General features: G+C 43.5%; 1 protein-coding gene across 1 annotated transcript; it reads right to left on the bottom strand.

Moving 5' to 3' along the window:
- Nucleotides 1–22,504: 22,504 nt before the first annotated feature.
- Tmem182 (transmembrane protein 182) lies at nucleotides 22,505–71,015 on the bottom strand. The gene is made up of 5 exons (XM_052193709.1): nucleotides 70,884–71,015; nucleotides 70,573–70,672; nucleotides 68,250–68,348; nucleotides 39,916–40,053; nucleotides 22,505–22,725 (listed from the first exon to the last, which is right to left on the bottom strand). Exons 1-5 carry the CDS (start codon nucleotides 71,013–71,015, stop codon nucleotides 22,505–22,507), a joined length of 690 nt encoding a protein of 229 aa, XP_052049669.1.
- Nucleotides 71,016–72,089: the final 1,074 nt, after the last annotated feature.

Genomic DNA, 72,089 nt, shown 5'->3' with positions numbered 1-72,089 from the left:
GCCGCAGCTGGGGGACAACACGCAACGTGGTGTGGCCTCCCCGCGCCCCACCACACCCCTGCCGTAGACACATTGAAAACACACAGGGCTTGATCTGATTCCCAATTCTCACAGGCAGCTGTCCCAGGGAGAGCAGGGAGAGCACGGTCGGCCTTAAAGCTCAGGTAGTTGTTTCCATCAAGGCGAGGTTCAAAAATAACACAGTTGTTCTTCCAAAGGAAGTGCGTGATTCAGGTCGTCTGTCCGTGAGAGGGTTGCTGAGAACCTGAGGAGCCCTGCTAGGCTTTCTTCTCCCCAGTCCACCTCCCACCTCCCCAACCGGCCATTCCCCGAACGGGGGAGGACCCCTCGGAAGTCCTCGCATGCTCCCCATTCTGAGCGGAAAACCCTGCCCCAGCATCCACCGTGCTTTTCACATTGTTCCTATGAAGTGCGCTGTTAGGAGCTCAGAATAGTAAAGAACGCTGTCATAATTAAGCTCTGGGACGTATTTCAAAGCCTCTCAGACATTAGAGATGAGAAGCCCAGCAGGTCACCGAGCTTGTCTCCCTGCCAGTGCAGGAGGCTGTGCGCAATTTGGCGGATCTGTTATCAGACTATAAAAATTCTAAACTATTCAAAAAAATTACCACATTGTATAAATTATAATAAAAAGTTTACCTTATTCCTGGGCCACTCTCGGGAGGGGGGGGGGTCACTGAATAGCTTTCTAAAAACAATTACTGCTCTATTTAGAATAGATTTTCCAAGGTGAAAATGTGGTTATTTTCCTTTCACTGTGACAGCCAGTGCTTATTGTTATGCAAGAGCTGCTACTCTGCATCTGACGGTTTAAAGTTTAGCACTGACCCCAGCTGTCCCTCCAATGATATCATAAACACAGCTCGCAGGGCTTCCAGCTTCTTCTGCCTTTTTCTAAAAGGCTGGGCTTGAACACAGTTGATATTTTACCGCCTTTGTGTTGGGCATCCTAGAAGCAGAACCATCCCCCTCCTCCCCTCCTCCTCTGCTCCCTCCTCCTCATCTTATCCACCTCGGTCTCCTTCTTCCTCTTCCTTCCCTTCCTCCTCCCCTTCCTCCTCCTCCTTTCCCTCTTCCTTTCCCTCCGTCCTCCCATTCCTCTTCTTTTTCTTTCTTCCTCCTCTTTCTCCTCCCCCTTTCCTTCCCTCCTCCTCTTTCTCTTCCTCCTTTCCCTCTTTTCTTCTCCCCACCTCCTTCTCTTCCCCTCCTCCTCTTCCATTTCCTCCCTCCTCCCCTTCCTCCTCCTTTTTTCCTTCTGCCTCCTCTTTCCTTTTCCTCCTTCTCCTTTCTCTCTCCACCTCCTTCTCCCCCTTCTCCTTTCCTGCTCTTCTTCCTCCTCCTTATATTCTTCCACCTGCTCTTTCTTTTCTTTTTCCTTCTTCTCCTCTTCTTCCTTTCCCAAGGTGTGATTTCAGCTGAATAGGCCAAAGACACTAAAGTTGGATGTCTTTGGGGGCATGGAGCTTGGGAGAACACCAAGGGAGTCTTTCAGATGAAAGTTATTTCTGATCCAGCCCCTGACAGGTCTGGCGTAAGTTTGGTTCGCACACGAAGTGGAAACAGAGCTAAGCGCACAGACTACGTGCACTGAAACATGCAGTCACCTCATCAGACCGGAAGCTCATCCCTCACTGTCACACTGGGCATGGGGGACAGGAGACAAGTCAAACCACTCAGTTATGTTCATTATTGTGGTTTATGTCTCTGTGTTTGCTTATAGGGTGATGAGTTCTGAATCCCAGACGGTACACTGTATCCATGAGCTTTGTCTTGCCCTGATACATCTCAGTTTTGTCTAGAGGATTCTCTATTTAGCATACACAATTAACCTTTATTTAGTAATTCAGAAAATGTATTTCCTATCCTATGTGAGAACAGCATTGTGGAAAGAGCTACCTCTAGCTTTTCTTAGCAGAACATGTTATGTTTACTAAAGGTCGTGCTGGGAACCCCCACAGAGCAGCAGGTCCCAAGAAGTCAGTTTGACACTGGGTGTGACTTGACTTCAGTGCTTGTTACACAACTACATGCAAAAAGTATATGGCCTGAACCGTGTTTCTAAATGGAAATTCCCTCTGTCGGCTGGGTAGAGCTCGGCATGCGCTTCCCAAAGCCTCTGTGTTGTCGGCAAAGCTCACTTGCCCTGTTAGCTCACAAATCCAGGATTGGCTCTGGTGCCACGGCTTGACCATAGCCATACATGAATGCTTAATACCCATGTACTAAAAAAAAGCCCCTGTGATTTTGCACACGTCTGAATACTGAGGTATGACTCCATTGAGCAAAAATGGCCCATTGAATGAAATGTTTGTTCAAAATTGATTGGTCATTAAGTCTGAGGATTATGGTATTGAGAGTAATAGGTAAAGGTTTACGTGAAACTAGCAACCGGGGTTAAGGCATCTCGAGGGCTATGATGAGGAACAAGAAAAGATTAGAAGGCAAATCTGCCTCAGGATGCATAAGCCTTTAGATAGAACAGAGCGAAATGGAGACTTTCTGGGTTCCCTCAGAGGAATGTTGCACGGTGAGCATCACGGCTTGCTAGCCAGCAGCCTGCACTGCAGCCTCCTGATCCTAACCCTGCTGCTCTCCATCCCTCTCCCTTCTGACTCGTGGAGTTGCCAAGTACAGGGTCAGGCTCCATGCAGTTGGATGGAGCCACAGAATTCACCGCACAGGGAAAGATACCCCAAGGACTCGGGACCACCCTGGTGTTCACAGGTCTCCCCTGTGTTCTCTCTCTCTCTCTCTCTCTCTCTCTCTCTCTCTCTCTCTCTCTCTCTCACACACACACACACACACACACACACACAGAGCAAGGCTTCTGCTATTTTCTAAGCTCTGCCTGTCCAAGCCCTGCGTTCCTTCCTTGGCTCACTGTGCGCATATCTTTCTGGCTTTTGCCATTACTTCTAACACCACTGCATTTGTCCCCAGGTTATAGTGGTACCAGGGAAGGAGATGAAGAAGGGAAGAGGCCAAGAGAGGGAACCGAACCTGTGCAACTCCTCTTTGTCCTCATTGTCCTTGAATGGGAACCATGATGTAATTAGTGCATTGGCTCTGTAGCATCAGGATGGGAGGGGTGGAGGACAAGGTGAGAGTGACTAACAGAGGCAGAGTTCCCGAGAAAATGTTTCTGTCCAGCTCTGAGGCATCAGCCCGTGCTCCTGGGGAGTACATTTCAAAAAAGGTGCTCCGAGTAAAGAAGAAGTAAATTTCTTGATCCAGTAATAGGCCATGCACACAGAGCAGTAAACTCAGCTTTCTGCCGGAGGCTCCTCGTGCAGGGAATGGGGGCCTGGAAGTCATTTGTTTACCAGGGTCTCTTAAAAGGACCGGACAGCCAAGAGCGACCTCTGTGGCCTCTGTGACCAAGGACTCTTAGGGGAAGTACTGCATGCCTGTCTCTAAGATTATCATTTGCTGACCCACGTCTTCTGGGACCCACGTGTTCACCCGTGTGGGAGGACTTCTGGCCCAACTACTTTTTAAAAGATTGTATTTTAAATCAGTTTACAATGTGCCTTCCAGATATCCCTGCTTCCAGTTAAGAACGCTGATCCTCTCTCCAGGCTGGACCCCGACAATAAGGCTTCTATATGTTCTTTGCTTTGGTGGCCCCCCTTTCACCCCTTCCTCCCCCAACCCCATCTTCTCTCCCATTCTAGCCATTAGCTCCCAGGATTCTCTCCCTATCCTTTAAATCACACCTGTTCTGTCCCCTTTCGTATTTTCTGCCTGCAATGCCAGTTCATAGGTTCCCAAGTAGCATCTTCCTGCGAATGGAATGATCGATCAAGCCAGAGAATAAGAGCAGTGCGAGGGGGAGGGGCTTCCCAGCTAAGGCTGCAGGGGGAGGGAAAGTGGGAAAGTCCAGTTTTCTTTAGGAATGTGGCCAAAGGGTGACTGTCCCTGTCCCCGTGGATGCCCCACCCCAGGTGCCTGTGTTCATAAGGACAACAGTAATTAGATTCAGTGAGTTAAATAAATAAATAACAAACGACCTAAAGTTGGCAGAGAAATGTGATTGGGGATTGGAGAGTTTAGCAGTGATGGCTATATGACCAAGGTTCATTTCTTATGTGCATAACATTTTTAAAGAATAAAAATCTCAAAAATTATGTTTAAAAAACAACCAAAATTTGATTAAAAAATGATGTGTTTATAAAAAGATAAAGAGGTATAAGATATGTTCTATAGGGTGAGGTATGGGAGAAGGGGGTGTCTCAGTGGGCCCATGCTGAGGCACCCAAAGTTTATTTATTTGGGGCATGGGGAGGGGAGTTAAGAGGGTAGTAGAGGCAGAGAAAGGCAGAGAGAGAGAGAGAGAGAGAGAGAGAGAGAGAGAGAGAGAGAAGAGAGAGAGGAGAGAAGAGAGAGGGGGGGAGAGAGAGAGGAGAGAGAGAGAGAGAAGAGAAGTAGAGGCCGGCCATTGCCATGAGTAGTGGAGCGATGGGGAAGGGGGGAGGGGAGCGCCCGAGAGGACAAGAGAGAAGCAAGAGCGAGGAGGGCTAAGCAGTCCATACCTGATGGCAGGTAGCTGTGGGGGTAGAGTTTAGACAGAATGCTAACAAAAATGATTAAAGCAAAAAAGCTGGGGGCTGGGGGGGGGGGCAATCAAGTGTGTCAGAGTCAATGGAAGAGTGGAAACTGAGAAAGCTACGTGAAGATTACTATGGGAAAGAAACCAGTTTGCAGAAGGAAACTGGAAGCCCTTCCTTCCCACGGCACCATCTAAAGAACAGAGCATGCTCAGTGTAATGAACAGTCTAGGTGTCAACCTGACTGTATCTGGAATTAACTAAAACTCCAAACGGCTGGCTACACCCGTGAGGTAATTAAATCATTTGAAGTAGAAAGATCCACCTTTATTCTGGGCCACAGCCCCTGGTGATGGTCTTCGCTCACGCGCCCTCACTCCGGCTGTAAGTCCACTCCCTCCCTGGTCTAACTCTGGACTCACTCCAGTGTATGCTGAAGACATCCACCCTCGTGGACTGAGCAACTACTGCATTCTTGGAATTTCCATTCATAGGCAGCCACTGTTGGACTAGCTGGACCATAGCCTGTAAGCCACTCTAATAAACCCCCTCATGTATGTGTGTATGTGAGAGTGTGAATACATGTGTGTTTGCATTGTGAGTTTCAATATATGTGTGTTTGTATGTGTGTGTGTGTGAGAGTGTGGGTGTGTGCATGTGAGTGTGCACATGTGAGTGTATACATGTGTGCACATGTGTGTGGATATGTGTTTGTCTAAGTGTGTGGGCACGAGTGTGTGAATGTGTGTGCATGCGTGAGTATGTGTGTGTGCATGTGTGTGTTCATGTGTGAGTGTGCACGTGTATGTGGATGTGTCTGCATTGTGTGTATATGTTAGTAGTGTATGTACATGCTTATGAGTGTGTACATGTGTATGTGTGTATGTGTATATATATACATTCTATAAATTCTGTTACTCTAGAGAATCCTGACTAATATAGTCAAAAACAAAGCTCTGGGACCACAAAAGGAGTGTGGATTAAAGGCCCACAGCCCACACAGCCGCATGCCTTTGGCTCTTTGCTCTGCTGAGCAGGCCACTTCCATTCTGGAAAGCAAGCTCCCCTTCTCAGCAAGCTTCCTGTTTCTAGTCCAAGCCTAACTTGAAAGCTCTCCCTTTTTTCTCCATTCCTGGCTATAGACAGTAGCTTCGCTTAACCAGACTGTTTTTCTCTTAAACTCTAATACACTGTCACTGAGATTCCTCTGGAGTTCATCGTAAATGCTTCTATTGATGAGGCTTAGAGGGCCAATGGGAAGCTCAAGTGCTTGCTGGCAGCAGAGTCACAGTGCCACAAGCCTTTATCACAGCACCCGAGAGGCCGCAGGTTGGAGTTTAGGAACAGCCCGGTCTACATGAGACCCTGTCTCACAGAGTGCAGATAAATTCACATTTCAGACCTTCTGATCTGGGTTCTTTCCAGCTTCTGGCTATTATGGATAAGGCTGCTATGAACATAGTGGAGCCTGTATCCTTATTACATGTTGGAGAATCTTCTGGGTATATGCCCAGGAGTGGTATAGTTGGGTCCTCCGGTAGTATTATGTCCAATTTTCTGAGGATCCACCAAGCTGATTTCCAGAGTGGTTGTACCAGTTTGCAATCCCACCAGCAGTAGAGGAGTGTTCCTCTTTCTCTACATCCTCGCCAGCACCTACAGTCACCTGAGTTTTTGACCCTAGCCATTCTGACTGGTGTGAGGTGGAATCTCAGTGCTGTTTTGATTTGCATTTCCCTGATGACTAAGGATGCTGAACATTTCTTTAGGTGCTTCAGAGTCATTCGAGTTTCCTCAGTTGAGAACCCAGGTGTCCCTCAGCAGAGGAATAGATACAGAAAATGTGGTATATTTGCACAATGGAATATTACTCAGCTATTAAAAACAATGTATTTATGAAATTCTTAGGCAAATATAGTACTAAAAATGATCATCCTGAGTGAGGTAACCCAGTCACAAAAGAACACACACGGCATGCACTCACTGTTAAGTAGATATTATACCAGAAGCTCGGAATACCCAAGATACAATTCACAGACCAAACAAAGCTCAAGATGAAGGAAGACCAAAGTATGGATACTCTGGTCCTTCTGAGAAGGGGGAACAAAACATCCATGGGAGGAGATACAAAGTGTGGAGCAGAGCCTGAAGGAAAGGCCATCCACCTGGGGATCCATCCCATGTACTGTCACCAAACCCAGATGCTATTGTGGATGCCAACAAGCGATTGCTGACAGGAGCCTGATATAACTGTTCCCAGAGAGGACCTGCCAGTGCCTGCCTGACAAATACAGAGGAGGATGCTCCCAGCCAACTATTGAACTGAGCACAGGGTCCCCAATGGAGGAGCTAGAAAAAGGACCCAAGGAGCCGAAGGAACTGTCAGCCTCACAGGAGGAACAACAATATGAACCAACCAGTACCCCCAGAGCTCCCAGGGACTAAACTACTAACCAAAGAGTACACATGGAGGGACCCATGGCTCCAGCTGCATATATAGCAGAAGATGGCCTTGTTGAACATCAAAGGAAGGAGAGGCCCTTGGCCCTGAGAAAGCTCGATGCCCCAGTGTAGGGGAATGCCAGGACAGGGAAGCGGGAGTGGGTGAGTTGGTGAGCAGGTGGGGGGGATGGAATAGGGTGTCTTCGGAGGGGAAACCAGAAAGGGGATAACATTTGAAATGTAAATAAAGGAAATATCTAATAATAATAACAAAAGACCTTCTGATCTGTTTCAATTTTTTTTCAAACATAGGTGTCCCTTCTCCACCCTGAACTCGGTTGTGGGCAGAGGGCTTTGCTCTGCATCAGACATTCACAGCAGCACAGCCTAATGTCCTCACAATGACATTCATTTCATCAGTGTTTACTGAGCACCTGTTGTGATACAGCCTGAGGAGGTTTCTAGGGAAACCAGGTGGATGATTGATGCTTTAGAATGCCGGTGGCATTTCCATGGCTCTGATGATCACCAAGAAGCATAGCTTACCTATCACGTTGTGACTGTCACCTGAATATCTACAACCCAACCATAGCATAAAAGTTAATAACTAAGGCTGGACCAGGTCAGGAGAAGATGGCAAAAATCACAAAACATTTTCCTGGTGTCTCTTGTAAAACTAGGACCTAACCACCTGGGTCATGAGATGTTTGCCACCTCAAATTTGAAGCTTTGCAAACAACCCTTTCATCATCACACAGAAAAGAATCAGACTGTCTTCTCAGAGGCTAAGACCCACTTTACCTTTGAGTGAAAACCATGCCCACAGTCACATTTTCACAGGTACTGAAAATTCTTGCGATTTTTTTTCCAACAAGGGGATCTCTGTTACATGTGCCCTGAGGGAGATCTCCCTTAGTTAACAACCAAGCCACATGCTAAGTGTGATGTCTGTGTGTATGTGTACTGTATGTATCTATAGTGTGTGTGTATGTGTGTGTGTGTGAGAGAGAGAGAGAGAGAGAGAGAGAGAGAGAGAGAGAAGAGAGAGAGAGAGAGTGGTATGTCTGTTTTTATGTGGTGTGTCTATGTGTGTATGATATGTGTTTGTGTAGTGTGTCTGTATTTGTGTGTGGTGTCTATGTGTTTTGGTGTGAGAGTGTGTATGTGTGTGTGTGTGTGTGTGTGTGTGTGGTGTATGTCTCTGTGGTTTGTGTGTGTGGTGTATATGTGTCTGTATGGTGTGTGTGCGTGTATCTGTGTGTGCATATGTATGTGATATGTGTTGCATGTGATTTCTGTGTGTCTGTATGTGTTGTGTGTGTTGCATGTTGTTTGTGTGTTGTGTATTGTATGTGTTTTGTTCATGTGTCTGTGTGTGGTATGAGTGCTGTAAGTGGTGTGTGTGTGTGTGTGTGTGTGTGTGTGTGTGTATGTATGTATGAAATGAGCACAAGAGCACAGTACCCTTGGCACCCAGAAGAGGGAATCAGAGCCTCTAGAGCGGGCAGTTATGATCTGCCCAGCACTGGTGCTGTGAACAGAACTTGGGTTCTCTGGGAAAGCTGAATTATCTTAACTCCTAACTGCTGGGCAGTGTCTCTGCCGTGCTAATGCATCTTCCTCCCTAACCTTCACAACACACCACTGCATAGGTGTTACCCAAATTTAGTGGAAGACTGCTTCTTTCTTTTTAGTTGTTACTAATTTTTGGTTGGGGTTTTCTTTCATTGTTTTTGAAACAAAGTCTTTAGTAAAAGTCCAGCCTGGCCTGGAATTCAACTCTATACCTAAAGATGACCTTGAACGCCTGAATCCCCTGCATGCTGGGGTCACAGGTATATGTCTCACCATCTTTATTGGGCATTGTGGGGCGTGAATTCCGCCATAGTGTGTGGTGATGAAGGTGAGGGTCAACCTCACCCTTTCTCTGCTCAGCACGCGCTCCTACTTTCAAAGCTCATCTTCTGCTTTTATTTATTTATTTATTGATATATTTATTTACATTTCAAATGATTTCCCCTTTTCTGGACCCCTACTCCCCGAAAGTCTCATCAGTCCCCTTCCCTCCCCCTGTTTTCCCACCCAACCCTTCCCACTTCCCCGTTCTGGTTTTGCTGAATACTGCTTCACTGAGTCTTTCCAGAACAAGGGGCCACTCCTCCGTTCTTCTTGTACCTCATTTGATGTGTGGATTATGTTTTGGGTATTCCAGTTTTCTAGGTTAATATCCACTTATTAGTGAATGCATACCATGATTCATCTTTTGAGTCTGGGTTACCTCACTTAAGGAGCGATTGTGGTTTCTTTTAAAGACATAATCTTCCAACATCAATGACATCCAAAGGCTTCTGGGAAGAAAGGGGGGACAGGGGTCCCCTCCACTCAGCCTGAAGGGCCGTGAGGCTGGAGAAGCGATTGAAGTCGTTTGAGGACGCCCTGTCGCCCCTTGGCAGACCACTCCATTCTTTCCGTTCTATTTAGTGCTCCATGTTCGCTACAACGTATAAGTTCTTAAACAAACGAAGAGGGAGGAAAAGCTAATGTTCCTGATAATACAGTCCATCAGAATGGCAGCCCAGCTAGACTTCCCCTGTGGTGAGAGCAAGAGCTGTTCCCCAAAGAAGCTCTGTATGAAGAAAGGAAATCACAGAGACTGTGCCTTTAATTTCAGAGACCAGGACCCGGCAAGGTACTTTTCCATAGTGATCAACCATGTACCAGTTTGCAACATGAGTGCCTGGCACACCCACAGTAACGTGCTCTGTGACTGAAATAGCTGCCTAAGCCCTCGTGGGAGCTGTCAGCCTGCTCTGAGTGCCGGAGAGGACCAGCTTCCAAGCCGAGCCTCCGCGCGCGCAGGGTCGTAAGCACTGCCGGTGGATAGCGGAGCTGGTTCCCATTATCTCCCCGTGTCCCCATTCAGTGGAGCCCCCATCTTTAATGCTCATAATTCCATTTGGAATTGTGTTTGGCAAACCTATCCAAATCATGTCTTGGGTGATTTCTCTTCTTTGGTGGTCTGTTTCTCCATTATATGTTTATAGTCACCTAGTCTTGAAGTCTAGTGGGTTCTCCTCCCTGTCGTAGACATCGTGAGCCAGCAGAGGCCATGGAATATAAAGATGTTTCCATAATGACTCGAATGAGACAGAGGATGGTCTGGGGAAATGATGTAGCCGCTGACCTCTGGAGGAAAAGAACAAAGTTTGCTATTACAGAAACATGGTAATTTACAGCAACAGCGGTAAGAGTTGGTACCCTTTATCTTGCTTGGTAGTGGGCACTGTTCCAGGTACCTGGAGAGAGTCATTCACTGTCCAATTGCATGCATGAAGAGACCGGAACCCAGAGGGGTTGCTCATCTGTTCAGTACCACAGTGCTAAGCATGGAATTGTGGTTCCCACACGAGACCTTCTTTTTCTCAGAGGTGGCTGACTCTAGCACCCACACACAACTGTCCTAATCATCAGCAAGTAGGACTTGGTTAAAAGCCACGATGGGTGCCTCCCTGGGGGAATCACCAGTAGGTAGCATTACTCCTCAGAACTGAGAGGCTCAGGGCTTGAAAGAACTTGGGCCAATGCAACTGAAAAGCCACGCCCCCGAAAGGCCCTGAAAGGCCACGCCCCTCTACACCCCAATGCTTCCAGCTGACTTTGCTACAGGCAAGGCTTGCTTTCTACATAGGGCTTTAGCTTTCTAGATTTTGCTAAAGAGTAGCAGATGTTGTTCAAGTGGCTTAAGACTCTCTCCTGCCTCCCACTAATGGCTCAGTTAATCATTCGGGATGCCACAGACAGAGCAACATGTCTCACCACCCAGTGTCATCCAGTGTTTCCTACCCCGTGGATGCCAACTCACCACAAGTCAAGGATTTAAACAGGACTTATCTTGTGCAGCTTTGTTTTCTACATACATCTTCATACATCTTCATACAGCTGATGTAATGTGACCCCAAGGAGCTTTTGTTTCACATAGACAAGCTCGAAGCAGTTTTCTTTCGCAACTACAGAGAACATGCAGAAAGAGCACGGAGCCTCACACACCTAGAAGTTTACTTTCTATCCTTCCTTCCTATGTGGCTTTGAGCAAGTTACACACCGTCTCTGTTCCTGTTTCTTCTCCCCAAGAAAAATGAGCACCCTCACAGCCACCAAGATGTTGCACAAAACCTGCTTTATCCCAAGTTTCAGTCATGTTCAGCTTCCATTCCCTGGACACTTAGAAAGCACCTTTTATATTTCCTGTGGGAACTCACTGGTCCACGCCTATCTGACCCACAGTCACCACAGGCAGTGTTCTTTGTGTCCTTTCTCTGTAGGGCACAGCAGCAGTAGGACTGAAACACGAGCTCTCTAGGGAACAAGGCTCAGACTCAGAGCAGGCCAGCATGCACTCAGGAATATGACTTGGCTGTGTCTGGAAAGCATAAACAACCTTTGAATTATACTTAATGACACAAAAGTGGTAGTATTAAGTTAAAAATGTACTTATAACTCTGGCCGGGGAGATGGCTCTGAAGGTAAGAGCACTGTTGACTTTTCCAGGGGACCCAGGTTCTATTCCCAGCACCTTAAAATGTGACTCACAATTATCTGTAACTCCAGTCCTAAGATATATGATGGCTTCTTTTGGCCTCCATGGATACAAGGCACACGGGTACACATCCAGGCAAAATACCTATACACCCACAAAACATAGATAACACCCACAATATACATGCCTGTTAAACACACACATAATGTATAAACATACACATACACACATAACACATGCACACTAATAAAATATGCACATAACACACATACATATACACATATACACATAACACATGCACACACATAAAGCACACACATAATATACACAAAACACACAAAATACACACATTACACACATATCACACAAACATATATACACACACATAATGCACAAACATACATTTACACACGTAAAAAACCACACATAAAATACACATAAAACATATACACATGCATATATAACACATTCCACTAATAATACACACATAACACAAACATATATATACACACATGCACATAACACATGCACACACATAAAACACACACATAATATACACACATAACACACACAAAATATACATACACGCACATAACACACATATATACACGCACATAATACACAAACATACACATTCACACACAATAGATGCACACACAAAAAACACACATAAAATACACGTATAACACACACAAAAATATACACACACAAACATACAAACACAACATGCTAAGTCTACAAAACTTCTGTCTGTGAAGCTGGAGCCGCCTGACTGCTTGTGAGAACAGCCCCGCCCCTCCCCCGTGGTGGAGGACAGGGACATCCACTGCTCTCTGGCCACTACTGGATATTTATGAATATACATCACATTTGCAAAGCAAAACAGCTCGGAGAGTTAAAATATCTCATTGACATTTTTTTTCTCTCAGTCCTATTATGTGGATTAGGCAGTCACCTTGGAAACTGTTTTTGAGAGAGCTTGGAAGGTAGTGAAATCTGAACTTAAAGTTGAATATTTCGTGATGGAAAACAGTACTGTAATAAAGCGATCAAGCAATGTCATTCATTCAGAATATCCACCTACCAGTGGACTGGGAAGTGTTTGGGTACTGTGACTGCTGGAGGTGAGCCACAGCTATAACAATGGGGAGTGCGCCCTCCAGTGGCCATTTAGGACAGTCACACATAGTAGAGCAGATAGCTCCTGCATTGCCCCTGAGGGTAGGTGTGGTTACAGGCTAGAGTTGGGGGTGTTATGGAATGTCTGTCTGCCCTGCGGGCTTGAGGTGGTGTTCCATCCCAGCACTGCTCAAAATGCCAGTGTTTAAAATCCTTCTTCAAGTTCTTTTATTTTTGACCCCCCTATTTTTTATTAGATATTTGCTTTATTTACATTTCAAATGGTATCCAGTTTCCTCCTTACCCCTCTGAAAACCCCCATCCTATTCTTCCTTCCCCTAATTACCAACCCCCCACCTCCTTTTGAATGATACATTTTTTTTCTTTGTGTCAAGCATTTTCCTAGATCACAAATAGGCAACTGGCATATTGCAGAATCTCAGGCTCAGGTTCTAGTGCAACACTGTAGCAAGTCTTGAATTTTCTCTTACTTAGCTTTCTCTTCTCCTTTTCTTTTTAAGACAGGTGACCCAGGCTGATCTTGAACTTGAGATGCTAGCAGCCCAGCCCCATGAGGCTTACAGGTGTGCCCTCACCCTCAATGGGAAGCTGAGATCTCACAGCACCAGTAGGAGCTGCTGTGATTTGTTTAGATAGGAGTGAAACACAAAACTTCAAAAGTAAACCACAAGTTTCTTCTTAAACGCTTCTAGGGAAAGCAAGCCGGGGAGCACCTACTGTCTAAGGAAGATGGAATATTCTAGTCACAGTAGTGATATGCCGAGTCTTCTGTCAGCTTCTGTTTGTACTCAAAATTTTAACAGATTTCTCTGTCAGTTGACTCCATGATCTTATTGAAGGGCTTTGCCGGTGAGCCCTGTGGAATGAGACACTACTTACTTTTCTTTTTGAGTTGTCTATAGTCCTTGTAGGAGCCTTACACTAAAGAATGAAGAGATCAGATCTGGTTTAGCTAGTGATATATATGCAGCACCTACCACCATTTGTGACACAGTGTATACTCACAATCCACTTCATTGAATGAACTAGTTAAGGAAACTGATTGAAAGCAAGGTGCAATCATTAGTGGATTAGACATTTAAAACCCAGGATTGGGGTTTTGCAGATGCTGTTGCCACGGCAGCCATGGCCAACCCAGCTCTGTTCTCCAGCATCGTGGCTGATGGTGAGTCCTTGGCCTGTGCCTTCTTGGAACTGTTGGCAAATAAAGCTCCAAAGACAGTAGAAAACGTTCCTGCTCTGATCACTGGAGAGAAAGGACTTGGATACAAGGGTTCTTCCTTTCAGAGTTATTCCAGGATTCGGGTGCCAGGGTGGTGACATCACAGGCCCTAATGCCAGTGGTAGCAGATCTAAAGAGAGATATTTGAGGATGAGAACTTCATCCTGAAGTGTACAGGTCTTGACATCTTGTCCATAACCAATGCTGGACCAAACACAAATGGTCCAAGTTTTATGTCTTCACTGTCAAAACTGAGTGGCTGGATGACAACCCGGTGATCTCTGGGAAGGTAAGAGAAGCCAAGAGCATCGTGGAAGCCATGGGCATTTGGGGTCCAGACACAGAAGAAGAGCCTCATTTCCATCTGTGCACTAACAATCCTGAGCTGTAGGCATCTTACCCACCAGACCGTTCCTTCTGTAGCTCAGAATAGTGCCCCAGTTCATCTGCTCACAGCACCCTGTAATCTCTGTGCTCTCTGACCTTCTCTGAGTTCCATATTTACTGCATCCCTCTCCAACTTGAGATGGATTACAGAGTGAAGTGTATGATTATGAATGAAAAATAAATAAGGAAAAACAAAACAGGATTGGGAAGCAGGTCTTCAAACCAAAGTTCACTACCTTCCCACACACACCACACCTTCTAGGCACACAGATAGGCAAGTCACAGGGAACCCAGATGGCCTGATTCTCTGCAGAGCATGGAAAAACATATGAGCCACACATTCTGCTCTGGAAGCCACTCTTTTGTCCAAAGAGTTATAAGCATTAACTTTATATTTATTAGCCACCAGTTGCTAAATGGTACTCAGAAGATGTTTTAAAATGTGGTCATTCACACTGGGAATTTACAGGGAAACATTATCCACAAATTGCACATATAACACACATACACCTGAGACCAAGGAGCAGAGAGATTCACGCAAACTGCCTCTTCCACCATGACACACAAGCAGAAGCTTAAGATGCCCTCCATTTAGTGAAACTTGAGAGCTCCATAAGAGATATAGGTATCTAGATATGTGTGTGTGTATGTGTGTGTGTGTGTGTGTATAACATATAAATTCACTTTATTACATAAAATATTTATATAAATACACATACAGCATATATGTTGGTATGCATGCATACATGTATATGTGTGTATGTATGTGTATATGTCTGTAAATATTTCTTATATGCAAATATGGTTCCATATATAAGATTATATATATAAATACAAATGTAATATAATTTGTTTGAATTCATTCACACATCTATATGTACATATTATATGTACATTTTAGTAAATATCTCTTATGTTTGCATTCTACTAGTCAAAATATTTATATAAATACACATTTAACATATATACCTTGGTATTCAGCCACATACATGGGTATGCACATTGTACTGGCAAGTTTTGTATCAACTAGACAGAAGCTGTAGTGATCTAGAGGGAAAAAAATCCCAGCTTAGAAAATGCCTCCATAAAGACTGAGCTATGGACTGAGAGATGGCTCAGCGGTTACGAGCACTGACTGCTCTAAGGTCCTGAGTTCAAATCCCAGCAACCACATGGTGGCCCACAACCATTGGTAATGAGATCTGACGCCCTCTTCTGGTGTGTCTGATGACAGCTATGGTGTACTCACATATAATAAGTAAATCTTTGGGCCGGAGCGAGTAATCAAGGCCAGAGAGAGAGAGAAAAAAAGACTGAGTTATAAGTATGCTTGCAGAGTATTTTCTTAATTAGTAACCAATAGAGGAGGGCCCAGGGCACTTTTATAAGAAAGCAGATTGAGCAAGACAGTAAACAGTGCGCCTCCATGGCCTCTGCACCAGCTCCTGCCTCCAGGTTCCTGCCCTGTTAGACTTCCTGCCTCAACTCCCTTAGAAGATAGACTACAATGTGGAAATGCAAGCCAAATACACCTATATACTTTGGTTTACACAAATCCATACATATTTATGTATATATATTTATATATGTATACACACCCATATATACACATACATACATACACAAAATGCATCCATACATCCAATCTATCCACATATCCAAATATGGATAGGCTTCACCATATGTATATGTATGTATATATACATATACACACATACACATACATATATACAAATTAGTTCAACTTTATACTTAACCCCTGTCTAAGACACTTACAAATATTTTTTTTCTTGAGATAAACTTCTCTGGTCTTTTTGGAAAGACACACTCTCAGAATTTCTTTTCTTGGCAATCTATAGGTCACGGCAGCATTCAAGGCAATGGAAGTGATTGCTTGCACATCTCTCTTTTTAAGCTGCCCAGTCCAAACACCTGTGTGTTTAGGAAATTTAATGCCTAGACAACTTGAGGCACTGAGGGACTGCTTTAGCAGTGGCAGCTTCTGTTTAAAATTAATGAAACAATTTCAAAGAGAGGGAGAAAGAAAGAAGGGAGAGAGGAGAGAGAGAAAGGGAGGAAGAGAGGGAGGGAGGATGGAAGGCAGAAGGAGGCGACGGTCAGGTAAAGGGAGACAGCCGTGCTATGTGCTCGTTGAACTGAGTCACAAGAACTCTGGTTTCTCAGATGCAGGCAGGTATTCAGATTGTTGCTGTGTTGCTGTGTTATATTATCTGAGACAGCTACCCTTTCCCCACAGTGGCGTGACGCTGGGGTCTGTGCTGGCCGATGTACTTCCACCTGCCTGCTCTCAGAGCCGATTTGGACTGCGTTGTCACATGTGTGAATTAGGAGAGCAGCCATATTCGCATTCATCCAGGAAGAGGCACAGCCATTCTAACCTGATACTTATAATGACGCGTTATAAATGCATCCCATGAGAAAAAAAGATGGAGGCAGTCACCTAAAGCACCTTGATGTCCCATAGTCTGTGTTGTCACCAAGAACTGTGAGGGTACCTGCGGTACATCCAGTGGCAGAAAGATGATGACAGCCATGATCTGTTTGGCCAGTGGAGATCACACTGAGGTCTGTGGCACATGCTAACACCAGAGACCATGAAGATGTCCATGGTCTGTCCTGTAGCCATGTATATGTTATACACACTGAAACCACATATAAGTCCATGATCTGTGCTCCCACTGACTCAGGAGCAAGGAATGTATGTTTGCCATGGTGTTGATCACTGCAGACTCAGTTGAGAAAGCAGGTCACAGAAGGCTTCTGTGATGACCCTACATCCCTACCACCCCACCACCAAAATAAATTAACAGCCTAGACAGAAAGCCATTGAAGAGAACTCTTAAAAATTTTGATAACTATGCTGAAGTGTAGCTTTCCACAAGTAATGGCAGGGGTTTGGGTGGGGAAGGACTCGGGTTTTCTTTAAGGGGCTGACCACCCAGAGTTTGACCATGCTCTAATGAATATATGGACAATACAAATTGTTTCTTTCTTTTTCTTTTCCTTTTTTTGGGTGGGACACACAGATGGGGGCGACCTGAGAGAACTAGGAAGTAAGTGTGTGGGGTTCATGTGAAATTCACAAATAATCAATAAAAGTGTTATGAAAAATAAACACTATAGCTAAATTGTATATAACTCAAATTTTCTATATGTAGATCAAAGTATATAATTTACATAAATAGATGAAAATAATGGACTTAATAGATTTGCCATATGCTTCTATCACCAGATATAATGTTTTCCAAATCTCAGTCTTCCAAAGCATTCTAAAAAAAAATGCCATTTAAACTACAATAATGGAGATCACAGAACCCACCTGGCTCAATACTGCCCTAGGAGAGGGGAAAGGAAAACTTAAAAGTCACAACGGGTTTGGCCTCAGCATTCTGCTGTGATTTTAGGGTTTTCCCTAATGTTTTAGGGTTTTATGGCTGTGAGGAGACACCATGACCAAGACAATTCTTATAGAGGCAAACATTTAATTGTTGCCAGCTTACAGTTTCAGAAGGCTCAGTCCACTATCCTCGTGTTGGGAAACAAGGTATTGTGAAGGCAAACATGGAACTGGAGGAGCCGAGTTCCACATCTTGGTCTGAAGGACATCAGGAGGAGACTGTCTTCTGCAAGGAGCCAGGAGAAGGGTCTGTCCTGCCTTGGGTGGAGCTTAAGCAACATGCGGTAAAGCCCACTGTAGACAGGGCAAGCACATTTTTAAATAACTTGTCTTTACCACTCAGCTTCATTTTATCTCAGTACCTCCAAACGAACTCATGCAGAGCAGAAATGTAGCAAAGAAAAGGTAATATTCATTCACTATACCAAAACGAAGAAGGAAAATTTAAATCTTCTAATTAATCAGCATGTTTTGTCTTAAATCATTATGAGAAAAACAAACAAAAAAGATGGTTTCCATTGGTCATAGTTGGGCTTTTACTGCTGTAAACAGACACCATGACCAAGGCAACTCTTGTAAGGACAACATTTAATTGGGCCGGCTTACAGGGTCAGAGGTTCAGTCCATTATTATAAAGGCAGGGGCCTGTCAGCATCCAGGCAGCCATGGTGCAGGAGGAGCTGAGACTTCTACATCTTCATCCAAAGGCAAACAGAAAAAGACTGGCTTCCAGGCAGCAAGGAAGAGGCCCTTAAAGCCCACAGTGACACACTTCCTCCAAGAAGGCCACACCTCCTAATAGTGCCACTCCCCATGGGACAAGTATATTCAAAACACCACACCAAGCATTTACCAGCCACACTGAACGTAATGCTAAAGAAGAAACCAGAGCTCTGGCTTTTGTTAACCAGCGTAAGCCCTCTGAACTCTGTTCCCCAGTTTCTGGAGATTGAACAGGACAATTGAACACACTAGGCAATACCTCTACCACTAAGCTACATTCCCCAGCACCCACTTTACTTTTTTTTTTTAATTTGAAATGGGATATTTCTATGATGCACAGGCTGGATTTGAACTCATTGTGTGATGTAACTTAGCCATGAACACTGAGATACATTTGCCTCTGCTCTGAGAAGCTGGGGTGACAGTGGGTAACAATGCTCTTGTCTATAGCAAGCCTTGACTAGGAATTTCCTCTGTCTCACCCTGCCCTGCTGTGTAGTTTAAAGAATCCATTCCTTAGTTTTTATGTATGTTATAATATAAAAGACATAAAATCTTCATCTGCCCTCCTTGATTTTGAATATATAAGACAGTGTCTTCCCAAGTTTTTTCTGGAGATTTCCTCCTACATTTGACCATTGCTGAAAAGTCTCCACACATTTAATTCCTCCAGACAATCAATGAGAATTCATTTTTCTACTCATTTCTGTTTATGAGCCTCTCATTGTCCCTGGAGACCCACGAAAAGCAAGTCTTGTTTTGATTTTCATCATTACTGTTTCCCAACACTGTTGGTGTTTCTGGAGGATCGCCCCGCCATGCTGCAGCCTCGGGCCCAGTTATGGGCCAGTCACCGGTGTTTCCCCTCACATTCAAAGTTCCTTTATAAGACTATCTTGGTAACTGTCACGAAAATACAAATCAAATTATGGCTGAGTTGGATAAATCATTATCCACTGAGTGACACTCTTCGGGTGTCATTCAGACAGGAAGATGTCACTGTTCTCCACAGAAAACAGCCCTGTAAAGCTTGGCCAGCTCTCAAGCACTAACCACACCTATCTGTTTACTGTTCCACACATGTCTATAATTACAACACTGCTTGTCTGTGTCTGTCTCTGTCTGTGTTTCTCTCCTTCTCTCTGTGTTTCTCCTTCTGTTTTTCTCTCTCTCTTTCTCTCTCTCTCTTTCACACACACACACATGTGTACACACACACACATGTACACATGCACACACACACCCCTCTCACACACACACACTCACACACATGCACACACACATGTACACACACACACACACACACACACGCGCACACACATGTACACATACACACACCCCTCTCACACACACACACTCACACACATGCACACACATGTACACACGCACACACACATGTGTACACACACACCCCTCAAACACACACTCACATATGCAGGCATTAGCGCACGTGCACACACACCCCTAACTACATGTACATTTTAATGATAATTATTACCAAATGGTGCGGTTTGCTCTACTCTATTCCCTCCCAAATGAATTTAACCTTCAAATTCAACACAGCATTTCACAGATCCTCAGTAGAGACGACCACAGAGAACACACCACATAGTCTGTTATTTCAGACACCCCATCCATCAAACCTAAGCCGAACCCTATCATTAAGTTGCTCTGTGTCGTCTCTCCAGCTGGCTTTAATTTGTACGTCATCTGCCACTCTCTGACCTCAGCCCAGTGAGAAAGCCCAACACACAGAGACATCACAGCTTTCACAGCCATCCCTCATGCCTCCCCTGCTCACTCCTTTTAACTGCATCACAGACAAGCTATCCTACTTGTTAAATGGAAAAGTTAGAGTACAAAATCAATACATAAAGAAATTTTAACCTTCTCCTTGACTGCTTCCAAGATAAGCCCGTGTACCCCAAACAGAAATAAACACAGCATGGAGAACAGGAAAGCAGAACCCGTCAGACATGAACTTTTACTCGTTTTCAAACAACAGTTTATATATCAATCAGCCGAGCAAACACAGCTCATGCACACTCCATCCACTTCATAGGCAGTTGAGAGCTGTACTTAGCATCAGTGTGAGTGTCACGTGAAAACTTGACCATGTGCTTCTGTATAAATTGTCATGTCCGTCAGCTATCTGGCCAATCGACTTGTGATAAACACGCAGTAGCCACATAAGAGAATGAAAAATAAGGGCAACCGTCTGAAATTTATAAATATTCAAACTTTTACTAGAAACAGCTTGCATGAGAAATTTAAATGGCATACAGTCCTGAAAAGGGTTCCATCCCAAAGTTCTACAAAAAAAAATTGTACATTTAGATGACACAAACTAACCAGATACATCTAAGAGTCGTCTGGAAAACATAATGGCATACCATAGCTTAATATCAGAGGCTATATGCATAACAGAACCAAGCCAATGAAAGCCAAAAAGCAAATGAGCCAATATCAAAAGGAAACAGAAGATGACATTGTAAAAGTAACACAAAGATGTATCAATGTCCTTGAAATTGTTTTACAGGTGAGCTAAATCCCTGGATTGTTACAAACAGCTGCTACTATTTCAGGCAAGTCTGGTTACTAAAACACCCTCGCACTTTAGTAGGTAACTCAGGCTCCTGCTGCCTTTCCAAGCCTCTCTCTGTGTATAAAGCAGGCTGTAGGGAGGGCTGAAGCAACATCATCACTATACCTATAAGAAGAGCTAACCCCGCCTTCCCAGAGCTCCTTCCATATGATCATCCCCCTGCCTCAGTGCTGTCTTTCCTTCTTGCTGCAACTGCAGAATGCATTGTAGGGTCCCCAACAAAGCCTGAGTGCTGTGGGTTTTTCAGTGCCTCACTGACACAAAACCCCTCCTTGATGGAAACTTCCAGAATGCAAGCACCAGTAGAGGGAAGCCTCTTGGATGTGGTCTTGATTTTAGTCAACCATCCCAGAAAATGATCCTCTTTGATATGCAAAATGTCTGTGCTAGTGAATAATAAAGAATTATATTTCCCCACAAAACCTTTTCTTGCAGAAGGCTAGAGGAAACTGTGGGTCTGTGAGAGCTCTGGCATATACGCCAAAGAGGACGAAGTCGAGAGATAATATGCAATCAAATGACCAGAAGAACTGGATCCTGTAAAATGTGGGGGAGAGTTAATATGCCATGACCTTCATAAAGCAAGGCTATTATAATCCTCACATGGAAGTATCTGGAAATGGTATAGCTGGACAATATTAGAAGCACATTCTCTCAATAAATTTAAGTGTGCTGAACATCTTAGCAATTTAAGTTTTAAATGGGAATTTTAAAATAGCAAATGGAATCATGTGCTAAGCTGAGGGTCTTGGCTTTAACAAATTTTAAAACACATTACAATTCGGGGTGTTTCCCCCTTTAACTTTACACAGTTCTAATCTGCGTTATATGCACTTTGCAGTGTGGGTTTGCCGCTCTCCTACAGTGTTAGGTTTCTGTAAGCACACATTACCAGACAAATCTCAGATGCTGCAGTTGGGAGTACATTAGAGTGACCACAGTTGGGATGGTTGTCACGGCCCTTTTGAACTCGGGAGTCCAGATAACAAGAACAACTGCTATCTATTTTTAAATTAATGAATCATTGACTCACAGGTGTCAGGGGTTGAGTGTCTGGCCATGTGTGGGCATGAAGAAACAAAACCAGTTGTCAGACATTTGTTTCCCATTAATTATTCTCCGTGCTTTAAGAAGTAGCAGAAGTGAATGTCCAGGAGACATTCGACCTAAGCTTGGTTTGCTGTGGGTGATCACATATGCACCCTGCCTTTCCTCCAAACTGTAGGACAGACCCACTACCTGCTCCCTGGAGAACTAGTGCCTTGCTAGTCCAGACAGCTTTGGGTTCTAGAGAAGTCAAAGGATCTCCTTTATGAGGAGAAATCATAAGTAAAATGACTCATTAATAAATGACAACTCCAATGGACATCTACTAATTTTATGCCGATACCATTACTAACACAAAACAGACAGGGGGAGTGTGGTGTTTCAAAATCTCTCCAGAAAACCGTAGTGGCAAAAGTTAGTGATGTATCTGGATATGGCGTCCAACCACTAGAAAGAGCAGCCCAGCGAGCAGAGAGAAGAAGACACCAGCGGGCGCCAGGAAAAACGACCAGCCGTACAGAATGGAAGGGGTGAACTCCCAGCAGTCTCTCAGTTTCAAGGCTCTGTAGCTTTCCATGTCAGCCACTGCCTGGACCCAGATGACATACAGTATCACCACCAGGGAAAACAGGACACCTGAGGAGAGGAGAAGACCGACCGTTAGCCTTTCTGGAGGCATCACCCCTCCAACCACCCTGAAGTATTCATTTGTTTAAGGTTAAACACCTCATTTCTGAGCTAAGTCAGACACTATGCTATTCTTTATCAGTTACATCAGCTGTTCTCAACTTCTGGGTCATGTACCGGTTTTCAGACCACATTCTTGCAACTCTTGCCACACCATGGAAACCCACCTAACTCTATATAGTGGCAACAACCTTGACCATGAAACCAAAGTCTACATGAGCACCACACATTTTGTACATGACCAAATGGGAAATGCAAACACATATTGCAAGTTTTAACTTCCATTTTTATTTTATTTGTATAGGTATTCTGCCTGCCTGTCTATGTACCATGTGCATATACTCAGTGATACAGGAGGCCTGAAGAGGGTGTTTAATCCCCTAGGACTGGAGTAATCAGAAGAGCAACCAGTGCTCAGAACCCCCGAGACCTCTCTCCAGCAACTCCTCACCTGTCCACTCATGGTGATATACATTAAATAAGAAATACTAAATATATTGAATAACACGTATCTATATCCATTAAAGGCATATATCAGATACAATCATTGTCTTGAAAGAACCAAGAAAGAATATTGATGACAGAAGAATCTGAGAAATATAAACCCATAAATTTAAGATCACAGGCTATATTTAAATGAAAGGAAGGGAGGGAGAAGAAGAAGGGAGGAGTAAGGAAAAGGGAAAGAAAGAGGGAGGGAGGAAGAAGAGAGATATGACAAATAGGAGAAGTAAGGAAAAAATAAAAATAAGAAATGGGAGGGAAGAAAAAGAAGGCAGAGAAAGACAAGGAAGGAGAGGGCAGAAATAAAGAGAATGGAAGAAGAGAGGGAAATAAGAGGGAAGAGAGAAGGAACAGGCAGGAAAACAAGAAGACATGATGGGTGAGAAGAGAGAAAGGGAGAAAGGGAGGAGAGGAAGAAGAGAGGGAGAGGAAGGAGAGAGAGGAGAGGAAGGAGGGAGGGGAGAGGAAGGAGAGAGAGGAAGGAGGGAGAGAGGAAGGAGAGAGGGGAGAGGAAGGAGAGAAGGAGAGGAAGGAGGGAGAGAGGAAGGAGAGAGGGGAGAGGAAGAAGAGAGGGAGAGGAAGGAGGGAGAGGAAGGAGAGAGGGGAAGGAGAGAGGGAGAGGAAGGAGAGAGAGAAGGAGAGAGGGAGAGGAAGGAGAGAGGGAGAGGAAGGAGAGAGAGAAGGAGAGAGAGAGGAAGGAGAAAGGGAGAGGAAGGAGAGAGGGGAAGGAGAGAGGGGAGAGGAAGAAGAGAAGGAGAGGAAGAAAAGAGGGAGAAGAAGGAGAGAGGGAGAAGGAGAACATAGTGTGAGGAAGAAGAGAGGGAGAGGAAGGACAGAGGCAGGGTAGACACAAAGAGGCAGAGGAAAGAGGTAACATCACACAGTGCATCAACACCTCCATATAACCCATCAGTTCAAAACACTGTTAGCACTCTGAGAATGGATGAGACCTTGACCCTAGCCATTGAGATGACAGAAGCCAGTGAACAGTGACATTTGAGAGCAGCTTTGGGGACATATTCTTCAGACGTGCCTGCTACTGTAACTACCAGGCAGTAGCTCATCATTGGCTCCTGATGTTATGATGTCATCGGTTTCTGATGAGACTACGAGTGACCAACTCAGCCCAAAGGATTGGGATTAATCCTCAAACTTGTGGGCATTTGCTGTTGTCCAAATGTTCAAATCAAGAATGAAAGTTACAGGTATGCTCAATGGATTAAAAGTGGAGTAAACAATTAACCTTGTGTGAAGTCTACCAATGTGCCAATAAGTCTGACATCATCAATTTCTAATAAGAAATTGCTTATTTTGACTCACAGTTTCAGAGCCTTGCCCCTGCGGCATCTTGTCTCTGTGGCTCTAGGGCTCATCACAAGTTAAAACATCATAGTGGAAGCACTGTGCTAACACTGTTTACTTGAGAAGAACAATAAAGCACCGAGAGAAAGAGGAAGAGGCCAGTGTTCCAACATCCCTTCACAAGAATGTCCTTAATGACCTAGCTCTCCTCCACTGGGCCCTGTCTCCTAACGGTTTTACCACAGTAGAGCCACAGATTGGTTTCAAAGTCTTTAACATGTGTCCATTGGAGAAGGCTTTATATCCAAAAGGTAACAAGTACAAAATGTTCATATTTTGATTGTTATGTATCTGAAAGCTAACTGCATTTCCATTGCTCAAGCAGAAATGACAACATACGGATGGAGGAGAACAGCGCCACCATCCAACTTGCTCAGCACATCCTTGGCTGTCTTACTACACCAAGTGGGTGATGTACCGCCAGAAAGAGGCTTGAGGATTAGACACAAAAGAAAGCTTTGTGACTCTGTGGAGATGTGCTGGTACCTTAGCTTCTCATACACCTAAGATGTCTCCCTCGTAAGACGTGCTCTTCAAGCTGTGATCTATATTGTAAGTGCATACACAGGCCCACGGGATGGCTTAACCACCACTTAGTAACAACTGTATTTGAGAAACAGCAGAGATGTGGCTAGAGAGCAAACTTTCTACTTATTCACTTGACATCCTGCTCACTGCCCCCTCCCAGTCAATCACTCCCACAATCCTTTCCTCCACCCCATTCCCTTCTCTTCTGAGCAGGTGAGAACACCCCTGGGTATGCTTCCATCCTGGCACTTCAAGTCTCTGTGTGGCTGGGTGCAACCTCTCCCACTGAAGCCAGAGAAGGCAGCCCAGCTAGAAAAACATATCTCATAAACAAGCAGAAGCTTTTGCGGTATCCCCCAATCCAGTGGTTGGAAACCCACATGAAGAACAATCAGTGATGCTCTGTTATGCTTGCAGACAGGAGTATGTTCTCCTCTGAGAGGCTCCACACAGCAGCTGATGCAGACAGATACAGACACCCACAGCCAAACAGTGGATGGAGCTTGGGACTCTTATGGAAGAATAGGAGGAAGGACTGCAGCCCTGTAGGAGATAGGAACTCCACAAATGGACGAACAGAGTCAACTAACCTGGACCCGTGGTGCTTTCAGAGTCTGAACCATCCAACCAAAGAACATACATGAACAGGACCTAGGCCTCTCCACACATATGTAACAAATGTGGAGAGCAAACTTTTAACAAGGTTTTACTTGAGATTTTGGTGCAAATGTGGCTGTAACAGAGTCATGTAGTGACTATGCCAAGAGTCAGACAGAGAGTCTGTGCCTTAGAAGACATTTCATAGCAACTGCATGCACAGTATTATCTGTTAGTTTAAAGGTTTGGGCACTTGCACAGCATTCATTGGCTTCTGCAAACACTGTACAGCTCTTTGTTGTTATTTGTTGCTATGGTGTTTATCTTCCTTCCATCACAAAAATTATCTTTTCAGATATTCTTACTAAAAAATTTAAATTGCCTCTGTGAAGAGTCAATCACCTATATACATCTTTTCAAAAGACATTATTAGATTTACAGTGTTAAAAAGTATATTACAGGCAATAATGTAGATGATTATTGATAAGAAATAACTTGTACTTTAAAAATGCTGTTATTTGGAGACTTGCATTATGAGAACACTAATAATGCTCATTTATTTAATTTTTAATCCATTCTTTAATTGACACAAATGAACACGGTCCATTTAATATATAGGAAATCATTTCATGATTCTATATTACCCAAGGGGCCAAACAGTGAGTACCTCCATACCAATTAAATTATAAATGATAAGCAGGGGGTGGGAAATGGGGATGAATGATTTTAACTACTAATGTTGTAAGATTTAATCAGGAGAACCTGTACAGGGTCTATGATAAGGAGGGGAGTCAGGTAGCTGTTACATGTAGCTAGACTTATCAAACAAGTCATCAATTTGAATTGGAGCTACATTACTCACTACTAAAAAAAAAATCTGAAAAGAAAAAAAAATCCACCAAGCATGGTCCCAAATTCACAGTAGCAGACAATAGGTGATAGAAATGAGAAACCTAGATGATGAAACAATGTAACCATGAATACAGTGAAACAATGTAACAATAAGTTCAATGAAACAGTTTAACTGGTACAGAGAAACAGTGTGTCCGTGACATGATGAAACAGTGTGGCAATGAGTACAGTGAAACAATGTAACAACAAGCACACAGGGAACAGTGTAACACTGAATGCAGTGAAACAATGTAATGATGAGTACAGTGAAGCAATGTAGCAGGGAGTGTGATGAAACAATGTGACCATGAGTACCTCTACAGCCTCAGATCTTCCACAAACCTAACTGTAAAGGAGCAAAGGATAACTTTTGCTGAAGAAACCTACCAAATGGCACGATTTTCAAAATGATCACAATTAACATAACCAGTGTTAACTATGTCAAAGTGATGGGGGAGGTGATATCACTGAATGGACTGCATACTACATCAAAATGCAAAGCCTAATCTAGTCCTGAAAAGGCATCATATCCAAATCCAATACAGTTTCAAGAACCTGTATGCCTGTGTTCTTCAAAAATTCCAAGTTCCTGAAAGTCAAAGCAGAACTAAATCTGGTTTGATGGAAACTTGTGTGACACAAGTAAACACAATCCATAGTCCAGGCTCAGGTCCTTTGATATAAAGAAATTAATAGGATGGTTACAGAAAGGATAATGGAGGGAGATGGATGAAAGCACTTGCAACGTTGGTGTAAAGTTGAAGACAGACCCAAACCAAGAAAAATAAAATGACTTCAAGGTAAGGGTGGGAAGCAAGCCTGTGGTCACATGTGCTGGGAGGAACACGATGGAAAGGGAGGAAGGCAGTACGTGTATCCATTGAAAAAGATGTCCCTGTCTCTGTCCCTTGTCCCTTTGGTAGGACATTGCGAGTCCTTATAAGCAATCATTCAGTGAGTTGGCAGTCTCTCCATCCGACAGCACTGTTTACTGAACTCTATTATCTCTTTTCAGGCTAGGATTTTGGTACAGAATGTGAACACTAACAGGCTAGGGTAACAAAGGAGTTATATTACAAACCCACGCGCCACACTGACTTTAGAAGAATAGAAGTCAGTGCTAAGATTAGGCAGCCATTGCTTTCAAATAAAATTATTATTAAATGCATTAATATTAAGTATATTTCAAAACCCAAACTTATTTGCAATTAAATTTTATGATACTTGTTTTCTGAGATCTAATTTTAAAAATTATTAACTAGCTCACTAAAGGAAACAAAATCAGAGAATGGTCTTGAAGACCATTAGTATTTATGGTCATGCTGAAATATGAATAAGGAATTTAGTGGTCTGAAAGGTACACAGAAACTCTCATAGACAATATGTACAAGTGGCAGTTAACCTATATACTTTAAATGGATAATCTCACAAAGTTATTATTTCCTTTATATTATTTTCTTTATATGCCTAAGTACAGTTTGAAAGTCTATCCCCCACTTTCCAGAGACAAGAGGAATAACAACCAGTTACAGATGGACACTGAGCATAGTTGTCGATTATGAGAACAATCAGAGAGAGGATGAGTATCCTGTGGACTCCCCCAAGACCCCAAGGCCAAAATATTCTCCACATAACAAGGAAAGCTGGTCCTCTCTCTCTCTCTCTCTCTCTCTCTCTCTCTCTCTCTCTCTCACACACACACACACACACACACACACACACAAAGAAAAGCAGAAGAAGGACTTACTATAAAACCTTTCTCACTGTACTATAAAAAAGATTTAGCAGCACATTTGTATGCAGGAAATTAAGGCAGAAAAATGAAGGCTTTCTCTTTTAAGGAAGTAAGGCAAATTGTCAAAGATCTATGCTTGCTTCTAGCAGGATGTACATGTGTGGCATACTGAAAGAAAATGTCCCTCACTGGAACAGGCATCTGAGTACTTGGTTCCTGTTGGTGGCATTTGGGGGAAGGTTTAGAAGGTCTGACATTGTTGGAGGAGGAGTGTCACTAAGAATGGGATTAGAGAGTACTTCTGTTTTGTTTTCTCTCTTCCTCTCTCTCTTTCTCCTCTCTCTCTCTCCTCCCCATTCCATGTTCATTTGAAGATGTGATCTCTCAGCTCCTGGTACCATACCTGCCACTTGCCACTGTGCCCCATAACATATCCCTCTGAACATGTTATCAGGGACCTCTCCAGAGAACAGGAGGTCAGCCTAGCAAAACCTGGGGATGATTGGCCCAGGTTAGCTTATGGCTTGTTTCAGAGGAGGAAAATGAGATTTAAGAATGCAGGATGGTCTGTGCCTGTCACCAGCATAGGATGCTGAGGCAGGAGGTTGAGTTGCAAATTCAAGTTTGGTTATGTAGTGAGTCACCAGATCATTCAAAGTTAAACAGCAATACCCGCAACTCCCAAAAGAAAGAAAGAAAGGAGAGGAGCAAGAAGAGGAGGAAGAGAGAACGGGAGGGAGAGAGAAGGGAGAGAGAATGGAAGAGAAAGAGAAGAAAGGGATGGTGAGAGGGAGAAAGGGAGGGGAAGGAGACCCACAGTAGCTAGATGTCTGTCAAGACCAAAGCAAGCACTTTAGTCTGGAAAAATTCCCAGAATCTTGAGAGATACAGTATCTCAAAGCAGAGCTGTCTGAAAGGCTGACAGAAAGTTCCCCTATGAACAAAAAGAAACAAACACCTGGGCTTTTGAGCCTGTTAGGGAGAGCAGCAAAGGGGGCCAGTACACCAGGAGAAAGATGAGAGGTGAGTCACCCCACTGCCATTTTGTAGTGGAAACAGTGACTCACTATGAGATAAATTCACCAAGAGGCTGCGTCACAAGTCCCTTCCTTAGGTTTGTAAGGGAACCTTCTGTTATTGTTGTTGCTTTGTTCTTAAGACATTATGCAAACAATCTTCAGACAAACATTTAGTATCTTAGCTCTCACCTCATTTTAGACTCTGGTATTTTGGTGTGTTCTCTAATTTGCTGTGCTATCTTTTTCTAGTTCTTTTAAAGTTGAGTTTTGAATTTAAAAAAAGTAAATATTAGGAAGCCACAATATATTTATCACTTGCAGAAATCTGTCATGCCTTTTCAGTATTCCAGTCCCCTTCTGCCAAGTATGTCTCACTGTGAATTAGACATTAGAAGATCTTGCAGGTGAAGGCCCTACAGCCCGCAGGTTCTCCTGGCATTCTTCACCAAGATGTACAACCCCTGCCCACCCACAGTTTATGTTAGACATAAACAGCAGATTGTTTACCAGCCTCTCTATCCATTCCCCTGCGTGGGAACATTGAAGGAATTCTAGGTGAGGACTTTTACGAATTAATCTACAGCAAATGATTTGTTTTTGTGCTACCTTGCCATATGCATAGAATTTTGAAATAGCATTTGCATAGGCCAAATAGTTTTATGGGGAAGGATATCAATAAACTCTTTTATGGGATACCTGGCATACGGACAAAATGACCCTGGTTTGAGTTGATGCTTGGCAGAAGCTGAATTACCTTCTCTCCAACCCAACACCCTAGCTGCCCTGCTCAGCCCAACTGAGGACACAGTTCTTGAAAGGCAACAGAATACAACCTAAATTCTACACTAACCACTGACCTTTAAGCAGAGCTCTTGATGGTCGCTCAGTGGTGCTATTGAATAATAACATTGTCTAAAGTCTATAGCGTGGGGGTCATTTTGTGATCAGCTGTTTTGGGGTCCTTAATGTGAAAATAATTCAACTTTCCTGACTCAGAGAACATAAGAATCACTATGAAACATGAGTATGTGTAATTGTAAAACACCTGTGAAGTAGCCTCCGACCCAGGAATCAGAACATTACTCATGCTTGTGTCCATTCGGCTGTGATTCCTTTGGAAGGAGATATGCTCCTCTGATATTTAAGGACCATTTCTAGACTTTGGTTGAAATATTAATATTTACAGCTAATGGAAAGAATTGGATGATGCACAGCTGGCTGCCTGAGAACAGGCAATGATTCGGATGGATCTCAAAGTCCCTTCCTATAGCAGGTTAAATTTTAGATTAACATACTACATATAATCATCTTAAGATACCACAACATTTACAAGCCTGTTGTCACATGATTTAATGACATCCTGACTACCAAAACCATGTCATGTTCAAGGCCTCTGTGCACTTCCACACCTTCTTCACCAAGCATGTACAGCTCTTGAAGATGTGTGTGCCCTGCCAACAGGGACTCATGCAAGCTGACCCTCTCACAGTTCTACTGCCAAAAACAATCCTCTGTATGTTATAAAAAGAGATAGGGGAAGTCTGCCAACTAGACATTTGCTAGATGATAATACTTCTCATTATATTCTAATGCATTTTTCAAGTAATTTCCTAAAAATGGCATTCATTAAAACTAAGACTGCTTTTCTGGGCAAACAAGCTAAATGTGCTTTAAAATATGTTAAATCATGTTTTATAATAATGTTTTTCTTCTTTATACTAATAGATTATTGTTTCCTCTTAGAATCAAATGATATTCAGTTTAATGTATCCTATTTTGGAAGTTTAAGACAACTGATACATTGTGTCATTTGGAAGTTTAAGACAATTGATACATTGTGTCCATCAGTCTTGCCTTTTCTCCATTCATTTTTCTGAGACTTCTCTGCTGGGATTTCTGCAGCCTTTTGAGTTAATCCTAACTGCTCTTGCACTTATAATCAGCTTACCAATCTACCTAACTGACATTCAGCACTGCACATGACACCCTCCCCCTTTCATTCTCTGGAGTACTGATTTTTATTTAGTCAGTCAACCCTATATACAACATACAGGGCTTCCCAAACACGTATGGTAATTTTCAGCATTAAACATTCCTGCACTCAATACAATGAACTGCACTGAGAATTAACAGAGTATTCTCCACCAGCATTCGAGTTGCAATGGTGATTTACTCTAAGGGTAGTTTTACTCACAACTACCAAGTTTCAGGATGTGTGAGAATGGCACAAGTCTGAATTCTGACCACTCTGGCTGTCCTCACACGTTCCTGGCTGGAAAGATTTCCACTTTGAAGTAACTCCATGCATGTTCCTCACTTCTCCATCTGTTACTTCATTGGTAAGTGGTGATCACTTACTTATGAGGTCTTGTGTAAGAAAGAGGTTGTGGGGAATGAGGTGAGGCACAGCAGTCAGAGAACTGTGCTGGGAACATTTCCTCCTTAAGAAGCGTCAGCTAACATCATCATCACCATCATCACCGTCATCACCATCATCACCATCATCACCATCATCACCATCATCACCATCATCACCATCATCACCATCATCACCATCACCAACAGCAGCAGCAGCAGTAGGGTTGGCATGAGTTAGTGCTAATAGCTAGGGAATGTTATCTGCAGTATTCTACAGCACCAGAGGATTTCATGTGACCCTGATATATCACAATATGTCTGGAAGAAAAAAATCAGTTCTTCCTGGTTCCTTCTGGTTCTGAGACCTTAGGGCAGTGATTCACAGCCTTCCTAAAGCTTCCTGATATAGTTCCTCATGTTGTGGTGACTGCCAACCATAAAATTATCTCCCTTGATACTTCATAATGGCAATTTTGCTACTGTTATGAACTGTAATGCAAATATCTGTGCTTTCTGACTGTCTTAGGCGACCCCTGTGGGAAGGGTTGTTCTGCCACCAGGTTGAGAACCACACTGCCTTGGAAGCTAGACAGTTTGCCTCCCATGCTTTACCACAGGTGTCCACCAGATGGCACCAGTCCCCTCACAGTCTCATCACTTTTGAAAAACAAAAGAGTTGGACTTATCCATCTGGAGGGTATTTTCTGCTTTGCCTTTCCAGTTAATCAAAACCCCTGCCCCTCCCCAACAGCCCTCTCATTATAGGAAGTAAAAGTTATCTGTAGAGCAGCTTCTTAGCAGAGATCAATTTGGCCGTCCCAATGAATCTATACTAAAATGTGCTCCTGACCAAGCAGAACTTAACAAGGTGGAAACATGTAAGAAGTTATAAAAGTTAGTAAATAAAGTTAGTATTCCTCAGAGACATACTACTCACTGTTTCTCAGGAAAGTGACTGTTCAGGGGGAAATCTGGGATGATAAAGAGTATTTGCAGACACATGAGATCCCTTCCCATCCAGAGTAAGAAGACATAAGGGATACGCAACCTCTGGAAAGGAGGAGGCATATGGGTGCAAGCACAACTCTAGACAAGACACAGTGCACAAAGAGCAGCAAAAGCCTTGCCGTTCTGCACATCTGAGGCCTCCTGCCGTAACTGGCTAGTTAGACATGATGATACTGCATGGGATAAATGGCAACGCTTCGGCTGTAGTTCTCCCAACAGGGACAGTTTCCAGAGTGGTGCTGAAGCTATGAGAAACGTCCTCCCAACCTGAAGTGCAAGGTTTTCCATAAAAGATTCCCCAAATTAACACCGTGCCAGCCTCTTGAGTGTTAAGATGTGCCCAGACAGAAACCAAGCCATGACCCAGACTGTCCCCCACAAGGACACACACTCTGTGGTCTGTGGTAAATGGGAGTCTCTAGAACACATGCAGGGTCTCATCTCCACACTTGTTCCTGATTCTCGGGGATTCTAATTCAAGAACAGTCTGAAAGAATCCTATCTGGAATCCTTCTGGGGACTCTGGCTCCCTCTTTCCAGAGTGCTGTCACTTCTGCTGTATGATATCCCATCAGAAAGGCTTCACAAAGCGTGCTACCCACATTAATCACACACACATACATACACAGCACATTCACATACACACAGGCATGAACACACACATGTTCTCTCTCTCTCTCTCTCTCTCTCTCTCTCTCAAAAGCACCTAGGGGAAGGTTGTAACATTTAAATATTTTTTAAAAAACTTTGCAGATGGCACAGTCAAAAGAACAAAACCACAGCCTATAGAATGGGGAAAGATCTTCACCAACCCTACATCCAACAGAGGACTAATAGCCAAAATATATAAAGAACTCAAGAAAATAGACATCAGCAAACCAAATAGCCCAATTTAAAATGGGGTACAGAGTCAAACAGAGAATTCTCAACAGAGGAATCTCCAATGATTGAGAAGGACCTAAACAAATGTTCAATGTCCTTATTCATCTGGGAAATCGAAATCTAAACAACTCTGAGATTCTACCATATACCCATCAAAATGACTAAGATCAAAAACTCCAGCAACAGGTCATGATGGTGAGCAAGGGGAACCACTCCTTCATTGCTGATGGGAGTGCAAACTTGTACAGCTGCTAGGGAAATCAATTTGGCAGTAAGCAATTCTACTCAAGATGTAACTATACCACTCCTGGAACATACCCAGAAGATGCCCCATCCTACCTAAGGACACGTGCCCCACTATAATCATACCTAAGGACACATGCTCCACTATGATCATAGCAGCTTCATTCATAATAGCCAGAAGCTGGAAACAACCCAGATGGCCACCAAATGAAGAATGGATAAAGAAAATGTTGTTCATTTATACAATGGAATACTACTCACCTCTTAACATAAGGACGTCATGAAATTGGTAGGCAAATGGATGGAACTAGAAAGGATCATTATGAGTGAGGTAACTCAGACCCAGCAAGACAAACATGGTATACAATGATGAGTGGATAGTAGCCATGGAAAACAGAATAGTCATGCTACAATCCACAGACCCAAAGAAGCTAAGCAACAAGGAGGGCCTAAGGGAAGGTATTTGAATCTCACTGAGAAGGAGAAATAAAATAGACATCAGGGGTGGATAGAGGGAGGAAACTGGGTGGGAGAGGGGGGTGGGAGAGGTGCAGGGGAGAACAAGTGTGGGGAGTACAGAGGGAGGGAGGGAGGGGCCATCTCTGGGATAAGTTAGAAAGTTAGGACAATGGAAACTCACAAAAATCTATAACTAAGACTCCTAGCAATGGGGAATATGGAACCAGAAAGTTAGCTCTTATAACCAGGCAAGACTCTCAGTGGAAGGATGGGAACCTCAACCCAGCCACAAAACTTTCAATCCACAATTGTTCCTGCCTACAAGGTGTGTGGGGACAGGAGCCTCGCATAACTGTCATCAGAGTGGCTTCACCCAGAGATGATGGAAACAGAGGCAGACATATGCAGCCAAACATTGGGCGGAGCTTGGGGAAGCCATTGGGAAAGGAGAAGGAAGGATTGTAGGAGCCAGAGAGGTCAAGGACGCCACAAGAAAACCCACAGAATCAACTCATCTGGGCCCATCGGAGCTACAGAGACTGAACCGCCAACCAGGGAGCATGCGTGGGCTGGACCCAGGCCCTCTGCACATATGTAACACATGAGCAGTTTGGTTTTCATGTGGGACCTCTGACAGCAGGAGCAGGGGCTGCCTCTGACTCTGTTGCCTGCCTTTGGATCCCTTTCCCTAAACTGGGTTGCCAATAGGAGAAGATGCTCCTAATCCTACTGCAATTTAATATGCCAAAGAGGATTAAGATCCATGGGGGGTGTATTCTTTCCTGAGGAGAAAGGGAAGAGGGTTGGGGAGGGAGAGGGCAGGAGGAGAAAATGGAGGGGAAGCTATCATTGGGATGTAAAGTAAATAAATTCATTTAAAAAATACAAAAATCTTTGCAAATCTTTCCTTTGTAGGATTGGGCAAGGTTGACTTCTTTTAGCTACTATGAGGCATTGTTCAAAATATCAGACCCAGGGTAGCAGGAAGTGCATGTTACAACTGTAACAGCACTCAGAACCCTTGTGTAGGCACAGTCCCTCTTAAAGCAATGGAAGGTACCATGAAGGCACCACTCAAGGAGAAAGAGGGCGGTGAGGTCTTCATGTTCCCCTAACAGGGACGCCCTGGGGACATCCAAATGGCAGCTGCATCTGCAGATGATTAGCTGGGGGGGCCTTTTCTGTTCCAAGGCCATCAAGTAGGCACAAGTCAGAACACAGCTTCTATCAAACACTCCTCAAACGCCTCCAGCACAATAGTGCTCAGAGTGAAAACAGAGCCCTGGGCTGTGGGAAATACTCTACTTCCTGGTAGGAAGTTCAGCTCCTGGATTATTCCTGAAGCCTACTCAGTAGGAAACTCATGTCTGAAAGTGACTTTAGCCAAGCCACCATAGCCTCGTGTGTATTTATTCCTGGCCAGTCTCCACATACAGAGTTTTCCATGTGTGACAGTCATAGGCGCTGTTTACAGACTTTCACAGCACAGGCACTTGGGCAGCTGGTGCAGCTGGAGACCTGTGAGACTCAGCTGTCAGCAGGTTCCTTCCTAATCCCTTCCTGCTCTGGTCTCCTGTCACCTTCTGCTCTGACCAGGGCCTCTCCACATACTTTCTCCTGTTCCTTATATGGTAGAGTGCATCTGGAACAAGGTTTGTAGAGTACCCTCCTGTGAACTTAATGTTCAGTCTCAGCCAGAGGGAAAGGAGCCTCTGTGCTGAACCCACTGGCTTTGTTTTCTGTTATGACCACTGCTTCTTGCACAAAGGAGAATCTCCAGAATGATGTGGCTGTGGGTGCTCCTATCACATGCAGAAATAAATGTGATTTCTTAGGACAAAAGCACAGGTAACTTTTGCTGAATCCTGTAGCTTCCAATAGAAGAGAAACCACAGACTCTACGGTCTTCTAAACCAGTCTTGTCTGCCCCAGGGGACCAAGTGTAGGGTGAGGCCACACTGCTCTCTGGGACCTGCCCTGAGTTGGCTCAGCATGAAGATATCATGGACCAACCCTTTGCCCACCCGACAGCTGCAAATTCAGTGTCCCTCCTCCAAGCATGGAATGCCCCGAAGTTTTCTGCTGATGACAAAGAGCCTCTGCATGTGTACACACCCTGAATGGCCGTTTGGAATTTGGTTGTGCCCTTTCCTAAGATTCATCTGCCCAATAAGTACTCAGCCCTGTTTGTGGCATTGAATTGGTGAATTGGCCACACTACCTTGCCACTGAACTGCACCTGTTTCTAAGTGCCTGGCAGATCACAGTGGAGAAGCAAGATGATCGGACAGAGTCAAGAAAGCAATGGTCTGATAAGCCCTAGGAAGAATGGAATTTGGAATCCTCCGCCCATAGCTTGAAATTTCCTTATTTTGAAATTTATGAACTAAATAAAGTTTCCGAAGCTCAATTCAATGCAACTTTGCCTTCCACCTGGCACAAGGAAATCGTGCCTGGATGAGGAATCTGGGGCAAGGAAAGCACGGTCCCCATGGTTCTCAATAACGTAGCATCGTAACTTTGAAGGGATAAAATGGTCACAGTATTGGTAATAGATGTAAGATTTTAAAGTTCTTCTGTTGATAGTGTTCAATTTTAACATGAGTTGTTGACATCACTGTTGCTTAAAGTCTGCATTTTGTGGTAGAAATTTGCAGTGGAATATTAGCTTTGGCCATCTCTGAACACATGACCTTTCCTGCCCCAAACAATACAATGAACTTTTGTGGATTATTTCAGGTAATATTAGTTTTCTTTATATTCTTGCAAACTCATGCACACATGTTTTGTAACTGTGCTATCAAGAACATTAATTAATCTACTTATTCTCATGATCACCTGCATTACTAACTTTTAGGATAGACATCGTACCAGCTTAGAGAAAAATGGCATTAAAAAAAAAAACTCCTCTAAAAACCATGAAATAGCCTTTACATAAAACATCTCAAATAAGAAATACATAGAAACAGGTAGATTAGTAATTTCATGTAGAGGGAAGATGGGGTTCCTTTGCAAAATGATGAAAATATTCTGAAATCACATAGTGGTGATGTTTGTACAAGTCCATGAATGTACTAAAAATCCCACTGAATTACATACTTAAAAATGGTGGATTGAGGTAACATCTACTTATCAGTGAGTGCATACCATGTGTGTTCTTTTGTGATTGGGTTACCTCACTCAGGATGACACTTTCTAGTTCCATCCATTTGCCTAAGAATTTCATGAATTCGTTGTTTTTAATAGTTGAATAGTACTCCATTGTGTATATATACTACAATTTCTATATCCATTCCTCTGTTGAAAGAAATCTGGGTTCTTTCCAGCTTCTGGCTATTATAAATAAGGCTCTTATGAACATAGTAGGGCATGTGTCCTTATTACCTGTTGGAGCATCTTCCGGGTATATTCCCAGGAGTGGTATAGCTGGGTCCTCAGCTAGTGCTATGTCCAATTTTCTGAGGAACCACCAAACTGATTTCCAGAGTGGTTTTACCAGCTTGCAATCCCACCAGCAATGGAGGAGTGTTCCTTTTTCTCCGCATCCTCTCCAATATTTGCTGTCCCCTGAGTTTTTGATCTTGGCCATCCTGACTAGTGTGAGGTGGAATCTCAGGGTTGTTTTGATTTGCAATTCCCTGATAACTAAGGATGCTGAACATTTCTTTAGGTGCTTCAGAGCCATCTGAGTTTCCTCAGTTGAGAATTCCCTGTTTAGCTCTGTACCCCATTTTATTAGGGTTATTTGACTCTGTGGAGTCTAACTTCTTGAGTTCTTTGTATACATTGGATATTAGCCTTCTATAAGATATAGGATTGGGAAAGATCTTTTCCCAATCTGTTGGTTGCCATTTTGTCCTATCAACAGTGTCCTTTGCTTTACAGAAGCTTTGCAGTTTTCTGAGGTCCCATTTGTTGATTCTTGTTCTTAGAGCATAAGCCACTGGTGTTCTATTCAGGAAATTTTCCCCTGTGCCCATGGGTCAGGTGGAGGGGCATATACTTGGAGGCAGGGGGTGGGGTTGGGGGTTTTCAGGGAAGGGGAAACTGGGAAAGGTTTTAGAATTTGAAATGTAAGTGAAGAATATATTTTTTTAAAAGGTGGGAAAAGATTAAACAGCCATGAGCTCTAGCAGGTGCTAAAGAAAGGCATCAGAAGACAGGACAAAAGGACAGAAGCAGTTAAACAGGCTGCTCCACAGAATGATGACTGTGTCAGCTGAGGAGCCCTGTGTGACCATTATCTTTACTATGAAGCGCTAGGCACTGTGTTATGTAGACAGGGTATTGACGACTGACCATTGATTATGTTCAAGAACAGCATTGTGGGCTGCCATGCAAGGATTCTAAAGACAGCAGAGCTACCTGTCCATTCTTTCCCCATAGCCTTCATTATGGCTTCACATAGAAACACTACATTCTCATGATGGCAGAATATAGCACTACCATGGCGATTTTGGTCATGCATATGCTCATATGTTCATATGTCTGTCCATGTGTTCTGTTGGCTTGTTGTTGTGGTGGTTGTTGTTGTTGTGTCTTTGTTCTTTGTCTGCTTGACACAAGATAGAGTTACCTGACAAGAAGAAACCACAATTGAACCAATGCTCCCATAGGATTGGCCTACAGGCAAGTCTGTGGGGCATTTTCATAATTAGTATTTGATAATGGAGGACTTAGCCCATTCTGAGTGATACTACCCCATGGACCAGTACTCCCAGGTTATATTAAAAAAATGCAGGCTGAGCAAGCCATGGGGAGCAAATCAGTAAACAGAACCCTACCATGGTATATACTTTAGTTCCTTCCTTCAGTGATGGACTTTAACTCGAAAATGTAAGTGAAATAATCTTCTTTCCTTCCCAAGCTGACTTTGGTCACAGTGTTTCATCACAGCAATAAGAATCCTAATTGAGACACCATCTACTACCACTCTAGAGATGTTGTCACTGTCAATAATGGTCTCCCACATAGATAGATAGGTATAGATATAGATATAGAGATAGATATTATGATACATATATTATGATATAATATATGTGTGTATAAAAGACACATCACAGATGAAAATTACAGACAATTATTCCTTACAGACATAGGGTGATTGCTAGGCCGGTTTCTATATTTGTCTTACACATCTACTTTTTGTTGTTGTTGTGGTTGTGGTTGTTGTTGTTGTTGTTTTTTGAGACAGGGTTTCTCTGTGTAGCCCTGGCTGTCCTGGAACTCACTCTGTAGACCAGGCTGGCCTTGAACTCAGAAATCCTCCTGCCTCTGCCTCCCAAGTGCTGGGATTACAGGCATGCCATGTGCCACCACCGCCCGGCACATGTCTACTTTTGTCTACAAGGTGGTTACAATCACTAGGCAATCGCTGCCAGCTAGTAGAAAATGTGAAGTTTAGAGAGAGAACTAAGCGTATGAGTACACAAAAACTCCAGTATCTTAGCTTCATGGTATTGCTACTAAAAAAAAGTCCCAACTCTAGACGTATGTCTAAAACAAAACTACAGGGAACATGGCTAGAAATCATGCCTTGGGTGCTCCACCTACCTGAGGCGATGTATGAACCTCCTCCAGCTTTATAAAGCAAGTGGCTGGAAAAGGGAGCTGCACAGATGATCAGGAAGCTTGCAGTCAAGGCGGCCACCACACCCAGCAGCAGCAGGACGGCCCAGAAGCCACGGTAAACTAGAAACCCAAGAACAAAGAAAGAAACTCGTTAGCCCTGGCTGTAGCAGGCCGTCGCACAGAGTGTTTGGTCCTTATCGTTTATTTCACTCAGGGACAGTACTTGGCAGAATCTCCCACAGTGGACCAGGGATGATCTCGAACAGGAATCCTTAGCAGGCAACCAGGCTCGGCCACGCCCATCCTGACACACTTTAGTAATGCTTCCGGCTCAGCATTTGCAACATGCACATTCTGAATGCACGGGGAACTCATTTCTCTGACCACATTTTCCTCTTTGGAAGGAGGAATATTTTAGGATCTGCCTGGTGTGACCCCAGATCAGCGGTCCGCACCATCTGTCCAAGGGCCACACAAAGGCAACCTTGTAGTTTATAGACACAACACTCATGTCACTAAGATGGTATCTGTTCAGTGGTAACCTCCTCATAGCCCTACCCAAAGGGCTGATTTCTATACAGACCATGGCTCTCAGGGAATCTGTTCTTCAGATAATAAAATCTACAGCGTTAAGAATGGTTTGAATCAGAAAAGAATATAAAAAGTATCATATAAAATCAGACATGTCTGGAATGTGCCTTTTGTTAAATATTTGTATTACAGGAAGGCATGGTGTCGTTTGGAAGTCTCTTACTCAAGGACAGACAGGGCAGAGGTACTCCGTGCAGCTGGTGATTAATGGATTGCAGGTCCAGTGATTTATAGTAATCAAACAAAAAAGGCATGCTAATGATCACTTTTGAGCTGGATAATTACCAATCTATTAAACAAATTCATCATTTCCCTAAGGCAAAAATGCTGAAATGAATTCTCATGTGTAAACTGGGTGGGCTCAGTGAGAACAATTAGTCAAATTATCATTTTCCTATGGACCATATAGAATCTTTATTGGAAAATAAAATGTATATTTTCTCAAGCCTACCTTCAAGGAATAAATAAGTCAATCACCTATAATCTTAAGAAGGACAGGATTAGAGAAAGCTGTGAAGATGGCCATCACAGTTTGGTGGGAAGAAAGGCTGCTTTAGGTTGAAGGTGACCAAGCTTTGATTGCAGGGGTGACAAGGTTAGCTTTTGTCTTACTTTTCAATGCTGACACTTGGCCATAGCTCCCAGGCCTGATGCAATATATGTCTTGTAGCTGTAGTCAGGTTGACAAAACATTTCAGAGCCAAGAAACACAATTTATTCCCCCAGATGTGTCTCTAAATGTCCCAGTGAAGCACAGTACCCAGATCCATCAGATGACCTAGGCTCTGCGTGGAGGAGCCTGGAGGGGGATCTTCCTTTTCCAAACAGTGGGGAAATCCTTGCTAAATATTTTATTTTGTTTCTTGTTGTTTTACCACATAGCACAATGACAGAGAGCTATCCCATAGTACTGGCAGCCTAAACCGGACTGGAACTCAGTCTAGAAGTGAGAGGGGATGAAGGAAAGGCTACAAGTCCATGCTGGAGCCTATGCTAGCATCTAGGTCACCCCCACATTTTGTATGTATAGATGCCCAAGGGAGTGCAATGGTCTTTGAGAACAAAATTAAGTTGTGAAATCTGCTGCACCCAGCACCAGCCCCAGGCAGGGTGCACAAAGTGCAGGACCCAGGGCTTCTGACAGTTGAGTTGACACTGAAACTGCTATCATAAACCTAAAGGACAGGATGAAAAGACTGATTTCCTATTGAGAGGACAGGTTAACGTTTTCTGGAAATTTTTAAACATAAAATCAGAAAATATAATATCTAAACCTCTCTAGGCTTCGATGTAAATCTCTTTGCTATAACAGGACCATGAAACTCTGACCAATGCTTTAGGGAACAGGCAAGGAATCGGCAAACATGAAGGTACTAATTCAGATCTGAGTTCTGGGACAGATTCCAAGCTGGAATTAGGAGCTCTGTGAACTGCGCTGACTGCTCTTGAAATGGATAGGACCTGAGACAAACAAACAAACTGAGCTGAATTTCTGGATTTGCCATAACAATTTCTGAAAATGTAAAATCCTGACAGGGGCTCGGCATCACAGAGACGGGGAAGGGAGGGTGAGAGGCTTTGCGATGAACGAAGCAAATTAAACTGTTTAATATGAATGAAAAAGCAGGACAGGCACTGATAAAAACAAATGGAGTTCTAGACACTTCTGTGACGAATCAAAGCCTCTCCTGTTTGTATCCATGGAAACGGCTAAAGCAGAGACAAGAGATTTGTCTGAAGAAACAAAGTTACTCATAAAGCAAAGCTGATCCCAAGCCCAGGAGCAGAGAGAGAGATACATTTATAGACACAGGGGACACAACAGATTAGACAGCCAAAGAAGTGATCTTATACAGTCAGCAAGAGACGACAACAACAACACAAAACAAAAAACAAAACAAAGCAAAACAAAAATAACTATAGTAGCCTCCAACACATCCAGTGTGAGAAAGTGCTCAGCGTCATAGAGAGGGAGCACTGACCACAGATTCTTTATCAGGAGGAGCAAAGGATTGAAAAAATAATCTAAAAATAGGAGAAATTATTTAAAAAAAAAAAACACAGTAGAACATCACACCTTAAAGTGCCAGAAAGAAAGATTCTTTAGCCTGCATCTCTGCATCGAAGGACAACTTGGAAAAACTGGGAAATGAGCTCATTTGTGACCCAGGGATGAAGCACTGGCCACACTGGGCTCATTCCCAAACTACTGAAGTGAAGGGAGGAGTTCCTGAGGTCAGCAGGATTTAAAACAAGACCATGCTTGAAAAATCAAAATATGAAAGGAAAAATTATCATTATCTGTGAATATAATGAACCATCACCTTCCCTCTAAGTTCCTTAAAACAAATTTAAGTATTAAGATTTAAAACCATCGTCAGCAGATGATCAGGGTTAGGGCACTAGCTGCTCTCCCAGAGGACCTGATTTTGCTTCCCAGCACACAAGTCAAGTGGTTCACAACTGCATATAGAATCCACCTTCCGCATACCCAAAAGCATCTTCTAGCTTTCTTTGGTACCTGTACATGAAGGCATTATACAGACAGACAGATGGACAGACAGGGAAATATATTCAAACACACACACACACACACACACACACACACCAAAACAAATTGTAAACTGCTACCAACATATGTAGTAGAAAATTGTAAGTGCTAGAATTGGTGTCCTGTATACTTATCCCTGCCTCAATGGGTCGTTCTGAGTCTCTTCCTCTCCTGCAAAAGAAAGATGTTTGTCTCCACATATGAGAACTACTGGAAGGTCACACTGAAGTCTTATTTTTTATTTTTTATTTTATTTTATTTTATTTTATTTTATTTTATTTTATTTTATTTATTCATGTTACATCCAAACTGCTGTACCCTTCCTGGTCCCCTCAGATCCATTCTTCCATCCCTCCTCCCCTTCTCCTCTGTGAGATTGGAGCCCCTCTGGGTATCCCCCCACCAGAGACATCAGTCTCTGCTGGGATAGGTACATTGTCTCCCTCTGAAACCAGACAAGGCAGCTCTATGTATCCAACGCTGTACAGAGTGCCTTCTGCTTAAGAATGGCATAATTCTCATGACTATTTGGTAGCATATGAAGTAGTATTGTCTATATATGTTCAAAGAAAAGATGCACTGGTGGGGTGTCACAGAATTTTCCCTGTCCAATTACATTAGTGCAGAGAAGGTCTGTGACTGGACAGGGAAAAGAGGGGTAGAGCTAAGAGTTATAGAGAGCAGGAGCACCCCAGAGTGGAGAGAGGAGCCATGGAGGAGGGCATGAACCCAGTGCCGATTACCAGCTACAAGTAGCTAAGTTTTCAAAAGGTTAGAAACATTGGGATAAAGCTTTTATCATTATCAATTGGTTCTAAAATTATTGTATTGACATCTTGTAAATTGCGATATTATTTATACATAAATCTGATTGGTTAATTAAACATTAAGAGTTTTGATTTACTGAGTTACTGGAATGTGGGTCCGTGGATTACAGGGGTTTATGGCAGAGAGGGAACTAATGGCTCCAGGGACAAGCTAGCCAGAGAAGGGAACACAGCTGGGATACTTCAGGGGCTTACTGGGTGGACCCCACCAGGACATGGTATTGTGGCCCAGAGAGCAAACGTGGCCTGGTGGGGCAGGAGAGATGTCGGGTTGATTTTTAATATTTCCTGCAACATTTGGGGTCTAAGGATTGTCTCAAAAACCACAGGAACACAAATCTCATTCAGACGGTGAGAGTTTATTGAGCCCCAGGACTGATCAACCAGGTCCACCATCTGTATTTAGAAACTAAGCCATGACCCTGACGTCCTACAAGGCTTTTAAAGCCTGCAATGTACAAATGTCTGTGCCAAGTTAATCCGCCAAGCAGTGTTTAGGGACAAGGGATTTCCTTAGGAGCATGTGTTTGCTGTATACTTATCCTGCTCCTATTGGCTGAGCGACTCAACTGTAGCAGGGAACTTGCCTTGTCTAATTCATGTCTTAACATGGATGTCAATTTCCCATGAGCATGTCTCTCTCTGCCAAGTAGGAGGTCAGTTTCCCAGCCAGGTCTTAGGAACTTAAACTTTACTTGACCACTACTCAAAATGGAAGTCTTATTCCAAATGATTTCATATATTTGTGCAGGTGGCCCTCTTATGATGGGGTCCATCCCAGGGGCAGTTTAAGGCAAATACCATAAAAGCTCATTCGCAGGTACAGGCACTGCTGCTAGGTGTTGGTCCAAGTCCAAGCTTATCATGGGTAACTCTACAAAGCAGTTCTGCTGACTCCTATCATGATTGTTTTGCAAGGGCACAGAACATAATAGACTATGTAATCAACTTGGGCATGAGAAACTTTTCTAGAAACAGCAGAAACATATGAGAACATTTCCTACTAATGGCAGGTTAACCAGATAACAATGACTTAGGTCTTACATTTTACCTAGGCCTTAACACACGGTAAAAGCATTTAGGAGAAGCGGCTGCATAAACTTAAATCTTCAAATATTATGCTGTGGTTATAATTATTATACTTTGTAATAAAACGTTCTTGCCAATAACATAGTAGACACTAACATTTTTGTTGTGGACAAATAATGGAGCCAGCTTATCAGTTCTAACATGCCTGTTATAATGCCTGCAGATTGTTGGTGTGTGCATGTCTACAATCACATCTAAATCTGTATCTGTCTCTAATCTTTGAGGTTCACATACAAATGAAAGTGGTTCAACATCCCAGGGCCCTTTGGACAGGTGTTGTGATGCAGGAGGGTCTTTATATGATGCATAAAGACATGCTAGAGAAGTGGTGCATGTGGAGTTGATTGTCTTGAACAAAATAAGGTTTAACATTGCAGTGGCCTTCACTACATGTTTACTTAGTAGTTTCATTATAGGAGATCTAGATTAAATATCGTCAATCCCCAATGACCCCGATGCTCTCTGCACTGGACGCCCTCTGCAGCATCTATCTGTCCCTGTATACTTTCCTTTCTGCATCATCTGAGACTTCAGTTCTCACCTGGGGAAAACTCCACTGTTGCTCACGGGGAAAGAGAGTCACCACCGACGAGAGGCCATCTAGCTTGCTAACAAGAATGCAGCAAGATGGAAGTTTTCTTATTACATCTCCCTGACTCATAACATGTACATATCAGACAGCATTAGTCTTTTCACTCTCAAATCTCAATGGACGTGGAGGCACCTGTGCCTTGAATAGAACCACAGAGACACATTCAAAACTAGCATAAGAAGGACACATGGGAAAACATCAGTTAAGAAATTCTGAGGAAGGAACAGTGAAGAGGATTAAACGACTTGGACAATTAATTCTGCACAGTGGTATTATGCATGTGGGAGTCTATACACATGTGCTGTGTGTGTGTGTGTGTGTGTGTATGTGTGTGTATGTGCATATGGGAGTCTATACACATGCCTCTGTGTGTGTATGTGTGTGTGTATGTATGTGTATGTGTGCGTGTATGCATGTGGGAGTCTATACACATATGCCTCTATGTGTGCGAATACATACACATGTGCCTCTGTGTGTATGTGTGTGTATGTTTGTGTGTGAGTGTGTGCATATGGGAATACATACACATGTGCCTCTGTGTGTGTGTGTGTGTGTCTCAGATGGACACAGAGCTAGTTCATCCAATAAAACATGTCCAGCACAACTTTAAGAGCTTCAAATGTTGCCAAGGAGGCCAAAGCAAAGCCTCAGCTCCGCCCCCCTCCAGCACAAACAAGAACCTCCTATGTATGCTGCTGCAGCCTGAAGCAAGATGCTTGTCATGTAGGGCAGTAATACCACATGTCCTTGAGCTGCTTGTCTTGGCAGTGACAAACAGGACTAAAAATACAGGAGCGTCTGCCCCAAGGCAGAAGGACAGTCTGTACAATGTGTCCACGTTTGTGGCCTGACCCAGCTCAGGCAGCCACTTAGGGCCAAAGGCACAGTGAGAGACCCCGTGACTATTAATCTCCCTGCTGTAGAACTAGCCAAGGTGTCAGGGAGGAAGCATGCTGGGTGGGAGGGAGAGGGCTCCCCCTTCACTCTGGCTTGGGGAGCCTGTGTTTCTTCCAGAAGAGAGGAGAGTATTCAGGTATAAGTGCATTCATGCCTATGACCCCATTAATGCCTCCTGAGGAGACTGAGGGTGGAAATGGAGCCTTCTCCAACTCTGGGACAGAGGGCTTTGCAGTGCTGGAGGTGGTAATGTCAGAAGCTGTGGTTATAGGAATATACTTGGTCACTGATATACAATGGTCCCACTTGAAATGTCCCAACTTTAACCAGGTCTGCAGTCAGTAGATCTGGTAATCTGAACTGATCTTTCCCTAGGTTGTCGACATGGATAGCCTCTACTGATGGTCTGCAGTATGAGCCAACCACAGTTCCCATTCCAGTCTGTCATCGCAGAGGGAACTCAAACAGGACCTACAGCTGGCCATGTTTCTGAACTAAAGGAATAGCATTTTCAATAACGGTGCTTCGTTGGGACATATCTCCCTGGAAGTCAAAGAGTGTCTGAGATAGCACAGCAAAGCTCAAAATGGCAGCATCCGGAATGTTGTTGCTGGGGGCAGTGAGGAAGGAGACAGTGTGTACAAGGTCCTGTGATGTTCCCTCCACGAGAGCACATGAGTGACCTGGGATTACCCTGCTCAGAGGAGCAGCTGCGTTCTCATCAGGCTACAGGGGCTTTGCAAAGGCTTTTTAATCAGCCTTCCTCTTTATGATGTTCCTCTCGGTCCTGCCCCACATCCAAGTGCTAAAGGTCAACCTCAGACCCAGTGAGAGATCACTGGCAAGTCAGAGGCTTTGGGGAAGGAAACAAGTTCGGATGTGGTCATGAGGTTGGAGTCCTAAAATGGAATTAGTGACTTCATAAGATGATGAAAACAGAGCTAGTCCCTCTCTACCAAGCAAGAGAGGTATAAGAAGACAGGCAACAGAGGTCCTCTCTGAAACCCAGCCACACCTCACCCTGACTCCCTCCCTCCTCAAAAGTAGAAAAAAAAAAAAAAAACCCTGTTCTTAACCCACCCACACTGACGTGTTTATGACAGCACTCTGACAGAAGGCATTACTGTTCTCTAGGACCTGATAACCACCATTCTCTCTTTGATGGGTCATAGCAACTTATGTCCTCACCTGAACATAAAACTGATGGATACGCCAAGAAGGAGAGGAGACAGACCTGAGAGATGGAATGCCTATCCGATGACAGACAGACCTGAGAGATGGAATGCCTATCCCATGACAGACAGACCTGAGAGATGGAATGCCTATCTGATGACAAACAGATGATAAGATAGGTGCCTGTCACCAGTCATATGACCTTAAGCCTGTTTCTTGGCTTCTCCAAGCCCCAATTTCCTTCCTTAATATGTGACAATAATGTTACCTATTTCCTGGTGCTATAATCTTGAAGCACAACACCTGACCCAAGGACTCATGTTCTTGACACATGCCAGACTCCAGAATGAATACTTTGCACTGCATAGTCTTTCTGTGGTACAGCCACTCCCACCCCTGGAACATAAACTCCCTCTGGGGCAGACTAAGTCTCGGTAGTCTTTCTAACTCAAGTGGAAACTTGCTTGACATGAAATAGATGCTCAGTAAAATATGAATGAGTGTATGATCATTAACTCTCCAGTTAATCTTCATTGGAGTCTCAAGATTAATGGGCTATGAAGTGCTCATGGGAACAAAGTGAAGCTAATTAGTTCAAAAGGAAATAAATCTACTGTCTAGACCTCTTAGCCTCAGTGGCTGAATCTGCACTTGGACGATTCAGTCTCCTGTGAAGGGAGAACTGGGTAGCCACTCGAACAGATGCTAATGCCTGGGCCCCAGAGCGGTGTCTTCCGTCCCTGAGTTTTGTTGGCCCCTCACACAGGAATGCATATCTATGAAGTAAGAGCATGGAGGTTTCTCAGACTTCCTGCCCTGACTCTGGCCCCACTCTGAACACCTAAGGCAGCCGAGTTCCCTGCCCACTGATTTCCTTTTCATTAAACAGAAAAATCTCATTGACATCTAAAAGAAAGTTCCATTGACCTTAACAGCAAACCACAAAAGGCGATGTTCATGAAACTACTGTATTCACACTTTTTAAAATATGAAATTGTAATCTCCTTGCCCAAAATTGTTGAGATATCCAAGGAAATCACTAGCAAAAGTTCATTAGCAAGAATTCTATTTTGAGTGTCCCAGGATCTTGGGAGGAATCTACTCTGAGTGTCCCATGCTCTTGGGAGGAATCTACTCTGAGTGTCCCAGGCTCTTGGGAGGAATCTACTCTGAGTGTCCCAGGCTCTTGGGAGGAATCTACTCTGAGTGTCCCAGGCTCTTGGGAGGAATCTACTCTGAGTGTCCCAGGATCTTGGGAGGAATCTACTCTGAGTGTCCCAGGATCTTGGGAGGAATCTACTCTGAGTGTCCCAGGATCTTGGGAGGAATCTACTCTGAGTGTCCCAGGATCTTGGGAGGAATCTACTCTGAGTGTCCCAGGATCTTGGGAGGAATCTACTCTGAGTACTCGGCGTCTTTATTCTTCTGTCTCACATGACTTGATTCTGCAAATCCCTAACATCCTGGAAAACATACCTTTTCAAAAAAGTTTGAGGCCTCTCATTACAGAATGTTATTATAAATACAGAGCTGCCTTCTTTAAATGTAACTCAAGGTATTTCTACCAAAGAGAAAATTGTTTAAGAATTACAGTGTTAATTTGCTTTGCCATTTCCCTCTATGTGTGTCATAAGACACAACAACAACAACAAAAAGATGATCAGCAAGTAAATAGAATCCCATTCTTGCAGACACCAAATTGAAACTCTGTCTTATGTCAGGTACTGTGGCAGGTAATCAATTGCTGGTTTTGCATTGTAAAATCAAAAATGCATAAAATGTAGAGAATCATGGCAGTCTGTGAGTACATCAGGTTGACGGTACTTTACATGAATATAGGAAGGATCCCAGGCTCCATTTTAACACATCGCTTAAAGCTTATTGCTGAACGTGATTTTGGAGGAGCAGGAAGGAGAGAAAGAGGGAACGCAGTCAGTCCGGAGACAGCACAAACGTGGAAGAAATGGAGTCGGTGATTAAGGCAGGACCTGCCAGTGACTTAGTATATATGCAGGGCAACGTTGGGCTTGAAGCTACAGAAGGGAGCCAGGAGGAAACAAGATATATTTAATTATGCTCCTTGTAAGATAGTATTTTTCCAAGTAACAGTTTTGCTACATATTTTATGGCTTTTCCCCAGAAGTTATCTTTTAAAAAAAATCACTCATAAAAAATCACTAATTAACTCTTTAAAACTTGACTATAGATCTGCATAATATATTGGCGTCAAAACAACGAAGGAAACAATTTGCTTTTGAATGGGGGATACTAATAGGAAAAAGGCCGAAATCTCATACCTCCTTTGCCATTCATAGAACTTGATTTAACCCTTGGAGGTTAAATATTATGAGATAAAGCACTGGAAATCCAAAAGTACTTCATGGAAATGAAATTGTCTGGTGAAAAAAGTGAATGATCTGGAGGCTGTCCCCAAGGAACTGAAGCCAAAAAGAAAATTCAGAGAGTTTCAGGAGGAAAGTAAAAGCATGAGCTGAAGAGACCCGAACCTGCTGGGGGCGTCCTGCCAGGACCCGTGTTCTGAGCCCATCAGCTGATGTCCCAGAAAGAGACTCACTCAGCCAGTGCAGACGCAGGAGCTGGGTGGGTTCACACATGTGTGATATGTGCCAGAAGAGAGTCTTAGGAAAGGACACACAAGATAAGTGACTCCTTAGAACGAAAGAGACAGTTGGGGCATCTGTGACACTCACATTTACTCTGTGACAAACTTTCTGTGTATACATGGTTAGCATGTCTGGGGTCTGCCATCATAGTATGTGCTGTTTTGGCAAGTTGATAATTTTAAATTAAAGGGACTAGGGAAGCAGCACATGCCACTCAGGGGACGCTGGACACGTCTGTCAAATGTGGGGATCCTGGAAGGACCAAGACCCTTCCTTCCTTCTGGCTCCCTCCTGGAATTTTCATTTCTCTAAGCTCTTAGCAAAGAAGAAACCACAAACTGGCCAGTGTACTGTCAGTGCACCTGGATGGAGGGTCTTCACATGAAGTTATCTTGTGTTTGAGACATCCTAAAGACAATTACTTGTAATCTGGTGTCTATTGTGTGGGTTCAGCCAACTTTTGTGCCCAGCTGTGTGGTATTACTCAAAGACCACAGACTTTGTCTAAAAACCATTTACCTAGTTCCCTTCCCCAGAATCCACCTGAATCCCCCATTCTTACTCATCCTTCTTATAAAAAGCATATGGAAATTTCCGAACCACACTTTGCTGGTGGGTAGTTGCAGATCTCATTCCCCTTTATCCATGAACTCAATTTGTAAGTCTTTTCTTTTTCACTACCTCGTTAGTCCATCCATATCAGCAAACCTTCATGGGGCCAAAGGAAGGTTTTTGTGTGATCCCCGCAGTGGACTCACAGCATCATGCTTTCACCACTAAGGAAGAGGCATGGGCCTGGGCCTTCAAAGTCAGCATTTGAAAAGGACACTCAGAAGCACCTGGCAGGGATCCGCCCTCCTCCAGGGGTTTAGCCTAAACTATTCGCCTACTCTATTTCAGTGGAGATAGGAAGCTCTGGCTCACTCTCCTCTTCTCCCCTGGTGGTCCTGGCCTTAGCTGCCATGCACTCTTCAGAACCATCCTCCCTGGCTTTCTGTCTCTTCTCCTAAGCCTGACAGGTCACCTCCTCTCTTCTCTATAGAGTCCCAGCATCCGAAAATTACAATCAGAAGTACCTGGCTGGGATCCACCCCTCTTCCAGCAAACACACTGTCTGTTGATACGCCCTTTTGTGATGATCTGTGTATCCTGAACTTCCTGGTCCCCACTGGAAAGCAGCAGCTCTTTCAAACTGTTCATTGATAAGGAGAAAGCTGCTGCTCACGAAGCTCCAGTAGCTCCTCCCTGTATGCAGGAGAGCTTGGTTTACGCTCTGTGAGCCCACACAGTTTTGGAAGACTTCCCTCCTTAGCTACTGGACACCGGGAGCTGCTAGAGCAAACATCCCCCGATTGTGAGTCAACTGCCGTTGCCCTGGAAACAAATTAACAAGTTGACTTCATAAACACCATGGGATATTAACTGCACAAAAGCAAAAGAGCACAGATGTAAGCACAGCCTTGGCCATGGACTGACAGGAGGCTTAAGAACACAGGAAACCCCACGTCAGACAGGGCAAACACATTTTAAATACTGTCTTTACCACTCAGCTTCATTTTTATCTCAGGGCCCGGAACTAACTCTCACGAAGAGCAGAAATGTAGCAAAGAAAACGTGACATTCATTATTCATTCACTATCCCAAAACTGAGAAGGAAAATTTGAATCTTCTAGATCATCAGCATGTTTTGTCTTAAAATTATTATGAGGAAAACAAACAAGTGAAAAGGTTTTCATCTGTCTTAGGGTTTTACTGCTATGAACAGACACCGTGACCAAGGCAAGTCTAACAAGAACAACATTGAATTGTGGCTGGCTCACAGGTTCAGAGGTTCAGTCCATTATCATCAAGGCAGGAGCATGGCGGCATCCAGGCAGGCATGGTGCAGGAGGAGCTGAGAGTTCTACATCTTCATCTGAAGGTTGCTAGTGGAAGACTGACTTCCAGTTATCTAGGAAGAAGATCTTAAATCCCATGCCCACAGTGACACACTTTCTCCAACAAGGTCACACCTACTCCTACAAGACCAGACCTCCGAATAGTGCCACTCCTTGGGCCAAGCATATTCAAACCACCACACCATTACAATGTTATAGAGAACTAAAGTCTCATAGTTTTGTTTTGTTTTTGAAGTCACACCCACACTTAAAATTCTACAGATACTTCAGACTGTGGAGAGTTAAGAGCATTGCAGATGCGTAGTCAAATCTTTCATAGGTTATCCTTATTAGCTATATTCCACCTGTCTCTGTATCTAACACTCTTTTTACAATTATGTAAAACTATTTTGATATAGTCCCTTGGCAGATCATTAGCTTTCACTAGTGCTCCTCCAATCGATTTGTCAGTGCCTTGATTTATTACTTTCTTTGTTCTGTGACTACAAATGATCGTGTAATCCCCTTCTAAGGTAGAAGACAGTGTCTAGCAAGCTGAATCCACGTTCTTAGGCCACTTTCACTAATTCTTGGAGCAGAATTAAATAGCATTTATTCCTTTTGGAAGGAGATCTTGTTCATGCTAATATTAATGAAATATTAATTATGATGCAAGAAATGGGCATCAAAGCAGCTGACAGTTCAGTAGCATCATTGGCTAGAAAAACCTAAAACTCATGCCCTTGGCTTCCAAGTGGCTGTTTCAAATGCTGCACTGGGCCAATTAAGATTCTCATGAGACAGGAAAGCAGAGCCTGTTGGCCGGTGCAATGTTAGCTTTATGCAAGTTTCTTTCACGCTTTAGACTTGTAATAAGAAAGGGAATTAAATCGTTTCGTAGTGCTACTAGTAAATTTTATAAATTAAAAAAACTGTGGTAAACGTTGTAATGTTATCAGTGGTAGTAGGTTTCCACAAACAGATGACATGAAGTAAGAACTTAATAACTAATCACCAGGAGAGTTTCGCGGCATCACCTCAACATTCGCGTCTCCAATTGTTGCTAATTTCACAAGGGCACATTGCTAAGGTTGGCCCTGGAATTCGAACAGTACTCATGTTCATTAAAATGTATGAAACTACAATAAGGACTTAGACTCAACTTGGGGCAGTGGATCTCAACCTGTGGGTGTTAACCCCTTTGTGGGTCACGTATCTGATATCGTTTATATCAAAAATTTACATTAGAATTCATAACAGCAGCAGCATTACAGTTATGACATAGCAGCAAAATAATTTTACGGCTGCAGGGTCACCACAATGTGAGGAACTGTAATAAAGGGTCTCAACATTCGGAAGGATGACAATCACTGGACTACAGGTTGCTCTTTGTGAACAGCGCTGATGCTTCAATCCAGCACTAAAGATGATAATCATCTGTCTTCCAGGCCACAGACATCAAGATAAGCATAAATTACTTTCAAGATTTGAAAGGACATCGTAGTCAACAGAATTTCAATGGACAGCCTTATGATATTCTGTTCCAGACCATAGACAACAAGCAGATGCGTCCAATGACACCTGATGGTCAGCCGTCTCCTCCCTACCGATCAGTGTTCACCCTAACCCTGGTGGCCAGCCCTCCCTACCCTGTCCCCCTCACTGGTTCTTTTCTCTGTCATTCTGTCCTACAGTCACTTAAGCTCAACAATAAAATTGATGGACAAATGTCCTTGGACTAATCAAAACTCCTCACCAAGTAGCAGCAACTTTCTTACTGAAGACAACCCACTCTCTGACCCACCCCAGCACCAAATCAAACTGTCACCTGACCAAGACAAGAAGTTCTCCTCCACCCTGACCCTCATGACCTCACCCTAGAATTTGCTTAGTCTTCCAGAGAGATGGACTTCCAGTCATGATTCTGCTGCTTTTCTCGTATGCTGAGAAGAAACATTTTTTTTTCTGTCTTTATTTTCTCCTCAACTGGCCTTTGGGAACTACATGGCTCCTCTGACTCATTGGAAGCTCCAGAGTTGGTCTAGTGGGCTTAAAAGAAATACAAGCGGTGAAACATTTCACTATATAGTCTTTTCTGTTGCCCTGGTTCAGGCACCAAGGCTCCCACTGAAAGTTCTCTGGGGTGGCCCCTGCTCTTCTCTCTGATTGTGTCAGCAGAACACCCCAGGGCTGTTTTTGCACCAACCTGTGCATCTGTTTGCATTCTGCAAAGGGTTTCCTCTTGTCTTGATGCTCTAAAGCTACCTCCATACAATGATGGTTAACTGTATATTTCCTGCCTTCAATCTGAGACTAATTCCAGGGCTGACATAATATTCACTTAGGATGCTCAAATACTTGCAAAGCCTGCCCAGCCTTCTTCATCTCCAGTATTTGCAACTCCATCTTTCTAATTGCTATGGACAAAAATGAGTTATCACTCAGTGTTTCTTATGTTACCTCCTACATCTAATCCATCCGTAAACCCTACCATCTGTCCCTGCACAGCACAACCAGCTGAGGAGACCTGTGCTTCCAGGAAGATGAGATAAACACGATTATTTTATTCTCTCTTTGCAGCACAACTAAACACCCTGGATAACACATAAAATGAATGGTTAAAATACCCATAAAAGTTGAGCAGAAGGCAGGCAAGCTAGGGACCTTGTGACTCAAGGAACAGCAGAGTGGTGAAAGCAGGGCGATCTTGTTGCCCTGTAATAGCTTAAAAAGAAAACAAAAATCTCCTGCTTAGAGCACTACACCAGAAACCATTCAGCTAGTCCAGAACTGGACCTCCTATTTTGGCCAAATGCTAAAAGAGAGGCAAAGGAGCTCATGAGTCCCTTCACCCAAACACCATGCAGAGATGCTCAGGCACTCTTTACCTAAGATGCCTGGGCATTTATTCACTCCAAGTGGCAGCGAGACCACCCTCTATGATAACAGTGGAGAGCATGTGGTGTACCAGGGCTTCTCATCATCAGAGACAGATAAAGCAGAAGTTTTCCCACCAGCATGGAGTTATGGGAGGTCTCCTGGACAGGCAAGGCATTCCCCATCTTACCTCCCACTTCTCCCCAGCCCCACTCTTGCGTGTGAAGGCTATGGTGGAGTTGTAATGGGGCCTCAACCGGCCAGGCCAGAGCCAGAGGAAGCATGTGCAAGACAAGGCCCTGACGTGGAACCTTCCGGTTTGTTTGGAAATTCAGTTATGTCGAATGATGCTTTGCTAAGGCACAGGTAAAAGGATGTCTTGCTAAAACAGACACAGGAAAAAAATGTTTCCCTGAAGCAGACACAGGTGAACAGCTGTTTTGCTATAGCAGACACATGAAAGGACTTGTGATGAAGGAATATAACTGACCCCCACAGACAGTGGGAGAGAGAGCATTGGTTTGCTTTGCTCCGCCTTACTCTTCTTCACTAATGACATGCATGTATTGGTTCGCCTTACATAATGTTGTTGAGCTCCATTTGTGGTAACAGTCACACTGAGAAAAACTTGCCAAAGAACTGCTCCTGACGTCCCTGGGGGCATTTTGTGGCTTCTGTGGCCTTGGGCTGGTTGAGAGCCTTTCAGTTTCTTCAGGATTGAACTACGGCTGCTGGTTTGTGCATACTGTCTGCCTGGAGGATGGGACTACAGCTGCTGACTTGTGTGTTGTCTGCCTGCCTAGAAGACTGATCTTAGGGTGCTGAGTCATATTTGGTGTTTGCTGTTGACAATGAAGATCAAGTTTGCCCCCAAATAATTATTGATAAACAGGTCCACTCCCCCCATATCCTAAAAACCTTTCACTTCTACTACTTTTTCTGGATGATGGGCAAGAGGAGAGGTTGAACCTTATTAAAGTAGGTTGGAAAAAAATTATGCCTACAAGGGCTTCACTATCTGTCTTCAGAAGAAGGAGCTTATACACACAGGTCTAATAGGTTATGGATGGAGACACTTAGAAACCACGTCCACTGAGTGTACATGAAGCCACTCCCACCCGTTCCCTCTCCAGAGTAGTGTCAAGAAAAGCTGACTTAAATCACAGTTTCAAAGAAGGTCCTTGGTAATATAATAGCCTATTCACTAATTCAATTCCAATTTAAACATCATTGGTAATGCCAAGATCAGGGAAATTGTGACATCAATGAAGACCAGAGTCCTCAAATGCCAAGGCCAAGGTGTAGAGACTTTTTTTATCTGATGAGTCCTTTGAGGCAGTCCCTATGAAAATCCTTCAGGAACAAATTTGAAAATGCTAGAACCAAAACTGTTGGAACAAACATTCCCCAAAAACTGGGAGGGACAATAAGCATTTTAAGATGAAAATTGTATCTGAAATAAGGAAAATGAAAACAAGCAAGAAATGTGTTATATTCCCAGATGAAGAGAGGAAAGGAGAGCCAGTGGTGTTTAAAGGAAGTTACAGAAATTCTCTTAGCTGAGCAAGATATAGACTGACAAATGTGAACAGAGACTAAAGACACTGTAAACTTTATGATGCAATGTACTGGCTAGTTTTGTGTGTGAAAACAGTGAATATCACCAAAGTTTTGACACAGGCTGGAGTTATCGCAGAGAAAGGAGCTTCAGTTGGGGAAGTGCCTCCATGAGATCCAGCTGTGGAGCATTTTCTCAATTAGTGATCAAGTGGTAAGGGCCCCTTGTGGGTGGTTCCACCTTTGGGCTGGTGCTCTTGAGTTCTATAAGAGAGCAAGCTGAGCAAGCCAGGGGAAGCAAGCCAGTAAGAAACATCTCTCCATGGTCTCTGTATCAGCTCCTATTTCCTGACCTGCTTGAGTTCCAGTCCTGACTTCCTTTGGTGATGAACTGCAACGTGGAAGTGTAAGCTCAATAAACCCTTTCCTCTCCAACTTGCTTCTTGGTCATGATGTTTGTGCAGGAATAGAAACCCTGACTAAGACACCCAATATGGAGGGTGTGGGTCCTCTGTGTCTCATAGGTAAGAAGAAATAGGATCATTCTGAAAACAAAAACATTCAAGAAAATGAATGTTGAAAGTTTTCAAAGTCGCCAAAGCTATAAATGCACAGATGAGTGGAAAGCCCCAACAAACAAACAAGCAAAAAAAGCAAAAATTCACAGTAAAACAGTAACAATAGTGACAAATGTATTGGACTTCTGGCTCTTACAGGAGGAAAAGAAAAGTATCCTCAAAACAGAGATGAAGGATAACTTTTCACATAGAAAAATGATAACAGTGAATATCACCAATGAGGGTTCTGGGTACAGTGCACTTCAAGCCTTGACAGATGTCTTAGGGTTTCTATTCCTGAACAATCATCATGACCAAGAAGCAAGTTGGGGAGGAAAGGGTTTATTGAGCTTACACTTCCACACTGCTGTTTATCACTAAAGGAAGTCAGGACTGGAACTCAGGCAGGTCAGGAAGCAGGAGCTGATGCAGAGGCCATGGAGGGACGTTCCTTACTGGCTTGCATCATCTGCCTTGTTCAGCTTGTTTTCTTATAGAACCCAGGGCTAGCAGCTCAGGGATGGCACCACCCACAAGGGGCCCTCCCCTCTTGATCACCAACTGAAAAAAATGCCTTACAGCTGGATCTCATGGAGGCATTTCCTCACCTGAAGCTCCTTTCTCTGTGATAACTCCAGCCTGTGCCAAGTTGACGCACAAACCCAGCCAGTACAACAGACAACAAGTGTAAGCTTCAGACACAATACCGAGACTGAGACAGCACCCAGCAATGACAGAGGCACCACAAGGCCATCAAACAAGTAGAAATTTGAAACCAGCCATCATCACAACTGTTCAAAGACACAAAAGGGATCTTCTAAATAACAACAGGACAACCATGCTCCAGCTAGGCTTAACCACTAGAACCTGAAAACACACAAAATAATGTCTGACAAATAGCATGTAGTCATCAGACCTTTGTTGAATGAATTTCAACCAATACCCAGATAAAGAATGGGGAATTTCCGGTCAAGTCACATGGTGTGTTATTAAATGATGATGTTACTAGCAGAGTGATAATTATGATAACAACAATAGAAATTCACTTTGTGTGACAACTATATAAAAGTCTGATGTAGACACATACACAGGCACACACATGCACACACACACACACTTGCACACACATACACACATATGCACCTACTTGCATACGCATACACATACATACACATGCACACACATGCAGGACAGGACACATGCAGTGCACAGGGGAGAAGCCATGATGAATGTTTATGGGCTGATGCTGTCCTATTCTGGGAGTTCTGAATGGAGGAAACATCACAGAAGTAGCTGGCATTTATTGGATGACAAACATGGCAACTGGTGTGCAGTTATTTCTACCCATTTTACTCACAGCTGTATGAAGTGCCTTCTATTTTTATGTCTGTTTTACAAACCGGTTTGGAGAAGAAGCTGTTGTGAGTGCTCTTAGCTCAAGTTCTGGGGGCAGCACAAGGTAGAAGCTCACCGAGTGCCAGGTCCTGTGTGACACCTTCTCTGTGCAGCCTGTCAGGCATGTCCCCAAAGGAGGCATTTGGTGCCATGGAGACATTTCAGCTGCCTGAAAGAATCCATTCCATCCCCGTTCTCCCTTTCCTATTGCTAGAACGTAAACCACCCTAACCCCCCACTACAATTTTTTATTTCCGTCAAAGTGTTGTGCTGGATAGTTCTGGTTTTGTGTTTGGTTTTGTATGTGTGTATGTGTTGTGTTTTGCCTTATCTCTACCATGATAATTCGATGAGGGCAAGAATTCCAGGTTTATCCTGAAATATTAAGAATAGTGTAAAGTCAAGTAGACTGTAGGCACTTAGTAATCTTTTAAATAATTATTCCAGTTGATGCTTTATACTGTCTTCAGAGGAAAATCCCCAAACTGGGAGCCAAACAATAGTATTTACAGACGAGAGGCCTAGGTGAGCTCCCTGCTCCCTTTGGGGTTGCATACTCTGCTAAAAGAAGACAGAAGGGGATAACCATTAGCATGTGGCTGTGGGCTGAGGACCGCCACCAGGCAGCATGCAGATGGGGTGAGCATGCAAGATTCAACTTTGGATCAAACTAGTCTGAAAACGAGCAATAATTTTGAGGGAATATGAATAAGAACAAAATTACAAAATCCCAGTGTGGACACAACACACTTCAAGTCAAATGACAGATCATAGTTTCTACTGAGAGACCTGTCATTATGGGCTGGAGAGATGGCTCCGCAGTTAGGAGCACTGACAGCTCTTCCAGAGGTCCTAAGTTCAATTCCGAGCAACCACATGGTGGCTCACAACCATCTGTAATGGGATCTGATGCCCTCTTTCTGTGTGTCTGAAGGCAGCGCCTTGTAGACCATCTAGCAATGCATGAGATATTCTCCACAGCAAAAGATTGGCCAGCCTATCTTACAAAGATGCCAAGATGGAGAAGCCTTTCTCTGCTACTCCTCTGGAGAAGGGGATTCCACTTTCGGACAGTAGGCATTTTTGCAGATAGAGATGAGAACCTGTCTTCTCAAAAGAAAGCCAGGCCACACTGCTGAGAACGATGTCATGGTCTTATTTCCAGAAAGCAATCACTTCCCAATCCAAAGAATTCATGAACAAATTTCAGATAATTCATAAAAGCTTCCTCTCAAAGAGTAACTTTTAATGGCAACTTTGGTCCTGAGTCCTGGGTACGCAGAGCCAACTCATTCCTCAGAGGCTCAGTGTAGGGTTGTGGGGGTGTTACTCTCACAAAAACCACTTGGAGCCTGTGTTGGGGGTTCTTATGGGGAACATCAGGGACTGTGGACATATGTAACATATGATTAGTCTGTGATCATGGCTGTGTGGGGCCAAATGTTTGAAAGAATAGCTAAAAATCAAGTTGATGTTACCATATTTCCAAGTTCTAGGTACTTAGCATTATGGGAAAAATGACTAGATATATTTTCTATTCAATCTTGAAGGGTTTATATTTTTTTCTAATTAGGTAAACTTGAAATGTTCAAGGTGATTGTTAAATTATAGCCATGTCCAGAATGTACATCCATGACCACTCAAAAATTAATCAATAAACCAGAGACACACCAGAAAGGTAATCTATAAGTGGAGAATGGGAAAGTGTATCTGGTGAGATTAGTAGACACCAAGGAGTTGCCACTGTGTCTCCTACATACTTGAAGCATTTATTTTAACCTCACTTAAATTGAATTAATTCCAGTACTAGAATCAAAGAATCGAATGCCAGAACATGCATTTCAAAGTGCTGTTGTGCTTTGTGTAGCACAGTGTGATGAGTGTGCGTGTGTGTTTGCTTGTGTTAGGCCCTTCAGGCTTGCTGTGCTCTATGAAGGCTATTCCAGGCTCCAGTGTTGGCTAACTATGAGGTTCTCACCTTTCTCACTGCACACTCCCTGCCTCCCAGAGAGGTTTTCATTCCCAGCACTCTGGGGCCCCACCCCTTTCTGAGGGGCAAAGCTTTTTAATCCATCCCTCGGGAGAAGGACAGAGACAGGCTGCCTACAGCGGACTTGGCTCTCGGGCCGATTAGGAGGCCATAAAATGTGCAGGAACTGGAAATGAGTTCCCCAGGGGGTGAGAAGGGCATGCCAGGAAAAGGAGCCTCGGGTTCAATGTGAGAATAAGCAGTGAGCCAGAATGTTCTGAGGTCGGGGGCGGAATGAACAGGGCAGCTGAGGGGGACGGGAAGGATTCAGGAATCGCAGCCTCGGTGGGCATCTACAGCAGAGCCCTTGACGATGAGGGGCAGTTATGGTCATCTGAGCAACTGCGAAATTAGCCCGTGATCCAGTTCCTTCCTGTGCCTCTGGACGCCTCTCATTCTGCTTCTGTCATTAGAGACTTAGCCCTTCGGCTCTCCCCTCTGATGGCTTTTCTGACAAAGCCCTAGATTGCTGGAGATTGTGTCCCCAACTATGCTGTCCCTGCCTTTGAGTTGACTTGCTCCTCCTCTATGTGCACTGTACACATTACCACCTTTGTTCTCCTGATCATTTTCTGAAAGATTGCACATGATATCAAAACTCGCCCCCGCCCTTTCTCATCGCTGACTGCTGTGCTAACTCTTAGAAGCAGATTTGTGCTTCAAGCTACTCATTTTCAAACTGGTTCCATGATCAACTCAAGTCTAACAAATACATCTGATCCCAACCTGCTGCTGCATCATCCACTTTTAACCATGCCCTCTTCTTCTCCCGCACTCTTCTGCCCTTACTACATTTTCTTACTTGAGAACCATTTGCTGCTCAGACTTAGTGAGCAGACACCTGCTCACAAACATCCCAGTCACGAAACAGAAAGTTGCTTCTCTATTTTGATTCTCCACTCACAACCCTGGAACTGTAACCTAAAGAATTAATTGAATTATGAAAAACATTATATAATGATCAAATTAATTAATATTTATTATAATACAATATTACAATATAATAATATAATTATATTTGTAAGTATATATTTTATATATAGTTATAGTATATATGTAATTATGTATACTATATATAAAATATATATTACATACAATAAATATAAATATATTAGAATACCCATGTATATAATATTATATATAATAATTATATTATATAAGTTATGATATATGCATAATATTGTATATAATCATATTAAATAAATTTTAATATTTATAATATATTTAAATTATATGTATAACATATGATTTATAATATAATATATCATGAGTATATTAAAACATATAATATAATTATGATCATTAATATATAAATACATATTATTTATAAGGTTATTATATATTTTAATAAAATATTATAAATAATATATACTTATTATAGCATAATATATAATAATAATTAATCAAATTATACAAACATATATAAGGATTTTTATCTACAGGCAGTGGCAAACATTAAAAATTTGGAGAAATCACTAGAAAAAAATCTAAAATGTGAATTATCATGAAACGGGGAACTTTTATATCTTAGTACATGCAATACATAAAACTTTGTAGCATGTAAGCATGTAAAAAATGACTAGAAAGAAAAAATAATGCTCAAAAGGCGTCCTGGCAGAGGCAAGCACAGTTGTTTAAACTGGATCCCACCTTCTGCTCCTGCCGCCCCAGAGTCCCCCAGCTTTCCTTGGTTGGTGAGGAGGTCTACAACTTAGTCCTGCCTGTGGCTCCTTTGCAGCCTTCTCTTACATGCTCACTCTGCCTTGGTGACGTTTTAGCAGGATGTCATCCCCTGGGGTGGAGTCCTTCACTTGTCTCTCTCAAGTTCTGACTTCCTTCCTCCCTTCTGCCCATTTTTTAGAGTGGCTAGAAAAACCCAAAGTTCTATGTTCTCAACCTTGGATCACGCAACAGCTCCATAAATAAGGATTGACAGGAACACGCAATTGGCTGATGTTAATAAAACATGAATTGACACATGAACATCCACTTGTGAAGGAAAGGGGAAGCCTGGCTCGCACACAACATCATCATGGCTCCCATAGCTACTACACATCGTCATCACAGCTCCTACACAGCGTCATCACAGCTCCTACACAGCATCATCACAGCTCCTACACAGCGTCATCACGGCTCCCACACACCATCATCATGGCTCCTACACAGCGTCATCACAGCTCCTACACGGTGTCATCATGGCTACTACACAGCATCATCACGGCTCCCACACAGCATCATCACGGCCCCCACACAGCATCATCACGGCCCCCACACAGCATCATCACGGCCCCCACACAGCATCATCACGGCCCCCACACACCATCATCATGGCTCCCACACAGCGTCATCATGGCTCCCACACAGCTTCATCACAGCTCTCACACAGCGTCATCATGTCTCCCACACAGCATCATCACGGCTCCCACACAGCATCATCATGTCTCCCACACAGCGTCATCTCGGCTCCCACACAGCGTCATCACGGCTCCCGCACAGCATTATCACAGCTCTCACACAGCGTCATCATGTCTCCCACACAGCGTCATCTCGGCTCCCACACAGCGTCATCACGGCTCCCACACAGCGTCATCACAGCTCTCACACAGCGTCATCATGTCTCCCACACAGCGTCATCACGGCTCCCACACAGCATCATCATGTCTCCCACACAGCGTCATCACGGCTCCCACATAGCGTCATCACGGCTCCCACACAGCGTCATCTCGGCTCCCACACAGCGTCATCACGGCTCCCGCACAGCATCATCACAGCTCTCACACAGCATCATCATGTCTCCCACACAGCGTCATCACGGCTCCCACACAGCATCATCATGTCTCCCACACAGCGTCATCACGGCTCCCACACAGTGTCATCTCAGCTCCCACACAGCGTCATCACGGCTCCCACACAGCGTCATCACGGCTCCCACACAGCGTCATCATGTCTCCCACACAGCATCATCACGGCTCCCACACAGCATCATCTCAGCTCCCACACAGCATCATCACGGCTCCCACACAGCATCATCACGGCTCCCACACAGCATCATCACGGCTCCCACACAGCATCATCACGACTCCCACACAGCATCATCACGGCTCCCACACAGCATCATCACGGCTCCCACACAGCATCATCACGACTCCCACACAGCATCATCACGACTCCCACACAGCATCATCACGACTCCCACACAGCATCATCATGGCTCCCACACAACATCATCATGGCAGCAAGCCCTATCTCCTTGTTTCTCGCGGACAATAGCCCCTGCTTTCATGAGGTGCTTTCTGGTACTTGCATTCCACAGCATAGCTTTAGAGAGGCTCTCTCCTGTCTTTCTGCTGCTGTCTCCCAGCAAACACTTAGGTTTACATTTACACTAGAGCAGAGGAGACAAAGAATATCCACTATGTATAAACCGAGATGCCGCAGAGGACGGCTGCCTGCTGAAAGCTGTGCTGGAGATGAAAAGTGTAACGGGGAAGAAAGCAATGCTTAGTGAGAGGCAGAGCCCACAAGCACCCAAAGAGGCTTAGGTTCCATCGTTCATGTGTTTAAGGGATAATGAAGCATGGATGCTATACAGTCCTGAGCCAAGCAGACAAGACCCTCATCCCACAGACCTTAGGACGGAGTTTCATAGAAATCTGTCAAAAGACATAAGTTCACAGGTAAACAGGAAAATGTATGTTTTCAAGGATAGAGTTAAGGATGTTGTTAAAAGGGGGAAACGGGCCTAGTCCTCGTGCACATAGATGTGCATGGGGAGAGAGGGCTAGGAAATGATGAAGAGTCACGCCCAGGGCAGAGAGAAGAACAGACTGCAGAGTCCAAAGTTGAGTGTCCATGGCATGTGCATATTCATCTAACTCATGGCAGAAAGGGAGGGAGGGAGAGACAGAGGGAGGGAGGAAGGGAGGGAGGGAGGGAGGGAGGGGGAAGGGGAGGGAAGGGAGGGGAGGGGGAAGGGGAGGGAAGGGGGAGGAAATGGAAAGGGGGAGAGATATAGGGAGGGAAAGGGGGAGGGATTTAGGGAGGGAAAGGGGGAGGGATGGTGGGAAGAAGGAAGGGATGAAGGCAGAGATGGGGGAGGGGAGGAGGGAGGGAGGAAAGCCAATGTGCAGCCCTGTGGTAGAGTGTTTGAGCTTTGCATAGACAAGGCCTTGAGCCCCATCTCCAGCACTCACCAACCAAGAAAGAAGGAAACCAAGCCTGTAATTCAGTTTAATTTTTTTCAATTAAAATTAATCAAAGTGATTTATCACTAAAAGTATTGGATTGATCATTGGTGTTGCACATGCTAGGCAAATGCTCTACAACTAAGTTTTCCCAGGCATCTAACCGGAATTTTGATGTGAAGTCATTCCCCACAAGACCATATTTCCTTGTTATGAAGCAATACGCAATTTCTAGAGCCACCAATGTGAATGAAAATAAAAAAATCAAAGAATAGTCTGTCCGTTCTACTGAGGAAGGAGAAGCTGAGGGAAGTGATTACAGTACACATGAGAACACCTAGGGGTGGGGGGCTGATGCCAGAGACGGTGGGGACAGAGGGGAATATTAACTCAATCAGAGTTGAATCATCTACAATGACTGTCAGCGTGAAACATGGACAACAATCTAAACCTTCATGTAGATCTCCAATGGGCTCGCTTCTGGGAAACTGAGAATCAAGCCACCTTCTGCTAGACTTGGACAACCATTCTGTTATGTAAATTAGAGACTGATGGTTTTCAGACGTCTTTGAGAGTTAAGCATGTATAAAGAATATATAAAGAATCAGAACTGAATCAGAACCAAATGCACACACTGGGATGAAGGTGTAGAAAACACAGTCTTACTGCTACTTGACTTTCCTGTGTGTCCCTGAGAAAGGGAATGTCTGTGTAGTCTAGGCTAGCCCTGAGTTACCCCATCTGCCTCCTGAATACAGTCATGTACCACCAAATTCAGCCTTCCGGCTCTTTACGCTGCACTTAGCATTTGCTTTCAGTGTAGTTTATTAATTCTGGTGAAACAGAAGCCAGAGATGCTAGTCTTTGTGTGAGTTCTACCAATAACCAGCCATGTGAATGTGCATGCCAATACTAACTAATGGTCATTCTAAAACTCAGGTGAGTGAAAACTGATATTAACAATGTTATGGGCCATGATATTGCACATTTTACAAACAAAGCCTCCAATTTTGTGAGAATGGCTGTAATACCTGGTGATTATGAACCGACATAGAGCTGCCTACAAAATAGCTTTGGGGTCTGGGGACTATGAGCCTCATCAACTAGTAAACACAAACACAAACGTTGGGTGGTCTGCTATTCAGGAAACAAAGGACAACCTTGTTTGTCATTATGAGATGACATGAAAAGCATGCATTAATTCTTTTCTAGAATATACCTTTGTTCAACTTTGTCCTTTTTACTCCGTGTTCAATCAAACTGTTCGAAGTGAATATGGAGCTGCATATGAACACTAAACAAGAGTTTGGTAATTTTTTAAATTGGTTATGATTTTGTCTAGATCTGAATTACTGGCACAGTCATTACACACAGTGCTGCATAATAATTGCAAGCATAATTGCAGCGGGATTTCCATGACATGCATTTACTCTCCATTTCCAACATAATTATCATGCAAGGAGGACAACACTTCATTTTCAGACTTCTCCACTATCCTCTTAGGAATGCAAGGTTTTGAATAGTTGACATCTAGGATACCTCTCTCATGGAAAGACCGCATGTATGAATGATAAAGATGATCTTGATATTGAGGTAATGACCCTAAGTTCTAGAAGTCCATCCCCCCTCATTATTTCTTAATTCACTATATAAAACTAAGAATCATGGTGAACGAATAGTTTTGCAACTTCCCTGTAACAGTAACAACTTTTTACGCTCTTGCCTGACTCAGCCATGTCTTCTACTGTCAGTGAGAGTGTCTAATCCCTGCAGAACACAGGAGCACAAGGCAGAAACAGAGCAGACGCCTTCCCAGTTTACAGTGAGAAGGAACACACCATGGCCATTGTCCAAGGCCACACCATCTTTTGGACAAGCACAGCTTTGGGGCACCTCATTCTCATCTTTCTTCCCATCAGACTAGATACCTATTCCATAGAATGTCAAGGGACTGTCACAAAGACAGATGTCATTGCCGTTCCTAAACACAAAGCCATTATGTATGTATTTTTTGACAGAAAGAAGAAAAACAGTTGAGCCATGAGTCACAAGCCAAGCTCTTATGTGTGAGCTTGTGCTTCCTGGGGCACATGCAAGGTCGGATAGTCCCAGAAAAGATTCACTTTTGAGATCTCATTACCACCCGTCATTAGCTGACTTTGGTTTGAGTATTGCAGATCACTCTCCATAAATGAGTGGGCCTCATTCAATAACCTGGAGGCCTTAAGAGCAAAGACGGGTCTCCTGAGGAAGAGAGGCTTTTGCCACACAACCTAAATGTTTGATAGGAGTGCCCACCCTGCCATCTTCCTCAACAGATTTCAGACTTCCCAGGTCCACAATTACCTGAGACAAATCCTTAAAAGTCATTGGCAGACAGACAGAAAGTTGGACAGGCAGACAAACAGATCATAGTTATAAATATGTGGATGATAGATAATTTCTATATATCTCTCCTCTTTCAACCCCAGCTTCCATACCTATGGTTTTATCCAGTTTTGAGCTATAAATACTCAATAAAGCAATATGCCTCTACAACCTTGCCCACACTTACTATTATTCCATACATGTACAGCATAACAGTTATTTAAGTAATTTAGACATGGTCTAAAGTATATATAGAGATGTCAGCAGGTTATATGCAAATCTTTACCAGTTCATATAAAAAAGTACAGTATTTGAGGATCAGGGCATCTCCAGGAACTTCTGGAACCAATCCACCAAGCATACAGGAAAAGAGATATATTCAGTTGGGTCTGCTCTCTAGAGCTTTGGCTAATATGAGTTTAATCAAAACATTATACAAATGGGGAATTTATTTCAGAACAATACATTTGACTTTGTATAAGGTTCTGATAGTTTGTTTCAGTCCTCCATTTAGTTAACAAAATTAAGCCAGGCTTGGTGGTGCACGCCTTTAATCCCAGCACTCAGGAGGCAGAGGCAGGTGGATTTCTGAGTTCGAGGCCAGCCTGGTCTACAGAGTGAGTTCCAGGACAGCCAGGGCTACACAGAGAAACCCTGTCTCCAAAAAACCAAAAAAAAAAAAAAATTAATGTGCTACTTATAATTTCTAGTCAATTCTGTTGATGGTCCACCATAGTTGAACAGAGTTTTCCCTTTTAATGAGCAGGGTAGTATAATAACATTTCATTTGTAAGAATTACAGGAAAAAAATAAATAGAATGCATACTACAATACTTTAACTAGCTATAGACCAGAAGCACCTCTTCCTGATAAGCACCACTATCTTCCAGTTCAAAAACTACACTTTAAATTATTTGCATAAATAGCAAATGAACTACAATAGCTCCAATTTTCAATCAAGATGTATTCTAACTAAACTTATAAATGATGTGTTAAAATATTAATGCTTTACATTTAGCAAGTTAATATCAAATGAAGCATTATAATTAGAGATGTTAAATTATCTTTAATTATAAAAACTTTTCAGCAAGCTGGTCCCAGGAGGCACCTGGAGGTCAGGAATACTTACTAATGGCAGAATCGTAGGACGTGGAGTTGTGCTCACCCCTCATAAAGGGGTACGGGGACAAGTAAGCATGTGTGCAGTTCTTGGATGGTGGCTGATTGGCTAGGAAGAAAAGCAAAGTAACAGTGTCCGTTACTGAAGGCTCAGAGGTGACGCACACCTGATGAAAGGGGACCCAAGAACCAGGGAGACGACCAAACACAACTACAGGCACATCGACAAACTCGGAGCCCCGCCCAAAGAGGAAATCTCTGCTGGAAACACCCAGAACTTGGATTGAGGGTTTTTCTCAAACAACTGAAACTCAGTGGGAGACACACACATCCCCACAGGGCTAGAGAGAAGGAATACAACACTACACTCATCTTTATGTCATCTCCCTACCAACAGGATGCCCAAGACAGGAGATATTCCAAATCTTTGTTTTAGAAATCTAATGGAGTTGGTTTTGACCTTGACTAGTTCAGAAGAGCAGAACATTTCCTCTACATCCATCCCAGCATCATGGGAAAAGGCGCAAATGATGGAACACTAAAAACTGAGAAGTCAAACAGGATTCCAGTGTTGGAAGAAACCACAGGAATTACTTTTACTGGAAATTTAACATTTTTTCCATGTACACTTAGGTTTCAAAATCTAAGTCTGTATTCTGACTCTGGTTAAGATGACAGAATCTGTAGGAAGCACATAAGGTCACTGGATATTTACACAGCCTGGTGACAAGTTACAGAGAAAGAAAAAGAGCAAGGGGCTAAACAAAGAATTTTCCCATGAAGAACTTCGGATGGCTGAGAAGCACCTTAAGAAATGTTCAACACATTAGGGAAATGCAAATCAAAACAACCCTGAGATATCACCTCACACCAGTCAGAACAGATAAGGGTAAAAACTCAGGAGACAGCAGGTGTTGGCGAGGATGTGGAGAAAGAGGAACACTCCTCCACTGCTGGTGGGATTGCAAGATGGTGCAACCACTTTGGAAATCAGTCTGGCCTCAGAAATCTGGGCATGACACTTCCGGAGGACCCTGCTATAGCACTCCTGGGCATATACCCAGAGGATTCCCTGGCATGTAATAAGGATACATGCTCCACTATGTTCATAGCAGTCCTGTTTATAATAGCCAGAAGCTGGAAAGAACCCAGGTGTCCCTCAATGGAGGGATGGATACAAAAAATGTGGTATATTTACACAATGGAGTACTATTCAGCCATTAGAAACAATGAATTCATGAAATTCTTAGACAAATAAATGGAGCTGGAGAACATCATACTAAGTGAGGCAACCCAGTCTCAAAAGATCAATCATGGTATGCACTCACTGATAAGTGGATAATAGCCTAGAAATGTGGAATACTCAAGACAGAATCCACATATTAATTGATGTCCAAGAGGAACGGAGGAGTGGCCCCTGGTTCTGGAAAGGCTCAGTGCAGCAGTATAGGGCAACAGAGAATAGGGAAGTGGGAAGGGGTGGGTGGGACAACAGGGGGGGGAAGAGGGCTTATGGGACTTTCAGGGAGTGGGGAGCCAGGAAAGGGGAAATCATTTAAAATGTAAATAAAAATATATGGGGGGGGAAGAGCAAGGGGGACAGGAGAATTTAAAAATAAGACTATATCTCAACTAGTTATTAGGATAATAACTAGTTCATTTACTGTTGAAGATAATAAAATGAATACTAGCTATTTTCAGCGAACTGTTTTTCAAAGATAAACACGGTAGAAGAAATACAGTTCAAGGAGTTCATCATAGTCTTCAGGTGTTTGAACTTCAAAAAGGGAATCGAAACATCAAGCTGAAGACATTTCTTGCTATTGCCTACAAACTTGGGTGAAATCCAACTAAGGCGGCTTTCATCCGTTACCACTGCTAATTAAGTTTCATTACAAAAAATAAAAAAGATCTAAAAAACCTTTTAAGCTATAAATATAAAATAATACCTCTATTTCTGGGCTTTTGTATTTGAAAATTCAGTTTATAGCCAAATGAATTTCCCAAACACTTATTTGAAACATACCAATAACAGACATTTGAAAAGAGATTACCATAGACAAAAAATCTGCTTTTTTAAATCGGAGGCAGTATATTTTAAATATGGGCAGAAAAACAACAGGCACTCAAGGTTTGTTGTAAGTATAAAAGACCTGTATTTTTATGTGAGATTGGAAATTATCCATGGAGATATTTCTCCTGTAAAGAAGGAATCTGTACATGACCCTTTTGATGTCATGGAACTGACACTGCACAATTAGGAATCGGATCCACTTGAACCTGTTTGGTTTTGTCTCAGACAAAGGGAGAGGAACAAGGCCAACTGCACTTACTGTACCAGAACTTCCAGACATTAGAGTCGTTCTCCTCCACAACACCGCTGAACCAGCACCTCCAGAAAAAGCCTTCATGGTGAAAAGTGATGTTCTCTATCTGCACAGAGGACAAATGACCCGCTGTCATCCCCAAGAGTATTATCAAGCCTGCTACATCTTAATTCCTGTGACCCCCAATGATGACCACTAGCTCCCCATGGTGCTCTCCTGGGAGAAATAGATACCCCGCTGTATTCTTCAAGATGATAACTAAGGCTGCCCTCTTTGAGACTAAGTTCATCGATCGGTATTTTGAAGAAGAAACGCACATTCTGTTCACCTGAACACCTGCCCACTTCAGTCGCGAGAAGCCAATAATCGGATCCGAAGGCTACCAGAAACAACAAAACGCCCAAAGCTCCAAAGAGAGCCCCAAAGAAAACAGCAACATTTAGTCTCATCTTCCAGTCGACTGCTTGCCTCCCAGATGAGGGAACAAACTGGAAAGAGTCAACAGAAGAAAGCAAGCCACTCTTGAGTCGGCGAGGTCCGGGGAGCAGGTCGTCGCTGGAGCTGTGGTGGCTTCTCATTCCACGCTTTCTCTTTGCTCTCCCTGGAGGGGCTCCAACCCAGCAGCTGAGAATGGCTGGCTATTTTAAGATACTGATTGAGAAGCTTGCTTTCTCCCATGGGGATCAAAAAATAGCTGACCTTCCCCTGACTATAAAGAGACGCACCAGCCAGGAGCAGGCTCGGATCATCGTTGTTGCTGTTGGGTAACCCATACAAGTGGAGAGGGGCTGGAACTGCAGGAAAATACTGGGCGCTGATCTGCCCTCCTCTTGAGCGTCTGAACAGGCCCCTCGCAGGCTAAAATGAGCAGGACAACCAGGAGAACGTTTTGAGGCTCCGAGGGATATAAATTGCCACTGCCCAGAGCCAAGAGAGTGTTCGAAAACAATAGACGTTGTGATTAGCCTCTCAACGACGTGTGGACATTCATGGACAGAAGAAACGTATTCTTGGTCCAGGTTTATAACTCATACATTCAAATGAAAGCTAAAAACCACTTGATATCCAAAATCAAATGCTGTCTAAGATCACTTATAGCCATGGCAGTACAGTCCCTAAAAAGGCAAAAAATCGTGCTATTCAGTCTCCCACAGGGGCATAAAAGCCTGCTTTCTGGTGCCCCGGGGAACCAATTTGTTCTAGATAAGTATGCCACAGCTGAATTTAAATTTCAGATATACTGTTTTCTGGATTTCTTTCTTTTTTTCTTCGCCTTTTGAACCGATTTTCCTGAAAACATAAAAGGAATTAAGGCTTGATAATACTCTTGGGGATGACAGCGGGCCATTTGTCCTCTGTGCAGATAGAGAACATCACTTTTCACCATGAAGGCTTTTTCTGGAGGTGCTGGTTCAGCGGTGTGGTGGAGGAGACCGACTCTAATGTCTGGAAGTTCTGGTACAGTAAGTGCAGTTGGCCTTGTTCCTCTCCCTTTGTCTGAGACAAAACCAAACAGGTTCAAG

This window comes from Apodemus sylvaticus, chromosome 9 (assembly GCF_947179515.1).
Source record: "Apodemus sylvaticus chromosome 9, mApoSyl1.1, whole genome shotgun sequence".
Lineage (NCBI taxonomy): Eukaryota > Metazoa > Chordata > Mammalia > Rodentia > Muridae > Apodemus > Apodemus sylvaticus.
This window is presented reverse-complemented; position numbering and strand designations above follow the sequence as displayed.

Excerpts from the sequence above, each read along its gene's own strand:
- Tmem182 (XM_052193709.1), bottom strand. The coding sequence starts at position 71,015 with ATGAGACTAAATGTTGCTGTTTTCTTTGGGGCTCTCTTTGGAGCTTTG. Across the intron at positions 68,349-70,572 it reads TGTCTGGAAGTTCTGGTACA|CCAATCAGCCACCATCCAAG; the intron begins GTAAGTGCAGTT and ends TTTTCTTCCTAG. Across the intron at positions 22,726-39,915 it reads AGGTTCATACATCGCCTCAG|GTGTCCTGTTTTCCCTGGTG; the intron begins GTAGGTGGAGCA and ends TCCTCTCCTCAG.